The sequence below is a fragment of the Lolium rigidum genome, chromosome 3 (genome assembly GCF_022539505.1).
Source record: "Lolium rigidum isolate FL_2022 chromosome 3, APGP_CSIRO_Lrig_0.1, whole genome shotgun sequence".
Lineage (NCBI taxonomy): Eukaryota > Viridiplantae > Streptophyta > Magnoliopsida > Poales > Poaceae > Lolium > Lolium rigidum.
Window position 1 is genome coordinate 330,616,185 of NC_061510.1, and position 72,089 is coordinate 330,688,273.

The 72,089-nt window shown below is 43.8% G+C and overlaps 2 protein-coding genes, 3 long non-coding RNA genes and 1 other non-coding gene across 6 annotated transcripts; 3 read left to right on the forward strand and 3 right to left on the reverse strand.

The window, feature by feature from the left end:
* Window positions 1-12,569: 12,569 nt before the first annotated feature.
* On the reverse strand, window positions 12,570-13,415 carry LOC124701070. The gene is made up of 3 exons (XR_007001909.1): window positions 13,393-13,415; window positions 13,244-13,303; window positions 12,570-12,784 (listed from the first exon to the last, which is right to left on the reverse strand). It is a non-coding gene; the product is annotated as an uncharacterized LOC124701070 (long non-coding RNA).
* A 16,570-nt stretch (window positions 13,416-29,985) lies between these two features.
* On the reverse strand, window positions 29,986-31,504 carry LOC124703869. The gene is made up of 6 exons (XR_007003379.1): window positions 31,029-31,504; window positions 30,732-30,847; window positions 30,562-30,643; window positions 30,374-30,482; window positions 30,138-30,286; window positions 29,986-30,040 (listed from the first exon to the last, which is right to left on the reverse strand). It is a non-coding gene; the product is annotated as an uncharacterized LOC124703869 (long non-coding RNA).
* A 19,744-nt stretch (window positions 31,505-51,248) lies between these two features.
* On the forward strand, window positions 51,249-54,041 carry LOC124700043 (ADP-ribosylation factor-like protein 2). The gene is made up of 5 exons (XM_047232242.1): window positions 51,249-51,383; window positions 51,529-51,639; window positions 52,476-52,638; window positions 53,118-53,198; window positions 53,744-54,041. The coding sequence occupies exons 1-5, from the start codon at window positions 51,319-51,321 to the stop codon at window positions 53,879-53,881; spliced, it is 558 nt and encodes a 185-aa protein (XP_047088198.1). The 5' UTR covers window positions 51,249-51,318; the 3' UTR covers window positions 53,882-54,041.
* A 6,214-nt stretch (window positions 54,042-60,255) lies between these two features.
* On the reverse strand, window positions 60,256-60,964 carry LOC124703870 (glycine-rich RNA-binding protein-like). Its single transcript, XM_047236110.1, has 2 exons — window positions 60,783-60,964; window positions 60,256-60,666 (listed from the first exon to the last, which is right to left on the reverse strand). Exons 1-2 carry the CDS (start codon window positions 60,885-60,887, stop codon window positions 60,289-60,291), a joined length of 483 nt encoding a protein of 160 aa, XP_047092066.1. The 5' UTR covers window positions 60,888-60,964; the 3' UTR covers window positions 60,256-60,288.
* Window positions 60,965-65,342: 4,378 nt separating this feature from the next.
* TRNAR-CCU lies at window positions 65,343-65,415 on the forward strand. Its single transcript has one exon. It is a non-coding gene; the product is annotated as a tRNA-Arg (tRNA).
* Window positions 65,416-69,776: 4,361 nt separating this feature from the next.
* LOC124700045 lies at window positions 69,777-72,023 on the forward strand. Its single transcript, XR_007001608.1, has 3 exons — window positions 69,777-70,179; window positions 71,056-71,171; window positions 71,716-72,023. It is a non-coding gene; the product is annotated as an uncharacterized LOC124700045 (long non-coding RNA).
* The last annotated feature ends 66 nt before the right edge of the window (window positions 72,024-72,089 follow it).

Below are 72,089 nucleotides of genomic sequence, written 5' to 3' on the forward strand. Positions count from 1 at the left end.
GGAAGAAGAGTTCGAGGAGGACGAGTACGTCCTCCTCGGCTGCCATTGCTCTATGGGAGACGGTGGCGGTGAGGACGGCGCCTCCAACCTTGGAGCGCCATTGCGGATGCCGTGGATGACACTCTCCAGGGTGCGCCCCGTAACGCTCCAGAACAGGGCGCGCCCGTTCCTGTTCCACCTGTTCGGCCCGCCGATGAGGCCGGTGGTGCTGCGCATCTCCATGTCGTACTTGGCCTGGAAGTAGGTGCCCCACCAGGCGTCACCGCGTCGTTGTTTTTGGCCGCCCAGGTCGGATCGGCCCGCTCCTCGGCGTCGACTTTAGCCCGCCGGGCCCTGATGGCGTCCTTCCAGCGCTCTGTGCCCGGCGTCAGCGGCGACGGGACGCCAATGCCGTTCATGGCCATCTTCCAGCCGCCGTTGCTTGGCAGGGGCATGTCCGGCGGGACGGGATATCCCGCGTGGTACAGCGCCCACGCCTCCTTCACGTTGAGGCTGCCGCGGCCAAAGCCGTTCGCCGCGGCGATCTTGCGGGAGGACGAGGACGACATTGCTTGGAACGGCGAGGAGAAGATCTGGGGGCGGCGAGGAGAACATTTGGGAGCAGCGAGAGATTGGGAAGAACCGTAGGGCCTCTTAATGTACAGCGGCGGCAGCGGGTGGTTGCACGCAATAACGCCGGCACGGACGGCCACGTGGCCATGCACGACGAGATGCGTCCCTGCGTCGGAAACAGGGACGCCATTAACGCCGCTTGACCAGAGGTAGGCGACGGGGTTTTAGGCTTCCAAGCCACTGACGCGTCGGGCCCGCGTCGTTTCGCCTCGCTTTTCGTTGTGTCCGGCGTGTCCGGAGCGTCCCTGTGGGGCGGGGACAGGTTCGGAGCGCCGGACACCGTATCGGACCGCGCCGGACAAAAAAAACGAGTTTGGAGGACGCGGCTGAAAAAGTTTTTTTTGTTCGACGCCCGTCAAATAGCTTTGGACGATTTGGGGAGGCCGGTTAACGCTAACGCGCATGTCAGACACACCGGTTCGAGCCAAACTCCGGCATCTCAATATGTCATTGCTGACCGATTTATTAGTGCGTTAAAAACAATAAACTTTATACTAGTGGCACGGGTGCACGTGCATGTTCCACGGTCTGGTAGTAACTGTCCACAAATGGAGACAATACTAGCAATTACCTGCACCTACCAGTAGCTCCATTATTGAATCGGACCAGTGTAGACATCGGCACATAGATCAATCTTCTGAGGTAAAGCGACCCGCCATTTTGTCCGAAAATCAGCACCGTTCGCTAGCTTCAGCTTGTGGTGGCAGCGCTCCCTATCAATTCTTCGAGCTGCATGGATAACCTACTACGTACTACCTCGTTTCAAGGAATAAGGCCCACACGTATTCCAAGACGAACTTTGACCATAAAAATTAAACAACAAAATCTTGATTATATTATATGTAATTAGTATCGTTGGATTCGTATTGAAAAACACTTTTTAATGATACTAATTTCATAGAAATAATCCTTATCTATTTGAAGTAATTCTTGGTCAAATAAAAAGCTCGTAAAACGAGGGCGCCTTATTCCTTGAAACGGAGGTAGTATATTGTTGGTTAAATCAACGCGGAGCGGCCGGGCTCGGGTCAGCTGTGGAGCAACGTGCGCGCTGTTTACCCTTGCTTTGCACGAAGGGCGCTGTACAAATTGCGGCTGTCCAGTAATAACAACTCGACAACAGAGATTTGGGAATAATTAAGCGTCAGTTGAGTATCTGAAACATTATTTTTTGCGGGTAGCATCAACTAAAACATGTTGACCCAGCGATATGCCAGAGAGGAAATCTAATTAGTAAAGAAAAAGAGGGATGTCATAAGATTGAGACGATAAACCTATGATACTCATGGGTCCTGCTAGCTAGAGAGGAAGTCTTTTTTGTCTATCTAGATATTAAACGTGTTATAGAGCATCCACCGATGTGCTCATATCACTTCCTTCGTTTCAAAATAAGTGTCACGATTTTTTCATATATGTATGTATCTATACATCAAAACGTGTCTAGATACATGCAAATGTAAATAAATATGTGACGCTTATTGTAGAATAGAGAAAGTAGCAATTAGATAGGGTTTTTTAGTGTATCGGGTATTCGGATTAGTTGCAGCCGAGTAGGCCTCTTTTTTTCAATAGCTTGGCTCCGTGACCATAGTTAATTCTCTTTCAAAAGTCGGATCATAAACACTCCTATGATGCCAATATAGTGGTAACGTCATAATATTGAGTGATATCTGTGTAGCAAAAAAAAAGTCGTTGAAACGTATTCATGCGGAATCTAGTTTGAGTGGGGACTCACACCAGGGTAAAAGGTATATGTTTTGTATTACCTTTCAGAATCATGTTCTTGCAAATATTGGAGCGACTCAATTTTTTGGATGTTGAATGGCATTCTGCTAAAGTAAAATCAAGAGAGAACTGTAGTCTAGGTAATTTGTTGAGTTTGTGTTGGCTCCCTTTTTCCTCTGAGATGAGATGTTTTCTGGGATCTATTTTAATTCCTACAGGTCCTTTTTGCAATCTGCTTAAAAAATGAGGGCATTATAATTACTCAACAAAAACTAGATTGTGTTTTCTTGCTTCATTAGATCATTATTTGACTAGGTTGTATCCACCATGTTGAAGATTCCTTAATGATGCTTAAATGATTTCCTGGAGTATAAGATTTGGATGAGCTCGGAACTCACCTTGTACTAAAGGAAAGGATCCTCTCTGGAACGCATACATATTATATAACACTTCAACAATAATATAGTACTAATGTGGTTACCTCTTTGCTGAATTAAACTGAGTTATTTGCTTGGCCTATCAACTATGGATTCATTCATAGTGCCTACTCGACAGTGGATATTATATATTTGCTAGGACTAGACTCTAGATCCAAGATGCGCCATAGTGATGAAGAATGCTAGAACATATATTGGTTTAGAGTTGATATTAATAATAAGCTCTAGCTGGACCCATACTTAGCATCGGTTCAATCATCCATGCTAAATTTGTAAAATCAACAAGCTTGTGATTTCTCAAATAGTTCTTACTTTTTATCTGTTATAACATATCCCTCCAGAACATGTTTACCACAATGAGAGTTCCATTTCTTGGTTCATTCAGTTAATTTTAATCTTAATGGTTGTCTTTCTTGTTTTCTGTAGGTGATCATGATGCTGGTAACTCTACTTACCTATCTTCGGTTGTATCATCTAGCTCTATTTATCCTCCTCTTCTTTAGGCGTTATGTTAGGTAAATTGCTTTTACATGTCCTTTCTTTTGTGATTTTAGTGATGTGTAAAGGAGTAAAAGTTTGTTAGGCACCGAGTCGTCGATTTCAATGATGTGCCAACTATTTCCTGTTTCTACTGGTTAGTCATGCTTGATGGTACAAGATAGTTTTATGCTTCCTGATGTTAGACGTGAATTTCATGATAATCTCATACAACTTTGTTATTAACCCATTGTCAATTTCTTTATTCCATTTGGAATTGACAAAGTGGGGTTTGTCACTTTTTTCTGCTGATCCATTTGTATATTTGCCTACAAGGTGCCTGATGAAAATCCTTGCTACGATAATTGTATGGACTATTTAAGGAGTAGCAAATGGAGAAGGTGATGGCTTTCAGAGATTTGAAGGAGCAAGAAGCATTGTGGCTGGGGTTCAATTGATGAAGATGAGGTGGCTCTAACAATGCGGATCTTGAGTTATTTATTGAATCATATCATGAGGTAATCTGATTTCAGTTTTTGGGTTTCTATATAAATTCGCTGTAATGATGCCAAATATTTGGTGGCATTGGGTGATTTAATTTTTTTAGTAGTACAAGATTCAATGTCCTCTATTCGATGCAATGATGGTCTTGTATCTATTCAGTTATTTTTATCTATTCAGTGTGAGAGGTGCATCACGCGAACAAGCTAGAGCAGCAACGGAAGGAGGAGATGAACTGGAAGATCGCCTCCCGGAAGGGCCTCTCCATTGTCCTCTGGCGCAAGGACACCAAGGCCGTCCTCAACAAGCGCGAGCACAACAAGGACAAGGCAAGGACACCCGCTGCTACCTCCGTCCCACCGTCCTTGAGACCCTCCACGAGATGGGAATCCGCCCTAAAGGTACGTCCCCCCTCCACATCTTTGATTTGTAGCTTTCTTCCTGTGTATATATTACCACTGGATCTAATTGATTGTAGCCACATTTTTTCTGCAGTTTCCCTTCATAATGTGAAGCAGCCCCCCCCCCCCTCCCCCAATCATGAATCCATGGTTAGATGATGGTTGCCATTTCTTTTGTCCTAATTTCCCTCCCCCTCTCTCTTTCACTCCTTATAATTTCTCACCTTTTATTTGTACAGATGGTTTTATATCTATGCCTATAAGGTTTTCGATAAATATCCAAGCAGACTGCAGGAAAGATGAATGCAAATTTATGCTCTACTATCTACTCAAAAATTTCTTTCTAATGAAATTTCGGTGCAGTCATCTATCAATTACATGTACAATATTTACCCCTCTCGGGTATTTGATTTTCATGTACGATATATGCTTCTCTTTATTATGTGAGTTGCATTGCAAAGCTATCATTGATGAAATGTCTGAGTAAATTACTAGAAAAATATATTTGTGAGTGATTGTTTTAGACACATCGGATAATATTTCTCAGATTCGAAGCCCTTGTACAGGTCTCTCGATGCCTTGAGAAGTACCATATAAGTGCAGTGTCTATTGTGTTGATCAAGAACAGGGCAGAGGCGTTTAGAACTTGTGTGAGCAAATTACTCTCAATTTGGTTGATCTTTGTGCTTTAGTTTCCCCCTCTTTCTTTCTCTTGGTTTATATTTATATATATATATATATATATATATATATATATATATATATATATATATATGGGAAATAGCCAGCTATCATGGGTGATAGCTACCCACCCCCATCCGGCCATTCATCCACCCTATAGGACATTTTAGGCCGTAGATGGATCTAACGCCGTTAGCCTCCCATTTTCTATCCCTTCCTCCACCTACTCCCACGGTCCCACCCGCACGCCTCTCCTCCACCGATTTCGTCAACCACCCGCACCACGAACCTGCCTCTCTCGCCCATCTCAGTCCCTCACCGAACGTCCCACCACAAAGCACCGGGAGCGCTTGCCGCCGGCGTCGGCAGTCGTTCCCCCGCGAACCTCCGCCGCGCGCCTCCACCGAATCCACCGCTGATTCCCCTAATCCCCACCGCTCGAAGCGGAGAAAGGAGCGGAGACCACTTAGCCCAACGCCTCCACGGTACAGTAGACCATGGCGTCGCCCGGCCACCGTGGACCAGGCTATGCTCTCTCGCTGTTGTCAAATCATCAATGAGTCGCTGCCACCGCAACTCCATCTTGTCGGTTCCTAGAGCCGGATCTGTAGCGTCTCGTGGCGTCCTCGTCCATCCACGCGCGTGCTGGACGACCACCACCAGCTCCCATCACGTGCAGTGCCGTTTACGCGCAGGCCGGCCGGTTCGTAACCGCGGCGGAAGTTCCATCTGGGCGCCCTGTCGACCCTCCTCGGCAAGGCCACCTTGCTCGGACAGTGGCAATGCCCCCGGCAGTGGGCACGGGTAGCCAGTAGCCTAATGAACATTTGAGTTTGGCCTTTTATTCTCGATCTGATTTGTTCACCTCTCTTTTCTTTAGCTGAAATTAACTTCGCCGATTGAGGGAAAGGAACCAGGCCGACGGTGTCTTCCCTATCCAGATCCATTTTTTTATTAATAATCTGTTGGATTTCTGGTGCAAATGTGTTTCCGATTCAGAGGAAGGTGCTGCCTTTCCGTTTGAATTTCAGCTTTGACATATTTGTTTGAGGCTACGGCCGGCCGCCAGGATGGTCGGATTGCAGCCGAGCATGACGCGCACATCACGGCTGGGGTTCATGGCGGCGGTGGAGCCAGGCAACGGTGGTGGACATGGAGAGGGGCGTGGTGAGGAACGCAGCAGTGAAAATCGCGAGGGCCAGCTTCCGCATCGAGTTCGGTTATTTTTTTGTTGATCTGGATTTGTTTCTCCTCTTCAATTTCCTGTAGATTTGCTTCACCGTTTGAGGGAATCAGGACCATGTTGATTTTTCCTGTACATGGTGTTCTCTCGATCCAGATTCAGTTTGCTAATTTCTTGGAATTTCTGGTGGAAGTGTGTTCCCGATTCAGTGGTACAAGTGATCTGCCTTATTCTCTCTCTTCGTAATTTTTTTATCGCTCTCTAATGGAGAAGCATAATTCGTCTGTGTGATTAGGGAGATGAATTTGATCTACTCTGGTCTGCTCGAAGCACATCACCCATGTTTATGCTCTGCTCTGTGTGATTTGGTAGATGGATTTGTTTGCTTCTTCCGTCAGATTGACTAGTGGATTGACTTTTCATATGTAAATTTTGAAGCTAGCATGATGAATTTTCTTCAACCTTTTTTCGATCTGGACTATGCTGTGTTGCAGCTCCCATGCTATTTTTACAATCTTCATATTACTGTAAAGAAATGTTCATTGCAATAAAGCTGTCCGCATGGGATTTGCTTGAACTTCGTCGAGCAGCCGGGAGTTAAGGGGCGACACGGTGTGCCGTCGGCCGGGAAGAAGCTGTTCGTGCGGAGGAGGATCAGGAGGAAGACGGTGGTGTCCGGCCCCAATCCAGTGGCAATGGTAGCAGGTCCGCCGTCCGGGTGCGTTGGCTGCCGCCGGTGGTTGGCTGCCGCCGGTGGTTGCCATGGCCCCGGTTCTTATGTTGCCCTTTTCTCTGTTTCTCTCTCTAGAAAAGTTAAGAAGAATTAACTTGGATGTGCTTGGATGTTGAGAAAATTAGCATCAGAATTCAGAGATCATCGGTATCGTGCTACAACATGGGGAGTTGATTCTTATTACAAGATAACTAACAGACTTCATTTTTCTTGCATTTTTCCTGGGTAAAACACCATGTGAATCTACACTTTTTTCCTTTTTTTCTTGCATTTATCTTCCCAGATGAGTTTGTACCGGTGTGGAACATGAATGTCCACAATTTGGTTGTCCATGGTTTTAATGGTGATTAGGTTACAGGTTCCATGAATTATGCATTTCTATTTTTGTTCAGATCGGTAAAACGATGAAATGAAGCTATAATTCTTCAGATTTCTTTTTTTTTCAGGGTTCACAATTTTCATATTCGAAACAGTCGATTTCCATCTAAAGTTTCAATGGTCTGGGCATGCATTTAGCCTGAGGCGGAGGCGAGAAAAGGACGCAGCCGTTCCCATTTCAAAGAAAAAAGGACGCAGCCGTTCCAGTGAATTGGGTCAATGTCGATTATTTTCGATCCGAATTTAGCTTCAGCTCATTTCTTCCAATCTGGATTTTGCATGACCGTTCCAGATCCTTTTTTTGTACATGGTGTGTTTCTGATCTATACTCGGATCCCATGTTCATATTCAAATAAAGGGTAAACTTTATAAGGGCAAAAGTGGTATTAATTGTAATGATTATTTTTTCCAGATCCCACGTACTTCCATGTTCTTTACAGAAATGTTTTCTCTGAGACTCTGATGCTAAGCTAGCTAATGATGTATCACTTGGTTTAATCATACGTTATACGCACATGTTGCATCTTTACTACTACTACTCTACTACTTGGACCTGCCCAGCAGGAACAAAATATTCAAACCGCGTGGGGACACCTATCCATCAAATGTTGATGTAGGCTTACTGCTGCAAGGACAGGCCCACCTCATGTGTGTTTTCTCGTACATGGCACCGGAGGACCGTGAAGTTTTCCGTTAATCAACCTGTTAAGATGGACTGCATCCAACGGTTCTAAGTCTATGCGTAGCTACCACCCTAGGTAGAAAATCCGCGTCGTGTGTGTGTGTGTGTGTGTGTGTATGTGTGTATATATTATATATATATATATATATATATATATATATATATATATATATATATATACACACACACACACACTAATACTTGAACATGGGAGCTACAGTTAGTAGGTTTAATCCATCATCAGTTACTTTAAGCAGCGTTGCATATGTATTATTGTTTGATATTCTGGTCTGAGAATAGCTATAACAACAAGGGATACATAGAACTAGGCGTTGGAGGTTTTTGGTTTCGTTCGTGATGCAGTGTTCTCTGATGAATATTTTCCCATGATTTTTTGTATAGTTTAAAACTTTAAGCAACATCTCAAGGCTTGTTCTTTGTTCCAATATGTAGGAGATGCTTTTGAGCGCAAGCTTCTGTCAGTTTATATACACTAGATTTAGATGTACGCCTTGGCGCACGACCCCGTGGAATTTGCACTGATTTACAGTTTACATAAGAATGATAAAAATCAGGTGAAAATGAAAGTACAATTTTTAGATTTGACAAAACAAAATCGATAGGATGAAATTAGGACAAAGCACACGAAATCATGAATGGAGTAGCAAAACGCTTATATACAATCAAGGAAAAAAGGAAATAGAGCAATATTTTGGGGCTTCCATGGCTCACGGGCCACGGTGAACAGTTTGTAAAGTGCTATATTAAGCATCTATAGATACCGATGCTAATAAAATATTAAACGGGAAAAAATCGATAGGTGAAACACTATGTGAACTGTCATTAGTTTGACATGTCAAAGGTTGTTGGTTGTATAGTCGGACTTGTCTATCGGAATAATGTTTATGACATGTTGTCGGAGAGAATGTCCCTTTGCCCTTGGTGGGTATGGTGTTGTTAATAGCTTTGGAAACTGCGATCGGTGAGGAGCGCCTTGATCATCACCCTGGAATCCTGGATGGAATCTCACCAACATCCATAGCTTAAACCTGGTAAGAATGGACGGCCAATCATATTAGCTAAGGGTCAAAGGTATCAACATTGACATATACATAGAGAACTTTTGTGAACCAGGAGCCCGACTTGGCATGCGTTCCCGTCTTTGGTAAAAGATTTGGCAATCACTATATTAATCGTGCATAAAAATATATAACTGACGAAGCTATAAATGAAGAACAAACATGACTTATCCTTGGATTCAGTTCTTCAATGGTAATTAGACAACAAAATGTAAATGAGAATGGTACACTCTCTTATGTTACAGATAGACATGTAACAGTTTGTTTGCGGCTGTGTTTCTAAAACTAATGTATTTCTCCTATGCGTCTCTAAGCCCCCCCCCCCCCCACACACACACACACACACACACACAAATATATAGAGCATGTAGCAATTCATACTAAAATAAACTCGTTTTCTTTAGTCCATCCAAATATATTGTTTGCTACAGATCTGCAAACTCTACCAACAAACTAATCTACATAGACAGAGAACACGTTCACATAGACAGAGAACACGTTCACACCCTTGTTATGTGAATGAAGAACTCGTAATGGTATAACTGGTTATATTGAGCTGGACAACCTTTTTCATTTTATATTTCTTTTACTCAAGTTCATTTTTAATCCATAGCCAGCCTATTTACCACAAGCTTATGGTCGACATACCACTTTCCTATGCCCATAATATATATTGATGTCGGTAAATAAAGGATATGGAGCAGAGAACAAACCTGCTGAAATTAAGAAACCTAAGTAAATCCAAATGACTAATTAGTTGGGCTGCCTACCTCTACATAGTTTCCTTGTCATCCACCTGAAATTTTCCAGTGGATCGGCAAACAACTAACTTTTTTTAGTTCAAAAAGAGTGTAACCAATAGAATGCCAGCTAACATTTGACCTTGCTTTCCATCTTATGCAGCAATACATACATAGCTCATAAATAAAATAATATGCAACTAAATCTGAAATTAATGAGCTACCATGGTAATAGAATAAAGATAATGGATTGCTTCATATTCAAGGCTGGTATTGATTTGAGCTGCATTTTTATTATGGTCTCAATGTATATCACATATACTAATTAGGCCTCCTTTAGGTGCTCTGCAAATAAAGAATGATGGAAGTTTAATGGAATTTGGCAACTTCTGTTCCGAGCAATGTACAAAATGAGCTCCATGGTGAAAATCCAAATGATTAGATTCTTGTAAAATTAGTGAATTATGGAGCAAATTAGGGGCAGAAATAACTAAGAATAATTAGAAAATCTTGTAAAACATAAAAATTTAAAACTTTAATATTTAGAAAATCTTGTAAAACATAAAAATCTAAAACTTTACTCTGCTGGTTTGATCTTAATAGCAGCTCATCAGGTTACGATACCGTCGAAACTTTACTTCATGTGTTTTGGAAAGTTTTTTGAATACCTCTTCATTGTATTAGGTACATAATGCCTTGACGGAAATATAATTTCACACCAGTCTGCACGAAACATCATTGAACTCTAATTAGCCAAACTTTATATCACCAAGAAGAAGGGAAGGCTTATTAAAGAACACATGGCTAGTGTAGGCGTTGGTATTAACCAGATTAGATTCAGCCCAGCTTACGCATTAGTTCGAGAGAATGTAAAGTGATAGTTCAGGAGTGTAGGGGAGGTTGTTGGTGAATATCCTAATTTCATGCCAGCTTCAGGATTGCAAAGGACATCCTAGAAAAAATGCAGACTCAAATCACAGTGGAAGAGATTATTTAGGTAAGCGCTTCGTTAGTAAAGAAATGAAGATAATTAGATAAGCAGATGAAAGGAAAATTCGTAGCTGAAACCACAATGTCCCAGAGAGCAAAATAAAATCGTTCTTACTTCCTTTAAGTATGGACCTACTACACGGCCGCAAGTCCAAAGCAGGTCCTCCTAGAACTCCTACACTCCAAGCAACAGCATGCTCACGCCCACCACAGAAATAACAGATGCAATGATGCATGTGCTATGATTACAGATATGCAGAGCATGCCCAGAAAAAGGAACACATGCTCATCAAATTGATCCAGAGTTGCAGACAAGACACACACATATGTATACAAGTTCCTATCTAACTGATTTCGACATTCACACACCCGTATAACTTATCTGCAGACACATGCCTCGGAATCTAAGGCATACATCCCAGATGTTAATGGTACTACTGTAATATCAAGCAATATCCAAATGTTAGAAAGCAAGATCAAGAGCTTTGCAAAGCTGGGAGCCCACAACAGACTATAGAGGGTCGTACAACTCATATAGCCATGGAAGACTTTTAAGCAGCATATTCCTCATGAAAATAATATGCTGGTGGATAAGAATCAGACCCCTAAATCATTTATCATGGATAGGAATAAAATTCTCAGACGCATAATGCCTAGCTTGGCTGCTCTGCCGAGCTGCAGCAACCTCTGTACCCTTACATGGTGCAATATCTGTTGAACAAAAACATCCCAAACATGCTAAATCAGTAAACTCCAGTTGTGGAGATAATTTAAAGAGCTTGATTTACACCAGCTATTACAGGCTAAAGTGAAAAAAGCAGCTCAGAATACTTGACACGGATAAAAAAATAGTAGTGTGTTGTAAGGTTCAACTTAGAAAAAGGTACGCATAAGATCTATGTTCGATAGACAAATACAAATTCCTATCTATTAAGCAATGTTAAAGTCACAAAGAAGAAAATGTTAACGAACCAGCTATCAATCTTAAGGGGCAAATAAGAAACACCCTATTTGTCTGTTTGTCTATCTGCCTAATTACATCCAAAGCATAAGGAGTGGAACCAACTAATGTGAATATTGGATGCAAACACAAGACAATCGCAGATCTAAATAAGTTGATATACGCCAGAACAGAGCCAAGGTAAAAAAAAAATGAACCTACACTCTTTGCACACATCTGGTCCATGTCAAAAGACCTATATCGTGACTTGCTCAGAACAAATCAGAAATTGTTTGTACTGAAACAATAGGGCTTATATATATTGAACCCAAACTGTTTAAGTAAGAGAACAAGTCAAAGCCCGTCACCATAACCCAGAAAACACTCAAGTTCTTAATAGCACTTTCGATCCTAAAACGTTCTTCGATGTGCAACAACATGGCACACACACCATGACCAAGACATGCCCGATTGCTTCAAGTAGGCCGCAAGAAAAACTTATCGGGCATGTTATGTCTTAAACCATTCATTAATTTGTCTGCTCGGAAATATTCACTTCCTCACTATTTTAATTTTTCTTTGACAAACATTCATTTATAGTGTTCTTATTTTCTTCAGAAAAATTCACTTAATCAAAATATTGTATACTCATTAGACGGGTGAAAAAGCTAACCCACACAAGAGTGGATCAATACCTTTAAACATCAATTATTCATTGTCTACGAGGCAAATACAATCACACCCAAAATTATAGGCAGCGATACATCCAAGCCTCAAAGGACAGGTGAAATACAAAAAGATAACTAAAGCGTATTATAGATTTGAAGTTCCAATAACCAGAATCTATCACAAACATCTGCCAAAACAACTCGATACGAGATAAATAAACTTGTCTCACTCGATATGCACACAAATGTTTTGATCTTTTTCTCAAAAATCGGAAACACATACTCAGCTCATTTTCTTCGAACCACTGAACCTGAAACATGAAACATCATGAGGTAAAACTGTATAGCTCAAATATAGATAATTGATGTTGCAAGCTGATGAAGAGAGAGATGATTCTACAAGCTCCTCTTTAGCAAATATTCATAGGTATATACATGAAGAAAATTGGGAAAAGCCAGCTCAGTCTGTAGAGAATACAACATTCTTTACATTGGTACCTGATGGTGATGAGACCGCCATGCCAACAGCGATAGCCCGAGATGCCAGGGAGCAGGACCTGGACAAGTAACTCATCAACACGTGACTGAAAATTACAACCCAAATTGAATCTCACAAATCAAAATTAAAAACGAGTACATGACGGGAGTAATAGAAACCGAACAACCATATGCATTGGAACATAGGTGTTGATAATTATATACGGTATCAATCGGTCACCGGCATCGATTAGAGCCTTAGCACCATCTACAATGCCCATTAATAAATCTGATACTTCCTTGTCAATTGATAAAGAAATACATAATACTTTAATCAATAGCTTCATCCTAAGCATGGTATTCCTCATTCAAAATTATTGTTTGCGAGCTTATACTTAATTCCAGTCAACTAATTATATTTTACTAAAAAGACAGACAAACATTAACAGAGATATTAGGCTGCTCATTCCATATGAATTAACTGAAAAAATTATGGAAAAGGGGAACTGGCGATACACCCATGAGTTGGGAAAACTCACCTGCACAAATATCTAGCCAACTTCAATGCAGCTTCAAGTTCAAAGCTTAGAGGTGAAACTCTAGATAACACATACAGGTGTAGTGTTAGTGCATTAAGTAAATCCACCAAGTTAAGAGCTCAATCTAAGTCTTTGCTCGAGTCTGTTACCGGGCAAGCCACCGTTGTGATATTCTTTCCACAGATTATACAACAAGATGGGATCTTGAGAGAATCAGAGAACCTGGGAAGGAGGAACCTGAATGATTTAAGCCTTCTAGTGATCATTTTCCTTCTTCTCTGCAATAAAAAAAAATGCTACTGATAAGCTTAATCATGCAACCAGATGCATCAAGCAACATCGCGAAATATTAAGGACTTCATGAACATAAATGAACACACAGTTCAATCACTTGAGAAATTAACCAAACAAAATATGGCTCATTAAAATAACCTTTGTCTTGTGTGTATATCATGGAGACACTACAAATCCTAGCACAAACAGGATATAACCGGTTAGGAAGAGATGCACACCTAAAAGGCAGTGGCAGAGCGTGGCCCAAACTGAAGACCGGGCCAGCAAGCTTATTGGACAGCAATTGTACACATCTGGGCCAAATGTTGTGCAACATATAGGTTGGAATTTCGTGGGAAGACCGGGCCAGGGCCCAGTATGGCCCCTGAGACGCGCCGCCACTGCTAAAAGGGAACACAAGATGTATAAAACATCCATGCCCACCTTAATTGCAAAACTACGAACAGCTAGCTAGATGGAATATAGATCTTACATACATTACTTTTATGTAGGATTTTAGTCAAACACGTTGTACGCAAAGGAAAAAACTGGATCTTGCACACGCTATATGAAATGTTTTGGGACCAAAATCAAACAGGAAGAGTCTGCCTCCACTCGTACCTCTGCCCCGATGGAAACTCATATGCAAGTCATCGTTGTACCATTCTTTTTTTTAAGTCCTCGCACAACCACAGAGAGAGAGAGAGAAACTATGCTATGGTAGCTGCCGTTTCTTATTCTCTGCCTCCTCCGTCGCCTCGCAGCTCGCCGGCCGACCCTGTCCTTGCCGCTACACGCCCACCACAGCCCCACTGCCTTCTTCCCCGGTCCATCTCCCTCGTGGATCCACCGCGCGCTCGAGGGCCTGTGGAGGTCGCCCGCGCTTCCCTCCCATGCCGTCCCTGCGGGGGACGGTCGCGCCGCCCTTGCCCGCGGCAGCGGCCCCTGCCGGAGATCGGCCGCGCCGGCGGTTCCAGAGAGGGACGTGTGGAGGGAGAGAAGCTGGTTGCGGGGATGGAGCCGGCAGCCGCCGCACGCGCAAGGAGAAGGAGGGGTGGAGACGGGGACAGCCAGAGGAGTGGTTATTGGGGAGAGAGGACTAACGCGGGGATTGGAGGAGAGGCGTTGCCGTCGTCGCCAGGCGCGCCTTCGCCGCCGCCATCTCCAGGCGCGTGCTCGCCACCGCAGTCGCCCAGGCGCGGCACTCGCCGCCGCTGTCTTCAGGCGCGCGCTCGGCTCCGTCGCCCAGGCGCATGGGCATCTAAAGAGCAAATTTCCAATCAACACGAGTTGATCAGCAGAATCCCCAATCAGGCAATCCCGACCTTTTAGCTCCTGGGTAAGCCATATCAGCGCAACTATGTTTGCTCCTCTGTCAGAGCAAGAAAATCTCGTACAGAACATAGCCTAATCTCTCAATACACGAAGGGGCACACAAAGGAAGAGCTCCACTGACTCCGAGCGCCGGTGCAATCACACCACGAGAGCAGGTAAAGTACGCAAGCATCAAATTTCCAATGCACGGATCAATTAACCAATCGGAATTTCCGACAGAGCAGGTCAATCAAGCATCTATGTACAGCATCAGCGTTCCCGCAAAATTCGTGTAATATTCCCTTCCTGGTATGATTGCCAGGGAAAGAAGATTGCACACGAAATGGATATTCCGTGCGGAAGAAGAAGAAAGAGCGAGAGCTGGGGACGAGGAGAATTTGCTTCCGTTTCTATTCTTCTTACTTGTCTTGTTCTGGTTACAACCCTCTGCTTATAAACTGCAGACTCACGCTCCTGACCTCCATGGGCCCACGCTTAACTTACACACACACCCCTCACGCCATCACCAGGACACCCACAGGTCCCTGATGGCGCACGCACGCCTAAGGCTCTGCCGTGGTCGTGACATCTTCCTCCCCTAGAAACTGTGCTTGTCCCCAAGCACCAACTGCTGGAAATCGACTCTTCAGCGTGTTCCAATCTTCCCAAGTAGCCGCCTCTGCTGGGATGCCTGTCCACTTCACTTGCACTTGCACGATTGCAGTATTCCCTTTCTTGATGAGGCGTCTATCCAGTACTCTCTCTGGTTCTGTTTCCTTGGAGTCAAGCAGTGGCAATGGAGGAAGTTCGGAAAATACTGGTGTAAAATCCGGCCTGTACTCCTTCAGCTGGGAGACGTGAAAAACATTGTGCACCCTACATTCACTCGGCAGCTCCAGTTTGTACGCCACCTGCCCGATACGCTCCAGTATGGTATAAGGACCAAAGAACTTGTGCGCCAGCTTGGGATAAGGCCTGTTCACCACAGTTGTTTGTGCATATGGCTGAAGTTTGAGGAGTACCTTGTCACCCACTTGGAACGTTTTCTCTGTGCGTTGCCTATCTCGCATACATCTTCATTCGATTCCGTGCTTGCGACCAAATGTTTCTTGAGCAGCTCATCTTGTAAGGCTCGTTCAGCTACCATGTCCGCTACTCCTGGTTCGGTGATCTCCTGCCAACGCCGGAATAGTGCCCAGATTCGGTTCATGCCCATATAGTGCCTTGAAAGGTGAGCACCCAATCGCTGAATGTGTTGTGGTGTTGTACCAGAACTCAGCAGTTGTCAACCATTTCTTCCATTCCTTCGGAGCATCTTGCACCATGCATCGCAGGTACATCTCCAGGCATTGATTCACTCGTTCACTCTGTCCATCTGTTTGAGGGTGATAGGCGGTAGTGAACTGCGGTTTGGCTCCGGTTGTTGGAACAGCATCTTCCAGAATTTGCTGGTAAAAATGGCATCACGATCAGAAGTAATGGAGCGAGGCATACCATGTAGTCTGACCACATTGTCCACAAACACTCGTGCAATCTGAGGTGCTGTGTAGGGGTGCTTCAGAGGGATGAAATGGGAATATTTGGTAAACCGATCCACCACTACTAGAATCGAATTTGCTCTGTCCGACAGCGGCAACCCTTCTATGAAATCCATTGTGATGTCCTGCCAAGCGCCCTCTGGTATCGGCAGGGGCTGGAGCAACCCATGTGGATGATTTGTGGAGTGTTTTGCACGCTGGCAGGTGTCGCACTGACTGACAAATTCCGCGACAGCCACTTTCAGCCCAGGCCAGGCAAACAACTTCTTGACACGCTGGTGGGTGGCTTGAACTCCAGAGTGGCCTCCAACAGCACTTGCATGCAGGGCTGCTATGATTTTGGTCTGAAGGGCAGAGTTTGCTCCTACCCACACTCGGCCATTTCGCTTGATAATGCCTTGGGTCAGCTCATAGCCGTGTTCGTCCGGGCTGGCGATGGCCAGCTCAGCTAGTCGCCGTTGGGCGTCTTGATCCGTGGCATAGGAATTGGCAATTTCCTGTAGCCATGCTGGTTGCGCGGATGAGCAGGTTTGGATGGCTAGCAAGTGCCCCACGCGCGACAGTGCGTCCGCTGCATGATTTTCTGCCCCCTTACGATAGACAATCTTGAATTGTAGTCCCATCAGTCGCGCCATTGCCTTGCGCTGCAGAGGTGAATGCAGATTCTGGTCTTCCAGGAAACACAGGCTAGCGTGATCAGTTTTAATAATGAACTCATTCCTCTGCAAATAAGGGCGCCACCGGTCGACTGCCATGAGTAGGGCGAGGAACTCCTTTTCATAGATTGAAAAATGCTTGTGCACCGCGCTTAAAGGTTTGCTCAGGAAAGCCAGTGGATGTCCATTTTGCATGAGCACAGCACCAATGCCTGAGTCACATGCGTCCGTCTCCACTACAAAAGGTGTGTTGAAATCCGGAAGTTGAAGGACTGGAGTGGTTACCATTGCTGTTTTTAGTGCTTGAAAAGCTTCAGTAGCTGCATCATTCCAGAGAAACCCTTTCTTCTTCAGCAAGGTGGTCAAAGGGCGTGCAATGATTGCATAATTCTTCACAAACTTCCGGTAGTACCCTGTCAGCCCCAGAAATCCCCGCAGTTCTGTGATGTTAGTTGGTAGAGGCCAATCCTGCATCGCTCTTGTCTTGGTGGGATCTGTGGCCACACCTGCCGCTGACACTATATGACCCAAATACTCCAAGGAGTCACAGGCAAAGGAACACTTACTAGCCTTGACATACAGTTTGTTATCCTTGAGTAGCTGGAGCACCTCTTTCAAGTGTTGTACATGTTCATCGAGGGACTTGCTATAGACGAGGATGTCATCCATGAACACTAGCACTGATCGCCTAAGGCATGGCTGGAGCACTGAATTCATAACGCATTGGAATGTGGCAGGTGCATTGCACAAACCGAATGGCATGACACGGAATTGGTAGTGCCCTTGGTGGGTTTTGAATGCCGTTTTCATCTCGTCTTCTGGCAGCATTCTGATCTGATGGTACCCAGCCCGCAGATCCAGCTTGGAAAATATCTTGGCACCACCTAGTTCATCCAATAGCTCGTCAATGATAGGCATTGGAAAAATGTTCTTGATGGTGAGCTCGTTTAGCCGGCGATAATCCACACAAAACCTCCAGCTCCCATCTTTTTTCTTGACTAGAAGAACTGGTGAAGCGAAGGGAGACATGCTGCGCACAATTACTCCTGCCTTGAGCATCTCAGCGACTTGCCGTTCGATTTCATCTTTGTGTGCCGGGGAATACCGATATGGCCTTGCATTTACTGGTGGTTCATCTGCCTTGAGAGGAATAGCATGATCATAATCCCGGGCTGGTGGTAGCTCCACGGGTTCAGAGAAAACCACCTGAAACTGCTCCACCAGTTGTTGTATCTCTGCTGGCATGGCATCAGTTGCAATTGTATGAACAGAGCCGTCGACTTGCACTACTGCCAGAGCCCAAATGTCGTTTCCTTTGGACCATTTTGCTACTTGTTCGACTGTGACTTCCCTAACCGACGTGGCTGTGGATTCCTGCAATCCTTGCAATGTCACTTGTTTCCCATTGTAAGGAAAAGAGAGGAATTTTCTGTTCCAATCCGTTGTCATAGGACTATGCTTCTTCAACCAGTCTATTCCCAAAATTGCATCATATGCGCCCAGATCAAGCACTCTCATGGGTGTCACGAAAGTAGCGCCATTAGACCACCAAGTAAAGTCAGGCACTATCTGTGTGGAGTGCATATATTCGCCGTTGGCAACCTTGACCGCCACTGTAGGAGCTTCCTGTACTGTGCAATTTGCTTTCTCCAGGAGTTGAGAGTGGATAAACGACCCACTGCTGCCGGAGTCCACCAGAATAATGAAGACTTGGTTACCCACCAACGCACGCAGCCTCAAAGTTTCTGCCCCCTCTGATCCTGCCATGGCATGGATCGACAGACTCAGGCGTTGTGCCTCCGCCATGTCCTGCATCTCAAGCATGTTCAGCACTTCTTCGGCTAACATCACCGGGCCATCTTCAGTGTCCATAGCATTAAGGGTTGCTGCTTTTTTCTGTCCGCAGACATGTGTTGGATCATACTTAAGCCCGCACTTGAAACATTCCCCGTTGGCTCGCCGATACTCCCTTAGTTGTCGGTCCTTCCACAGGTCGCCCGTGCCCATCTTCAACGGTGCCTTGGGAGCAGCATCAATGCGAACTGCAGGAATGTCCCCTCGATTGTATTGTCTCTGAGCTTTCCTAGGTGCAGCGTCAAGGACCTCTTGCTGAACCTTTGCTATGAGGTAAGCTCGCTCCAGAGTATCCGGGATATGGGCCTCCACAGCACCCCTCAGCTCAAATTTCAACCCCTTGATGAACTGTGAGATGAAGAAATTTGTGTCGTAGTGTGGATTGAACATGGACACCTGGTACACCAGTTTCTGAAATTCCTGTATGTACTCCTCTACCGTACCACCTTGTTTGAGTTGCAGCAGGGCCTTCATGAATTTGCGCTGGTCATCACCTCCAAATTCTGCCTCAATTGCAGTAATGAATTGGGGCCAGCCTCTTATGTCATGTGTCTGCTTGTATGCTTGTAACCAGACTGCTGCGTTTCCATCCAGGTGAAGTGTTGCTGTGGTCATCCAGAGAGCAGGGCTGATGTTGAACACTCGGAAGTAATCGAGACATTGATCTCTCCATATGCGCGGATGTTCGCCTGAGAATCGAGGAAAATTCATCTTGGGCATCTGTTGTCGTCCCCCACCTTCCGTGTTTCCATGATAATTTCGAGCGACACCCACGCCCACAAACTCACCGCCTCCTGCACCTCCCAGTCGACTGCCACCTGCGCCCCCAAACTCACCGCCACCTGCGCCGCCCGATCTACCTCCTCCCGCGCCTCCAGTACCACCTCCGCCCCCGCCAGCCAGAAAGCCCTCAGAACCACGCTCCGCCTCTGTTGCGCCCGTGCTTGAGGATGCTCCAGCAGTGTTCGCCGTCCACTTGGCCTTCGTGTGGAAGAGATGAGAGGTACCGGAGTTCAGCATCTCACCAGGATCTGGTTCCTCGTCCGCTGGTGGAGGCTTGTCCGCGACCCCCGTTTCGCCGATCTTCAGTTGCGCCATCAACGCCTGCAGGATGCGCGTGGTGTCGTCGTGCTTGGTGGCGCTGCTCTCGATCGCGGCTGCTTGGTGGTCGAGCTGCGCCCGCATCTGCTGCTGCGCCGTGTCCACTCCCGCGACAACCCCGTGCAGGAGATCGAGGCTCGATTGAAGCTGCTTCAGCGTTTCCGCTGTCGCCGCCGCCGCCTCCCCCATCGCCGCCACAATCGCCCGCGTCTGTGCGGATGCCTTGGACGGCGCCGTGGTGTCCCCGTGCACGATTGAGTCAACCAAGGTGAGGATTTACCGCAATCGAGATCAGATCGAAGATCTTCACCCAATCGCAACCCGGCCCAGGAATTACAACTCGAGATCGGAGGGGAAAGTACGCACACACAGCGATCGCGCCCTCGAATCGATTGAATCTGATACCACTGTAATATTCCCTTCCTGGTATGATTGCCAGGGAAAGAAGATTGCACACGAAATGGATATTCCGTGCGGAAGAAGAAGAAAGAGCGAGAGCTGGGGACGAGGAGAATTTGCTTCCGTTTCTATTCTTCTTACTTGTCTTGTTCTGGTTACAACCCTCTGCTTATAAACTGCAGACTCACGCTCCTGACCTCCATGGGCCCACGCTTAACTTACACACACACCCCTCACGCCATCACCAGGACACCCACAGGTCCCTGATGGCGCACGCACGCCTAAGGCTCTGCCGTGGTCGTGACAATTCGGTCAACGGAAAGGAAAAGGGCAGGAGCGAACCTGTGTTCGTCCTCGGTCCAGGCGATCCCCTTCCGGCGCTCCTGCTCGGCGGACTTGGACGAGCCCTTGTCGACGCCCGAGCCCTTCTTCCCGCCCCCGCCCCCGGAGCCCCCGCCGTCGTCGGGCCCGGCGTCGCCGGCGTAGACGAGCAGCGGCACGCGGCCGGCCTCGATGCCGTCGACGTCCTCGACGAGCAGCTCGTAGTGGCGTCGGACCTCCTCGGGCATCTTGCCCGGGACGGCGGTAAAGATGGCGTCCCACATGGCGGCCTCGTCGTCCGGAACCGGCAGCGTGGCCAGCGCGTTCTCGAACGCCTTCTCCTGCTCCCGCGTCCACGTCCCGGAGGCGGGCATGGGCATGGAGCCGGACATCTCCGCGCCCATGGAGTGGTGGCCGCGCGGGGGCGAGCAGGCACAAGATTGGGGGAGAGTCGCGCGCGGGGATTGGGAGAAACGGCTAAGGTTTCCCAACCGTGGTCGGGCTAGGCGGGCTTTTTAGTGACCCATGGATAAAATGTGGGTCTGCGGGAGGGCCTCGCGCCCTGGACGAATGGCCGGTCGAGATCGTGCCACGTCACCTCGATCGAATGGCCCAAAATCCAAACGCCTGTGAGGCCCCCTTTAGATGTTATATCCGCATCATGTTCCAGTTTATTAGCTGGCTCTTATCATGAATGCTCCTTTGCTCGGATTGAAGATTCTAGGCATACAGTAAGCTAGGTACAGCCTGACCTGCCAGGAACCGCCTTCGCCTAGCGCCCTGGTCATTTACACAGTGTTTTCTGATGTGGCCTGACAGTAATGGAGATAGGAGCAGCGGTTGAAGGCGAAGTTTTGTGGGAATGAAAACGAAGCAGAAGACCAGGTTTGAACGCCATGCCTTAGAACAAGGATATTAGAGCATCTCCAGTTGCGTCCCCCAAACCGTCCCCCAAAGCGCGCCGGATTGAGCATTCGGGGGACGTGTTTCGTTCGTGCCGCGTTTGGGGGACGTCGCTCCCCAGCCGCGTCCCCAAACGCCGCCCCCAAACATTAAAATACTCTTTTTCGTTTTTTTACATTTTTATTTCAATAAAGAGAAGTAATATTTCATAAACTAATACATAATTGGGAACGTGGTTTACACCAAGACATAATTGGAATATGGTTTTCCACAAACTAATACATAGTTTGAACCATGGTTGACACAAATATAAAATATTGCAAAAAAACTAAACCTAACTAAGCCGTGCATCGAAGGTTTCGTGTGTTCGCTGCCAAGAAAGAACACTCGAGGGCACACCCAGTCACCCAAACTGCAAAAAAAACTAAACCTAACGAGACGCGTCGCTGCGCCTCTGCGGGAACTACACCGTCGCTGCGCGCCAATAACTTCCGTCACGAGGTCGGCGACGGTTAGGTTAAAATTTATTATGCCGCTGACGCGGCCCCACCACTCCCCGCCTCGCTTTTCGGTGTGTCCGGCGTCCCCGGTGCGTCCCCTGTGGGACGGGGACGGGCTCAGGGCGCCGGACACCGTATCGGGCCGCGCCGAACAAAAAACGGTTTTGGGGACGCGGCTGGGAACGTTTGTTTGTCCGGCGCGTCCCAAATCGCTTTGGGGGACGGTTTAGGGGACGCGACTGGAGATGCTCTTAGTATGTCTAGCACCCTATGACGCTGGACGAGACCGATGGAAGCACCACGTGGTGTTGAGACGACAGTCAGATTTGGTAATCATTCATGTATTTCTTGATGTTTAGCCTCAACGCGCCTCACATGTTTGGTAATACTTCACTAATATTGTTGCAGGGAACTTTCAGTTTCATAGGGTATTCCCTTTTTTATCATCTTGCAGTTTATACATCTTTAGGATTGATATAGCAGGATGAGAAATTAGGTAAAAAGCTCTAAGATCAGCTGAAAGGTGCAAAACCATGAGCAACGAAAACCAAAGGAGCGGGCGAAAAGCCAAATCTGTAAGCTTTGGGCCAAGTTTACTAGATTTTTTTTTGGCATTACATGAATCCATTTTGTATTACCTCCCTTTCAGAACTTACCATTAGCTAATGAGTCATTTACTTGCTGGAACTTGTCAGATCTGTATGCAGTCTAGTCTGAATTTTGGAACTTAGTTATCCAGGAGGAAGTATTTGATGCTTGGTGTAATTTTGCAGGCATGATCTCACGTCGGTAGAGAATCTTTGGTCATGACTTCAGTTTACATAAGGTTGTGAAATTATTTGTAGTTCGTAGAGATTTTTATAGCACCCATGAAGATATGAACATAAGTGGTGGAGTTGTACATGTAGGTTATTATTTAAACTGAATAAACATGTTTGATATACTTCGACGCTTAATATGTAATACTGTGGCCTATATCTTACTGCTTTCCAGTCCTATGTGTACCTACTTTGCTTCTCTGTATTTGTGCTTCCCCACTAATAAAAATAAGTTAGTGGAACTTTAATCAACAATCTGAAGTGGCCCAACAGTAACATATCCGAAATATTATAAATATATAGTATTTCTTAAGGCCATAGAGGATCATTCGAAATATCATAAATCTATATAGTATTGTATTAATACTTGTGGCATCATGTGTTCTGTTTTTCTGTTTGTTGCAATTGCAAAGTTTGAAAATGCTCTGTGTCATTTTTTCGGTAAAGGGCGCTTTATTATTTCAAGTTTAAGCAATACACCTGGCCTCTGCATAACGGGGATGCACACAGCCGTTTTTGTTCTCAAAACCATCGAAAAAACAAAATTACATGAGTATTAAATCTGCCAAGACCAAAACACTAGACAGGCAAGATTCTTCGACTATGCAGCCACCCATGTTGGGTAATAAACTCCCTCTCCGTTTCCTCCAATCGTGAATACACCTCCGTAAAAAGGTCGCGGTTCTCCGATCGTTGCAGCGACGACCATAAACGGAGTAACGCCGTACATCGGTAGATAACATGCATAAGAGAAGAATTTTTATTATCAAAAACCTTGTCATTTCTACATAGCCAAAGCGACCATATGACGGCAATCGCTCTCACCCTGATAAGGACTTTAAACCTAACCTCCACTCCGTTTAACCAATTGCCAAAAATGTTTGCAATGCTTTCCGGAGGGTATAAGGTAGAACCTATCTGAATGATTGACCATATAGATCTCGCGAACTGGCATTGGAAGAACAAATGTTTTATTGTCTCATCTCCGTGACAGAAAACACACTTCTTACAACCATGCCAATTCCGCTTTGCAAGGTTATCTTTAATAAGAATAACTCCCCGACGAAGGTACCAAGCAAAAAACCTTACTTTCAGTTGTATCCTCATCTTCCAGATGGATTTATAATTTATTACTGGATGACTGGGTTCAATTAAGACTGTGTACATGGACCCAACAGAAAATACCCCATTTTTTGTGAGATTCCAGCGGAACTCGTCTGAACCTTGTAGCAGCTGGACAGAGTCTAATCTTTGTATTAGCTCATTCCAAGAAGCCAAACAAGGTCCAACAAGATCACGCCTGAACATCATAGACGGGGGTGATGTTTTCATCACCTTCTATAGAGTATCATGTTTCTGTATCTTCTGCATCATGTAGATTCTTTATTTAAAAAACACCTACAGTGCAATGTTGTCAATGTGACATTGTGGCTACCTCATCCTGAAGTGGCACTTGGAGATCTATCATACCTTGAGATCGGTATAGCTTAGGGAAGGTCAGCTTGTCTGTTTTATGTGATTGCCCATTTCTTTATTTCTCTGTCGCTTGTCACTGTTGCAATAATATTGTGCCTACTGGTAATCTTATTATAATTTGCGGTCATTTTTTGTTTTCCGGTGTAAAACAGCGATTAGAGGATTGGCTTGTGGAAGTTGTCAAATAACACCAGGGGATGGAGGTGAGATAAGCAGACCTGCCTCACATGATGCTTGGTAAGATTATACTATGCGAGGATTTCTGTAATGTTAAAAAGTGTGTGGATGGTTATTTGTTGCGGTTTCCGTACTATTCTTAAATATACTGAGTTCGGCACAATCAAATATTTTATGAACTTGCTCAGAAATTAATGTGCTGACTGTTCTCTTGCCTACAAATGGTATTTCACATGAACATTTATGCATAAAGACAACAAATAATGTGCAAGGGAATACGTTAAAATCTGCATGATTAGGAAATCACAATTACACTCTCTGTCTGTTAACAACAATACCATATTTTTATTTCCTTCATATTAAACCGCAGCATCTCCTTACAGTTCTGTATTAGATGAATAAACTGCAACCTAGATTGAAGAGCTAAGCACGTGAAACTAAACTCTGATCCCTCTTAAATAATCCATGAACTCTCTGATCACATTTTCTGTCCGGTATTGACACTAAAACTATGGTTTCTAATATAGTTTGCCGATACTGCTTTGATTTCTCCAAAATAAAAGAGCAGAGCCAGCATATGGGCATTTAGAACGTCTGGCAGATTATTATCTCCAGGTAACTTGATAGGATTTATCTTGACGAGAGGATAGATGATTTAGTTTAGCGACGCCTCATGGATGGGAATGCAGTGGGATGCCCTCTCATTTTGTGTGCTCGCCAGTACGTCAACGTCGGCAAGATGGTACTACCGAGCTAAGTGAGGAGATGGGGGCTATAGTTCTGCTCTGCTCTGTTTAGATGGTGACTAGGTGAGCACGTCATATTACAATACCCTCCATGCTACATTGACTGGATCTGCTTCATCTATTACTCGTATTATTTTTCTTTGTAGGAAACAATTAGACGATCTTGATTTCTTTTTGTCTCATTTCTGCTCGAGCAATTAATATATAGGACGCTATAGAATGTGTACATAAGTAACCAGCAGACAGTACCGCTCAAACCTGTTGTTCCACTTATCCATGATTTGAAGATACAGACCATGTACTATACGGTCGAATTTTCGGTGTGTGATGATAGCCTAGATGATTTGGGCTCTCAGATTATCAGAACATGATCATTATTGCTAAGCCTAAAATTGATGGAGAGAAAGTTGTGATTCGGATATATATTACTGTTTCTTAATTCCAATAGCTATTAATTAATATTAATATAAGTCTCAACTTTAATTAATTATTTGCCTGATGACCCCATTGTACAAACGACACTGCTCTGCACTCTCATCTACAGTCCATCAAACAGGTGCACACTCCCGGAAGAATTGACCACCTGCTGCTACTTCTACATCAGGTCGTAATACTATGCGGCGAAGCGAGGAAGGAGGTGGGGAAGACGTGGAAGACTAGTTAATTTGTATGTGGAAATTCCCATATATATGTCACAAGGAGATCCACACGCACGAGAAATTGATGATGTGATATGTAGTTATCCACTGTCCTTCAAAGTAAACTAGGAGGCGTCAGCGCGGCGCACGCCGCGCCGGTGACCTTTTGCACGATGAGTGCCCTAGCAATTTTGGTCCATGTATGATGTATTCTTACTTTGTAAGCCGGCCGAATGGCTATGAACCGCTGGATCAATTTGGTAGCAATATTGGTGGGCTGGGTAGATGGGCTGCGCTAGCGAATATAGTCCATATGTGATCCATCAATGCCAGCAACTTCATTTCTTGAGTTTATATTTTCTTACAGTCTTTCAACCATTTTTTTAATTCTCACGAAACTGCTAGAGGCTGAGCTCAAAAAAATAAACTGCTAGAGGCTAAGGGCGTGTTTGTTAGCCCGGGTCACTAGAGAAAGACATTCTCAACCCATACAAGCTAACCTTATACAAGCTCAGGTGAGATTTTACCACACATTTGGTAGATCGGGTGTGCTCACACATTCTGAACAGAGATGGTGTTTGGTGAGGCAATCTGGGCTCAACCGAGCTGGTCCGATTTTTTTACACAAAGAACCTTGAATAGAAAAATTAAAAGCAATCAGGTCCCTAAAAGCCAAAACGAAAAGCAATCGGGCCCCTGAGAAACCGCCGCCGGCGAGAGGAGCGGCCGCCGATGAGAGGAGCCGCCGGTGCGAGGCCGTGGCGGGTGCTCGACGAGAGGCGGCGCGTGGCCGAGGCCGTGGCAGCACGAGGCCGAGGCCGTCGAGGCCATGGCGGCGCGAGGCCGAGGCAGTGGCGGCCAGCCGAGGCCATGGCGGCGCGAGGCCAAGGCAGTGGCGGCCGGCCGAGGCCATGGTGGCGCGAGGCCGAGGCAGTGGCGGGCGGTCGACGTCTCGACGACGAGGTGATCGGCGGGAGGAGGCAGAGCTGGCTCTGCCACGACACTGGGTCGTCGTGAGGTGCGATGCAGGGATAAGAGAGAGAGGATTTGGGGAGAATGACCTGTGGGGTGGGGGTCTTGGGGGTGCCGCGGGCCACGCTACAGTTCTTTACGGGATGAGCTCAACCGGGATGAGGAGAGAAGCTCGATTTGGACTTCTCTACCGGGCAGGACTGAGAGCTCATTTTTTGTGGTGAGGCGGCCGATCCGACCTAACAAACACTAGATGGTCCAAAAATCTCGGTTGGGAGGAGATTTTCTGGGTAGACCCGACCTACCAAACACACCCTAAGACGATAGGGAAAGAACAGAGTGGACAGAGCAAGCGGTCAGCAATCACCACCAGCGACCAAAGCAACCGGAGACTGAAAGAAATTAAGCAGCGAACATTACGCGAGGCGCCGCCGGCATTAATCGATGCATGGCCGCCGCCTTGTTGCGTCCTTCGCCGTGCTAGCCGGCGCGCAGGTCGAGCCGTTGTTGTGCGCTGCCCGCCGTGTTATCGGCTAGCCAGTCTCACACCTTCCTGCTGACGGCCGACCAACGCGGCCGTGGCAATTAACTGGGCGTTTACGGCGACGGAGCTCTGTTGCAAGGCAAGATCCCGTCAGTCGGCATCGCCAACGTCGTCGGCGAGTTCCTGAGGGAAGAGGAATTCCTCGTTGGTAGCAGGCATCGGTGGTCGGAGAGCCGTAGGGGACAAATCAAGGGCAAGCAGTCACTTGACGGCGGCCCCGACTGGCTGCTCTGCCGTGCGCGTGCAGCTGCCTATGCTACGTGGATATGTCAAGCACCATTCTCTCCCGGCAACGCTGCAGTAAGCTGCTTCTCCCCATGCATTTCACTCCCCTTAATTCAGATCAGAAATAAGAAAAAGCTGCACCATCGGGCCATGCACAGGGAGCAGCGGCAGCTGTGGTGAATCCCCATATTCATTTTTGGTTCTTGGCCTGCATCTCTTCATAATTGTCACTTCGTGGATAGTGATATGTGGGGTTCAGTTTTTCCTCTATCCATACACAACACAGCAGAAATGATATGTGAACATTCACCTGTAGCTTTGAATGAATATTATTTCTCCGTACTCATGCACAATAGTATGCTCAGTTCAGACAATCTGCTTATTTTTTATTTTGCCACCTTGACCTTACCAATGTAAATCTCAGGCAAGTAAATCAGAAGTATGGAACTGTGTGTGTGCTGCCAAATTAAGCTACAGCACTCTGAAGTTGACGCTCTTACTCTCGGCTAGATGAAGAAACAGAATCTGGCGTTTTAAGGAAGGTCAATTCAGTTCTGTGATTCAGAGATTCATGTACACCTCAAGAAAGAATATGAAGCTATAACTCTTATGCAGGCTCAGGCATGGTCCAAGTGCTTAGGTAATTCGCTATATTCTTTTACCATGTGACAGTATTTCAACATCAAGTGTCAACGGTCTCAAATGTCAATGTAGGACAGAGAATACTGGTAAGGGAAAAAAAATAAGCTTTTTCAATCAGGTTGATGATAAAAAGGTGTGTCTCAACTCTCAAATGTCAATGTAGGACAGAGAATACTTGTAAGTTGTTCTTTCTTGTGTGATGTATGTTCAGACGTGCAGGCGAAGCTACATACCATTGTCATTTTGACAGTAGCCTAATGATTCCATGTTGCTATTGGTTTTTATAATAGCTAAACCATTTTGTGCACATGTTAACAGAAATTGTTGCATTGAAGAAAATCAATAGTAAAACTTGAAAGAAAGTAGTCGTTGCTTTCTGAATTGTATTTCTAGTTTGCCTGATCTGCTAAAGCTTTATCTTCAGTAGTCAGACGAATATATTTTTAGAAAAGTAGAAGGAACTAATTTCACAGATATCCCAATCATTACCAAGAAAACTAATTGAAACGATAAGAAGCATTATAAAGAATTGAAGACAGAAGATTTCAGCACATAGACTGACTATAAATATATACTATATAACATGAAGTACAGAAATCATAAGGCTGACCGTAGCATAGAATGGGAAGCTCTGTAGTATCATGTGTAGAAATGCTAAATTTTATTAACATTTCGCTTAATTAACCGAAGTTTGTCTTCAATGGACTGGCTGCTGGAGAAGAACTGGGAATATAGAAGAAAACCTAATTATACAAACATCATAGGTTATTGCTAAGTATATTGATTAGAAGGATAAGAGGAAATGTAAGAACAGAAGATGCAGAGGATAGCAACAGGAAAAAAAAAAACATAGCACTCACTATTAATAAGCAGTACTTTGCCACTGGCAAACAAAGCGATACATGAAGAGAGTAGCACATATAAGAACTGAGTTTTAATAAAACACAGGAGCACATTTGGAGATTAGCACATAGTTATTCAGTAGATAGATCAATTGTGCCATAAAGGGTGTCCTCGATGTTCAAAGCAGCCGAAGTAGCGTTCTTTCGCTGGTTTCTTCTTCTCATAAGCCATGGTACGTGAAAATAGATAACTTATGAGTCTTTAATGTAAGGATAGCTAGTCCTGGTTTGTTGCAGAAATGCACCTTTTCTTGGTTGATGTTGCAGGTGCGGTTTCATTCTTCCTTCCCTTTCCTCCTGTTGTAGAGTTTGTATCCTTGAACAAAAAAAAATGTACAATGATGGCTAAGTTCTATCTGGAAGTAATATATAAGTTAAGCTTTCAATAGATAAATCAAGGAAGATATTACCTGGTTTATTTTATTTACCTTCTCTGGGTCTGAAAGTGTTGGCTGCATGACATCTGTGGTAGGTGCAGTGTCTGATTTTCTGCTACTCTCCTGTGGATCAACTATACCTTCAGAGGAATTGAGTACTATGGATTTGTCTGTATTTTCTGAACTTTTGGAGTTAGTTGTGGATGTTGTCGCTCGACTGGCATTGTTAATCAATTCGGACCTTCAAACATGAAAGGTTATATTGTTGGCATCTGGTAGCATATAATCGGTCCTTCCTCTGATAGTTGCAACACCTAGGACAGCTTTCTGGCCTCTGAGTGTAGTGCCATTGGCGCCCAAAATTATTTCTTTAGTCACCTCGTTGGGCTTGACATCCTTTCAGTTAGCGGATAGTTTGTACCTGTCGATGTTGTAAGGATTAATTATTAGATTCACATGAGAGAAAATCATTAGTTTTATGTGAGTAATCTGTCTTAGAAGACTGTACAGTAGTTTACCTGTGCTTTCCTTCTATGTAATATGTATGGCCACTTCGGGAATTTGTAGACATTTCCGTTAGGATGTCTTCTTTCAGCAATCTTTACAGGACATGAGCACGCAGTCTTGAACATTCTTTACTTCTGTCACGACAATTTCCAGCTTGTAACTTTTTCCTCGTGTGTCATTAATGCATTAGCTTTGTTCAGATATAAGCATATTATATTGATAGTCATATTAATGGAAAGATGTTCACCAAAATAGTTTCTATTGGTTCTTTAGCTAGAGCATATAGTGTTGTCTCTATTGGCTCAGGTCTTTATTTTCTCCCCTGCCTATCTAGCTCATGTGGGTGATCTTGGAGGCTGCAACAAATTTGCACACACATGGTTAGTAAATAACATGTATGTTAGTATATTGGATCTAGTGGTTTATGCATTGTACCTGTCTTTCATATCAGATATTTCTGAAACAGGTATATTGACATACCAACATGTGAAGGATGTACTCTTGAAAGATAGCACTCCTGCAGCGGCAATAGTACTGTAAGTATAATCATACACTCCATTTAGCTGCTATATACATTTTATTGATGTATGCATGATGAAATATACCTGAATAATAAGAACTTTCAGCTGCTCCCTAAATTGATCCATGGGAAAACCTTTTCCATGCATCAGCAACAATGAAACTTTCTGAAGTTTAGACCGAACCATCTTTTAGCTGCTCCCTAAATTGATCCATGGGAAAAGTTCAAGGTTCATATATATATCATAAATTGCATTTAGTGCAAATTAACTTGCCATACTTTTTTAGAAGAAAAGACGTGCTTCAGTAACCTGGAGTTGTCAATCAAATAGTATATTGAGGTAGGTAATTTTATACAGTAGCAGAAAAGAAGTCCTAGTTACCAAGGATTTATACTTGTGGGTCACTTTTCCTCTTCTCTGGTGTATATCACCATGCAAGGGAAATACAGCTGGTCTTTTAAAAGCTGGAAGAACAAATACCAAATGGATAATCGATGAGATACGTGTGACAACATTACATCTTATGGCAATACTGCTGTATTAAGAAATCAATCTGATAAAAAAGGGTAAACAATATACTACAGTTTTAGTAAACATATATGGAATATCACATTAACTAACTTGCCTCGGCTATAACAAAAATATGTATTAACTTGGTTGGATAAAAGCACAATCATGCATGGAAATTATATGGACTAATAAAATAATGGTACACCAAATAGCAATTTCACGCCATATTGTATTTGGACGCCTCATATATGGGAAAATAGTTGGAGCTCTTGGAAAAGAATTCTGAAACATCGTTTGCCAAAATTGTTTAAATACATGGACATGTTATTACAAAAAAAAATTATGAAAGTGAACAGGCCAGTGATATCATCATGAGCATACTATGCATATCCATAACTCATGCAGTACCTACCATGGCTTTGTCACCGGCGAGGAGCTGGCTTCAATGTGTTGACAGATCCTGAAAGCAAGCTCCTCTTTGTCCATGGGATGATCAACACCACAAGGCACTGCTTATTTTCGCTTATTTTCCTACAGGGGAGGGGAAGACTCGTGAAACAGGAAGCTTATTGGATCGTTGCTGACTGAGAAGATGATCAACACAGTATGGAGGCTATGTAGTGGCGCACAAAGGTGTTGCCTGTGGGGTGTGTGGGATACCTCCGGACGGCGCCCTCCATGGGAGTGAGTTCCCTGACGGCACCACCAAGCACGAGTTCGAGGCACGATGGAGAAGGCAGGAACCAATGTAGCTACTCCTCAGGCGACCACACACACATCATCATCTCCTCCACCTACTGATCACGGGGGATGAGTGGCCGCGGCGGCTCCTCCCATAAGCGCACTGCCTAGGGAAGGAGAGGAGGGGGCCAAGGCCCTGTACCACCTCTGGAAGGGGAGGAGAACACCAAGATCTTCCCAGGAAAGAGAGGATGGTGTGCTACAGAAACAGCTGCCTCTATAGGCGGAATTGCGGACGGAGAGGGATAGGGGGCATAATCCCAAGAAGGCAGGCGGCAATGAAAGGAAGACAGAAGATGAGAGAAGAGAGATTGGGGATGGGCGCCGCTTTGACCACCAACGCTTTGACTGAAGAAACCAGAAGGAAGTGATCCACAATAATAGGAAGGAGTGGAGGAAGGCCAGCAACCGGTTGCCGGTTGCCATCTGCCAAAAAAAAGTGACGCGTAAATAGGAAGGAGTGGAGGAAGGCCAGCAAAGTAGCAAACGATGGGGTGGAAAAAAAAATAACGGTTACGTGTCAGACAATCGCTGGAGGATGGAGTGGATAAATAGGCTATGAAGAATCTTTTTTTTTTTTGAAACGGGCAAAAAAGCTTTTGCCTTATATTGATAAAGGAGAAGCAAACAGGTACATGGCAAGAGCCAAAAACAGAAAAAAGGTGGACCAAACTCCGCCAAGAAAACAACTCAGCTAATCAAATCCGCAAGGCTCTTGGCACCTGCCAGGATCCAATCTTTTCCTTCTTCCCTGATCTTGTGCATGACGACCGAAGGCAGCGATGATTTATTGTTGAAAACGCGGTCGTTCCTCTCCTTCCATATCTCCCAAGTGATGAGAATAACCGCGAGATCGCAGCCCTTTGGGAGAAGAGGTAGTGGTCGATGTGATGGCCCGCCAATAATCAATGACCTTGGCTCTACCTTCTCCAAGGCTGCTCATAAGATCCGGACAAGAGAGCCAGGAGGCCGCCGCGGTCCGGGACGCGCTTGGAGAAACGACATTCAAAGAAGATGTGCCGAGCCGTCTCGGGGAGCATCTGCGGAGCCGGAGTGGAGGGATGAGGCCATCCCCGTTTTGCCGGGCGGTCGGCGATCCAAAGGCGATTTTGGACGGCGAGCCACGCAAAAAAATGGCACTTCGGAGGGGCCCGGGTCTTCCGGACAATTTTCCCAAGCCGGCAAGGAAGAGCCGAAAGGAACTGGACTTTGTAAGCGGAGTGGCCGAGTAGCAACCATGAGGGTCAAAGACCGGGTGATGGAATCCTCCGAATCTGGATCAAGTTGGACTTCGGCGAGAAGATTCCATAGGCGAACGTATTGTTCCAGGTGCTCAAGCGAGAAGCTCGTCGACCACGATATCCGAAACCCGAGTTGTGATCAGCCAACGCCTCCTGGACCGTTCGATTCTTCCTCCTGGAAGCCTTAAAAATCAGCGGAGCAAGGTCCTTTGGAGGGGTGCCATGGAGCTATGAAGAATACCAGAAGGAGGCCTTGACTCCGTTGCCAATGGTGACGCGAGTGGCTGCGTTGAAGAGATCTAAATCAGAAGGAGGCTATGAAGAATCAATTAGAGCGTCCTAAACCAGCCAGCCTTTATATAGGGTACTAGTAGGCTTTGGCGCGGCGGCACGCCGCGCCCGTGGGGCATTTTTTTTGTGTGTATTTTGAAAGTGCACCAAACATCCGCTTTTGTCCGTTAGCTCTAAATGGCGCAAATATGCGGTAAATATATATTAAATTTTCGAATTTTTCTTGTGTGGGAAGTTGTGTCGAAAAATTACCGCGAGAGGGGAAAAAACCGTCGCGTCCGTGGTGGTATATTTTTAGTTTTGTTTTACATGCACTAAATATCCGTATTTGGCTATTTTCTCCAAATAGCGCGAATGTTTCGAAAATATATTAAATTGTTCGAACTTCTATTTTTGTCGCGAGAGAGGGGAAAAAACCGACGCGCTCGTGGCGGCATTTTTTTTTAGTTTTTTTAATGCACTAAATATCCACATTTGAACATTTGCTCTAAACGGCGCAAATGTTTGAAAAAATATATTAAATTGTCGATTTTTTTTGGTGGGAAGTTGTGTCGAAAAATTACCGCGAGAGGGAAAAAAACCATCGCGCCCATGGTGGTATATTTTTTAGTTTTGTTTTACATGCACTAAATATCCGTATTTGGCTGTTTGCTCCAAATAGCGCGAATGTTTTGAAAATATATTAAATTGTCGAACTTCTATTTTTGTCGCGAGAGAGGGGAAAAAACCGTCGCGCTCGTGGCGGCATTTTTTTTGAGTTTTTTTTACTGCACTAAATATCCACATTTGAACATTTGGTCTAAACGGTGCAAATGTTTGAAAAATATATTAAATTTTTTATTTTTTTGTCAAATATTGTGTTGGAAAATTACCGCAAAAGGAGAAAAATCGGCACTCTTTCATACGTGTGGGTTGCTGATAGCACTGTTCATGGCAACCGGCAGTGTTCATCGAGTACTGTTTATCCACCGGCACTGTTCACGACACTGTTCAGCACTGTTCACCTCTGTTTCTGTAGCATCCTACCAACTGTGTCGTGTTTTGATTGGCAAAAAATAGCTTGTGAACAGTGCCGTATGAGGTTCAGCTGTCCAGAGCGCTTGAAATCAGCCAGCCTTTATATATAGTATATATAATAGCGGATGCATTGAAAAGCTTCTGGCTGATAAAACAAAGATTTTGTGTAAAGACCATTTTAAACAAGTAATACACTCACGATTCAATAAGCACGATAGAGCCTCACCGGCATTTAGGGTGATGTTGCCATAGTCACTAACATTGTTCCTTTGTCTCAAAAAAATCTAACATTGTTCCTATTTTTGGACAAACCGGGGCTTGGGGGGGTGCGGGTGGTTAATAGGAGGAAACGGGTACGGATACAACAAATATGTGAATTGTTTGTACTTTTTAGGGTATAAGCACTAACCTACTGTTGATAGTTTCTTACTTGGGCTTGATACAGCACTAACTTTTTAAGGGCTTTTTGGGGCTCTATTTTTGGCCATTTCAAATTTAGGCCGCGAGAAAAATGGGTCGAAAATAGAGCCCCAAAAAATCCTTTCCAACCGAAAAAAAGCTACTAGAACTCAGTGAATATCTCTAGGAAGTATATAGTAGTAGAAGTACGAGAGCTTGCACTTGCACTAAGGATTTACAAAGACACGAAGCTGCTCTGGGTTCACCTACGAGACATTGCAACTCTGGCATATCGCATTAGATAGATTTGCCCGATTAACCTTCTTGATTCGAACGGACCAAAGTGAACCATAGGCCAAATAAAAATGGATGAGAAAGGTTCTACTGTTACAACCACTGTCGGTGCAAGAGTGCTCAAGAGTGCTACCAATGCATGGTAAAGATTTGATACAAGAAGACAACCAACCTTTAGTTGGATGGTTAGGAGAGCAGTGGCACCCCCAGCCCACCAGAGTTCAAATTCCTTGACACTTTGATATTTCATAAAGGTGGAATATTTTTCAGTGGAAGGCGACGTTCCCGTCGACAGTGAGGCGCCGGATCAGTTCTTCAACGCAGACTCTTGGAGGTGCTCATAGGGGTAGGTTATGTGTATGTGCGTTCATAGAGGTGAGTTTGTGCGTGTATGTATGAGCGTCTTTGATTGTAGCGTGTTTCGCAAAAAAAAAAAATGATACATGAAAACAAATAATAAGTTGTAAATTTGGAATTTTGTGTAATATAGGCCGAAGCCCATACAATATAATCCACAATTCTTGAAAATCCCAAAGACCCATGTGGCCCATTCATGCAAGGCAAAGTGTGGGACAAAAGTTTAGTTCCACCTTGCTAGTTTAGAGAGTTTTGAATCTCCTTATAAGGGGCTGCTTCACTTGTGGTATGAGTATGAGAAGAGAGCTCGTACACACGCTCCTCCGATGCTCCACTTGTGGTTTGCGGGAATGTCTCATGTGTGCCTATAAAAGAGAGGTTGGGTACGCGCGCACCCGTTTACAAAAAGTTCAAAAAAAATGCTATTTAAAAGTTTCAAAAAAATATGAAGTAAAATTTTGCATGTACATATTATGTTGATACTTACTCGTGTGAGTTTTCACGAAAAAAATACTATTGTGTGTGTCCTACATAAAAATGACAAAATGTCCAAATGAGAATAGTGAACAGGAATTTGTACTATTCACAGGAATAGGAATTTGCATTTTGTCATTTTTGTGTAGGTCATACACAATGGTATTTTTCCGTGAAAACACACACGAGTAAGTATCAACATAATATCTACATGTAAAAATTTACTTGAAATTTTTTGGAAACTTTTGAATAGCATTTTTTTGAACTTTTCGTAAATGGGTGCGCGCGCACCCAGGTTCCATTCACCATTTTCGGGTTGCCCCTCTCCAAAAACACACACAAAATCGCATAGCCACCTGGTTCGGCCTCCGAAACCCCGTCTCTTGTGATCTTATACGGGAGAGCGGCGATAAGGTTTTTCGGGAACGCTCTGTGCGACTACTGGCTTCATCTTCATCACGGACTTGGACGAGCTCTTCCCCGACGAGGGCTTATTTTCGTACATCACCAGCCTCTACGACAACATAGGTGACAACAACGGCAACGTGAACGGCTCTACTTCCATTGTCGTGTATGTTCTTCTCATTCTCCTAGTAAACATTATAGTACTACTCTCTTATGTAGTTTTGTTTTTCTCCTACTCTCTATTAGATGTCATGTCTAGTTTCAATCCTTTATTTCTAGCCATGTTTTATCTACTGTTTTTCTTGGTTACTTTATTCGTAAAATTGCTTATATTTCTAACAATCCAAGAACCTTATCGTAGGTACTTTTTCCCTGTTGGCTTTGCTATGTCTCTAAGGCCACCTCCGTTTGAGGGCATGAATTTTAAGAGATGGCGCGCTAGAACAATTCTCTGGCTCACAACCATGAGATGCTTTGATGCAAATAAAGCCAAGCATGAAGGAGAGCTTACTCCTCTCTGCGAGAAAGCTTTCGAGGAAGCCACCACTCTTTTAAGCGATGCTATTATCGGTGTTCTTGGTGAGAATATTGTTGATTCATATTTGTCCTTCACTACGGGCAAGGACATGTGGGATGCGCTTGAGATTAAGTTTGGGGTCTCCGACGCGGGCAGTGAACTATATGTCATGGAGCAATACTATGACTATAAGATGATTGATGAGCGCTCCATTGTTGAGCAGGCTCATGAGATATAGTCCATTTCCAAGGAACTTGAGCAGTTCACATGTGTGTTACATGACAAGTTTATTGTCGGAGGCATAATTGCCAAACTTCCTCCTTCATGGAGAAATTTTGGTACTTCTCTGAAACACAAGAGACATAAGTTTTCCATCACGGACCTCATTGGTACTCTTGATGTTGAAGAAAAGGCGAGAGCAGTATACACACGTGCTCGAGCTGCCGAGGGAGGTTCTAGTGCCAATTTGGTACAGAAGAAAAACTTTCAGCCCCACAAATTCAAGAACAAGAACAAGTATGATGGCAAGAAAAAATATGATGGGAAGATCAAGGCATCAGAACCTACCAACTTCAAGAAGAAGACTGATAAGAAGAAAGGAGTATACCACGTATGTGGTGATCCTGATCATTGGGCTCCCAATTGTCCAACCCGCTTTGAAAAGGGGCCGCATGGGAAAGGCAGCAAGACCGCCGGAGATACTGAGATGAAGGATGATGGGTATGCTATATTTCCTACTGTCCTTTCAGTATGTCATTCTCTTGAATGGTGGATTGACAAAGGTGACAATGTACATGTTTATGTTTATATCTCCATGTTTTATTCTTATCAGGTCGCATGGACTTCCTCCATGTTGATGGGCAACGGCTCGCATGCTACTGTTCGTGGTGTTGATACGGTCGATCTGAAGTTCACTTCGGGAAAGACCGTGTGCCTAAAGAACATGTATCATGTCCCTTCTATCGATAAAAATCGTGTTAGTTGATCCCTCCTATATCGAGATGGCTACAAGATTATGTTTGAGTCCAATAAATTTGTTGCGTCAAAATTTGAAACCTTTGTTGGTAAAGGTTATGAGTGCGGAGGCTTGTTCCGCTTATCCATGTCAGACATTTCTAATAAAGTTGTTAATCATATTTGCACCAATATCGAGACAAATGTTTGGCATTCACGACTTTGACATGTAAATTTTGGTTGTATGACGCGGCTAGATAAACTTAACTTAATTCCTAGTTTCACTAGTGTCAAGGTTCTAAGTGTGAAGTGTGTGTTCAAGCTAAGCAACCCCGCAAGTCGCATAAGCTAAGAAATTTAGCCCCTCTAGAGCTCATACATTCAGATCTTTGTGAGATGAATGGCGTGCTGACAAAAGGTGGAAAGAAATATTTCATGACGTTTTGATTGACGATTTTATTAGATATTGACAGAAAACCAACTTGATCGAAAGATCAAGAGACTTCGGTATGATCGTGGTGTAGAGTATTTTTTCAATGAGTTTGATTTGTTTTTGAGTAACATGGTATAATCCATGAGAGGACCCCTCCCAACTCACCTCGATCAAATGGGGTGGCCGAAAGAAAGAGCCGTCATCTAAATAATTTGGTTAACGCCATGTTAGACACATCGGGTCTCTCCAAGCATGGTGGAGGGAGGCGATACTGACTGCATATCATGTTTTAAACCGAGTTCCCACAAAGAACAAAGAAATAACTGCATCCGAGTAATGGGAGAAGAAAATATTAAAACTCTCTTACCTACGTATTTGGGGTTGTTTGGAAAAAGTCAATGTTCCAATTCCCAAGAAGCGCAAGCTTGGACCAAAAATCGTGGATTGTGTTTTTCTAGCTATGCTTTTCATAGCATTGGCTATAGGTTTTTGATAGTAAAATCCGAGGTATCCGACATGCATGTTGGTACAATCATGAAGTCGAATGATGCACCTTTCTTTGAGGATATATTTCCCATGAGAGATATACCTAGCTCATCGAATCAGGGGATGACCAGTACATCTATTCAGGAGTTAGCTACAATTCATGAACCTACCATTTCGATTGAACACCCTAAAAAACCCGAGGAGGGTAACAATGAAACTCCTAAACGGAGCGAGATAGAGGACTGCAAGTCATATGGTGATGATTTCATTGTGTACCTCGTGGATGATACTCTCACTTCTATTTCAGAAGCCTATGCATCTCTGGGTGTTGATTATTGTAAGGAATCCGTCTGTAGTGAGATGGATTCTATTTTGTCTAATGGAACCTGGGAGATCACTGACCGTCCATATGGATGCAAACATGTAGGGTGTAAGTAGGTGTTTAAGAAAAATCTTAGATCTGATGCTACTTTTGAAAAGTACAAGGCACGGCTTGTGGCCAAGGGTTATACCCAAAAGGAAGGTGAAGACTTCTTTGATACTTACTCACCTGCAGCCAGATTGACTACCATTTGAGTACTACTATCATTGGCTCCCTCATACGGTCTTCTTGTTCATCAAATGGACGTGAAGATGGCTTTCATAAATGGAGAGTTAGACAAGGAAATTTACATGGAGCGACCAGATGTTTTGTAGTAAATGGTCAAGAAGGAAAGGTTTACAAGTTATTGAAGTATTTATATGTAGGATAACGTTGCATAGAAAACAAAAATTTTCCTACCGCGAACACGCAATCCAAGCCAAGATGCAATCTAGAAGACGGTAGCAACGAGGGGGTATCGAGTCTCACCCTTGAAGAGATTCCAAAGCCTACAAGATGAGGCTCTTGTTGCTTGCGGTAGACGATCACTTGCCGCTTGCAAAAGCGCGTAGAAGATCTTGATCACGATCGGTTCCGGCGCCACGAACGGGCAGCACCTCCGTACTCGGTCACACGTTCGGTTGTTGATGAAGACGACGTCCACCTCCCCGTTCCAGCGGGCAGCGGAAGTAGTAGCTCCTCTTGAATCCGACAGGCACGACGGCGTGGTGTCGGTGGCGGTGTAGAAGTCCGGCGGAGCTTCGCTAAGCTACGCGGGAAATATGAAGTGGAGGAGCAAAGCTAGGGTTTGGGAGGGGGTGGCCGGCCACTCAAGGGGGCGGCCAAGCTATGGTCTTTGGGGTGGCCGGCCCCTCCCTTGGCCCCTCATTATATAGGTGGATCCCAAGTGTTGGTGTCCAAGTCTTCGAATAAGACCCGAAACCAAAACCTTCCATAGGAGGGGGCAAACCTAGCCCAACTAGGACTCCCACCCAAAGGTGGGATTCCCACCTCCCATGTGGGGGTTGGCCGGCCCCCTATGGTGGAGTCCACTTGGGACTCCACCCCCACTAGGGCTGGCCGGCCATGGAGGTGGAGTCCCTTGTGGACTCCACCTTCCTTGGTGGTTTCTTCCGGACTTTTCTAGAACCTTCTAGAACCTTCCATAGAACCTTCCGCGACATTTTAATTCACATAAAATGACATCCTATATATGAATCTTATTCTCCGGACCATTCCGAACTCCTCGTGATGTCCGGGATCTCATCCGGGACTCCGAACAAATATTCGAACTCCATTCCATAATTCAAGTGCTACCATTTCAACATCCAACTTTAAGTGTGTCACCCTACGGTTCGAGAACTATGCGGACATGGTTGAGTACTCACTCCGACCAATAACCAATAGCGGGATCCGGAGATCCATAATGGCTCCCACATATTCAACGATGACTTTAGTGATCGAATGAACCATTCACATACATTACCAATTCCCTTTGTCTCGCGATATTTTACTTGTCCGAGGTTTGATCTTCGGTATCACTCTATACCTTGTTCAACCTCGTCTCCGACAAGTACTCTTTACTCGTACCGTGGTATGTGGTCTCTTATGAACTCATTCATATGCTTGCAAGACATTAGACGACATTCCACCGAGAGGGCCCGGAGTATATCTATCCGTCATCGGGATGGACAAATCCCACTCGTTGATCCATATGCCTCAACTCATACTTTCCGGATACTTAATCCCACCTTTATAGCCACCCATTTACGCGAGTGGTGTTTGGTGTAATCAAAGTACCTTTCCGGTATAAGTGATTTACATGATCTCATGGTCATAAGGACTAGGTAACTATGTATCGAAAGCTTATAGCAAATAACTTAATGACGAGATCTTATGCTACGCTTAATTGGGTGTGTCCATTACATCATTCATACAATGACATAACCTTGTTATTAATAACATCCAATGTTCATGATTATGAAACTAATCATCCATTAATCAACAAGCTAGTTAAGAGGCATACTAGGGACTTCTTTGTTTGTCTACATATCACACATGTACTAATGTTTCGGTTAATACAATTATAGCATGATATATAAACATTTATCATAAACATAAAGATATAAATAATAACCACTTTATTATTGCCTCTAGGGCATATCTCCTTCGATCTCCCACTTGCACTAGAGTCAATAATCTAGTTTACATTTGTAAAGATATAACACCTTGGCCTTCCGGTGCTTTATCATGTATTGCTCACGGGAGAGGTTTTTAGTCATCGGATCCGACACGCTCGTAAACGTATGTATTTTGTAATTCATTTGCGTCTCAACGCATCACTCATTTCCAAATGAGTTGGCATTATATATGTTTGATCTTCTCGGTGGAACCTTAATTCCGCTGTCTCGAAATATGTCACTTATATTGTCACACACAATATAGCTTCAAAGTTCCGACTACGTCGGAACTACACCAAGTTCTCAAAGAACCTCTTGACTTAACATCCTTTGTCATTGTCAAAACAATGACATACTCTGCCTTCTTTTGTAGAATCCGTCACAATATTTAGAACTCTTCTAAATCTAGCATAGACAACTTCTAGCTCATTGTGCTACCTTTTAAACAACACTTTGTCTAATTTGAGATTATATTTTATATGTGACAAAACCAATATCGGTGTAACACCTTACAGCGATTTGTTTGTCATTTCTTCATACAAAAAAATATATATATATATCCTTAGTTCTTCTAAAGTACTCAAGGATATTCTTACTGTCGTCCAATGATCATCATATGAATCATTCTGGTATATGCTCATAACACTTTATAGCACATGATATCTGATTGTGTACATATTATTCGTGATCTATAATCACTCATGTGTTTTTACTCATTGAGTGTCAGATACACTCAAGTCTTGTTAAACCTTCACATGACAAGAACATTTTCTTAATATTTCTATATTGAACTTCTTCAATATCCATCATATGTACTTTGACTTAAACTTATTTATGTGTTTCAATCTATCTTCATAGATCTTGACACTAAATTTGTTTCGATCCATATCCTTCCATTGAAGTTAATTCTCAATGAAACCTTTTTAATCAAGTATATAATTACATCATTTATAACCAACTATATGTCACCTACATAAAGTATTATAAATGTGTCTTAGCGCTCCCACTTAATTTCTTGCAAATGCAAGCCTCTTCATTGTTTCTGATGAAATCAAAAACTCTTTGACTATTTCATCTAGTGAAGATTCAAACTCCGCTATACTTACTTCATCAAATTGAAGTTTGTATACCTATCTAGTATTCCACGGATCAGCAAAACTCTTGGTTGTATCTTGTATACACCTTTTAATACACACTTCGATAAGTAATGTATTTTGCCATCCTACTAACATATCTCATAAAGGAAATATGTAGTGATTACTAGAATAATCCATATAGACTTTAAGCATTGCTACGGAAGATCTAATCTTGTCGTAGTCAACTCTTTGAACTTTGTCGTAAACAACTTTTCGACAAGTTAAGCTTCTTCAAGGATATTTCATCCAAGTCCATCAATTTTATAGATCTATTTTCTTTCAAAAAGTATTCATCTATTTTGGATTTCATGGCGTATGGCCATTTTAACGGAGTCAGGGCCCATCATAACTTCTTTGTTTTGTAGTTGGTTTATCATTGATCAAAATCAATCCTTTGTCCACAAATCATTTATTTGATCACAAAGTAAACCATACCTACAAGGTTCAATATGTACTTCGATCTCCATGGCTAAAACATTTTGTAGTCATGAGAGCCATGATCGTCGTGGCCGCTTCAGAAACCAATTCCGATGCTTTGCGCTACTTGATCATTATGCTCAGGTTCATAAACCTTATCAAATTATATTGTCCTCCCACTCAAATACTTCACTCGAAACAATTTTTCGGAAATAAGAAACATTGACAAACACTTTTGTCTTTGTCTCGTGGGAAGAATTCCCAATTAAATCTCTGGGATAACCAACAAAGACATTCATCCGATTTTGGTTGACTATTAGGGTTTATACCCATGCCATAACTTGTATGGTGTCATTTCAACGGATCATGATGATGCTCTATTCGAGTGTAAAAGCGGTAGTCACTAAAGCATAATCCACAAAAATATAATGGCATCAATATTTTATCTCATCATTGATCCAACAAAGTTTGGATATATCTCTTGGATACTTCATCATCACTATGATACTCCAAGAAACGTAAGTTGTAGAACAATTTCATAACTCTCTTAGATGTTCGCTAAAACTCGTAATTCAAATATTTCCACCATGATCCAATCATAGATATTTGATTTCTATTACGATGATTTCCACTTCATGCTGAAATTTATTTGAATCCTATTCAAATGTTTCAAACTTTTCCTTATTGAATATATCCACATATATACTCAATTCATTGTTTGAAAGTTTTCATGAAGTAGAAGAATCTTCCGCACACAACTATGCCCGATGAACCACATATATCATTATGTATGTTTTCACTAAGTTAGTTGCCCGTTCAACTCTTCGGCCTATGAACGGTATTTCAGTCATTACCTTTTAGAAAAGATTTTGCAAGTGCCAAACGATTCAACAAATCGAATGACTCCAAAAATCCATTTGCATGGAGTTCCTTCATGCGATCCTTTCTAACATGACCTAAATTGCGGTTCCACAAATAAGTGGAATTCAAATCATTTGCCTTATGGCATTTTTAGCGTCGAGTGTTATGTATGTATGTTTCACCATTAAGATTTATAATAACTTATCCATCGTACATGGAGTAATGTCATAATTTGAACAACTCATTGTTTTCATTTGACCGAGCAAAATAACAATTATTAAGTTCTTTATTATAAATTCTAAGGGCTAGATAGAATGCCAACGACGAACATAATAACACTTTATTTTGTTCCAGACGTGCATTCCTATCATATTCCTTGTCAGTCACTTAAGCCATTGTATTTTTGTATTGCGTTGTTTTGTATGACACTTCATACCAACCAATATGGTACTAATACCCAAGAATTTCATTGTGTGACTTAACTAGGAATACAACCATAACATGTATATCATTTATATACACACGAGCTAGACTTTCTAGTCTTTTCTTTTCTTTTGCCAAAATATCTTTTGCGAGTTTCTCTTTTAGCTTTCCTCATTATTCGGAAAAACATTTCAACATCAATAACTTCTAGGTTTGTTGGTCAAATACCAATAACCTTGAGGTTCTTACTTTGAAGTTGATCATCATATGACAAGTGTTTCAGATTTCACTATTAGTAACTTTGTAATACGATGAACAATTTCACTCATAATTTTATCCATCAATTCATGATAACTTTACGAGACCATGTACGTACATGCTAGGCTCATAAAGTTTAAACCTTAGTATTCGCATATGCAAATCTGGCTTGCACTCGTTGGAAGCACACGTAGAATCTATAACACCCGATCATCACGTGATGCTTCGAAACGACGAGTCTTAGCAACGGTGCATACTAAGGACAATCACTTCATGGATATGCGAATATCGTTAGTGCCCCAATAGTTGGAGGATTGGGACGCCTTGCGTCTTCAACCTTCGTACATTCCCATAAAATTTATGAGTTTATGTAGTCTCACCAAATTTATATTCTATCATCTTGCAATAAGGTCTTAGATATCACATATATCTCATACCTTGATTATTTACGAAAACTAAATTTTCAGCTCCTTATTTTTCAAACATATTTGAACTTTCAAGTTTCATGGAGACAAGATAACTTTAGGTACTAATTGAAACCATAGCTCTTTGAATCAACAATGTGAGGTTTACTAAAAGTTTGCAATAGGACTTAATCAACTCTTGATTCTTTAACAATACGGTACCAATCCGTAAAGTTTCTTGTCAGATTTTAACAAGTATTTCTATCTCAATAACAAGACTAGCGCATAGTAGTAAACGGATGCCAATACTACAAAATTAATTCAAAATACTACTCAGACTATGTTTATGATAATTAGTTCATGTTTTAATCTAATTACTAATGAACTTCCACTTAATACAACATCCCTCATAGTTGTTAAGTGGTACACGATCCACATCTACTACACCAAAACCGATCATCACGTGAGATGATGTAGCTTCAATGGTGAACATCAACATGTTGATCATATCATCCATATGACTCGTGTTCAACCTTTCGGTTTCCGTTGTCCCGAGGCCATGTCTGTACATGCTAGGCTCGTCAAGCAAACCCAAGTATTCCGCGTGTGCAACATGGCTTACACCGTTGTATGTCGAGTTTATCACACCCGATCATCACGAGATGCTTCAAAACGTCGAACAATGCAACGGTGCATACGAGGGAAGAACACTTTATTATCTTGATATTAATGTGAGGGATCATCTTATAATGCTACCGTCGCGATCTAAGCAAAATAAGATGCATAAAAGGATTAACATCACATGCGGTTCATATGTGATATGATATGGCCCTTTTGTCTTTGCGCCTTCGATCTTCATCTCTAAAGCACGGACATGATCTCCATCATCAACGGGCATGATCTCCATCATCGTCGGCGTAGCGTCAAGGTTCATGGCGCCGTCTTCATGGTTGTTCACCTCATGTAGCAACTATTACAACTACTTTGAAATACTACTCAACATGAAAATTAAAGACAACCATAAGGCTCCTGCCGGTTGCCACAATACAATAATGATCATCTCATACATATTCATCATCACATTATGGCCATATCACATCACCAAACCCCGCAAAAACAAGTTAGACGCTCTCTAATTTGGTTTGCATATTTTACGTGGTTTAGGGTTTTCGTTATAGATCTAATCTACCTACGAACATGAACCACAACGTTGATACTAATGTTGTCAATAGAAGAGTAAATTGAATCTTTACTATAGTAGGAGAGACGAGACACCCGCAAAGCCTCTTATGCAATACAAGTTGCATGTCGAACGAGGAACAAGTCTCATGAACGCGGTCATGTAAAGTTAGTCCGAGCCGCTTCATCCCACTATGCCATAAAGATGCAAAGTACTCAAACTAAAGATAACAAGAGCATCAACGCCCACAAACCATTGTGTTCTACTCGTGCAACCATCTATGCATAGACACGGCTCCGATACCACTTCGTAGGATAACGTTGCATAGAAAACAAAAATTTTCCTACCGCGAACACGCAATCCAAGCCAAGATGCAATCTAGAAGACGGTAGCAACGAGGGGTATCGAGTCTCACCCTTGAAGAGATTCCAAAGCCTACAAGATGAGGCTCTTGTTGCTGCGGTAGACGATCACTTGCCGCTTGCAAAGCGCGTAGAAGATCTTGATCACGATCGGTTCCGGCGCCACGAACGGGCAGCACCTCCGTACTCGGTCACACGTTCGGTTGTTGATGAAGACGACGTCCACCTCCCCGTTCCAGCGGGCAGCGGAAGTAGTAGCTCCTCTTGAATCCGAGAGCACGACGGCGTGGTGTCGGTGGCGGTGTAGAAGTCCGGCGGAGCTTCGCTAAGCTACGCGGGAAATATGAAGTGGAGGAGCAAAGCTAGGGTTTGGGAGGGGGTGGCCGGCCACTCAAGGGGGGCGGCCAAGCTATGGTCTTTGGGGTGGCCGGCCCCCTCCCTTGGCCCCTCATTATATAGGTGGATCCCAAGTGTTGGTGTCCAAGTCTTCGAATAAGACCCGAAACCAAAACCTTCCATAGGAGGGGGCAAACCTAGCCCAACTAGGACTCCCACCCAAAGGTGGGATTCCCACCTCCCATGTGGGGGTTGGCCGGCCCCTATGGTGGAGTCCACTTGGGACTCCACCCCCACTAGGGCTGGCCGGCCATGGAGGTGGAGTCCCTTGTGGACTCCACCTTCCTTGGTGGTTTCTTCCGGACTTTTCTAGAACCTTCTAGAACCTTCCATAGAACCTTCCGCGACATTTTAATTCACATAAAATGACATCCTATATATGAATCTTATTCTCCGGACCATTCCGAACTCCTCGTGATGTCCGGGATCTCATCCGGGACTCCGAACAAATATTCGAACTCCATTCCATAATTCAAGTGCTACCATTTCAACATCCAACTTTAAGTGTGTCACCCTACGGTTCGAGAACTATGCGGACATGGTTGAGTACTCACTCAGACCAATAACCAATAGCGGGATCTGGAGATCCATAATGGCTCCCACATATTCAACGATGACTTTAGTGATCGAATGAACCATTCACATACATTACCAATTCCCTTTGTCTCGCGATATTTTACTTGTCCGAGGTTTGATCTTCGGTATCACTCTATACCTTGTTCAACCTCGTCTCCCGACAAGTACTCTTTACTCGTACCGTGGTATGTGGTCTCTTATGAACTCATTCATATGCTTGCAAGACATTAGACGACATTCCACCGAGAGGGCCCGGAGTATATCTATCCGTCATCGGGATGGACAAATCCCATTGTTGATCCATATGCCTCAACTCATACTTTCCGGATACTTAATCCCACCTTTATAGCCACCCATTTATGCGGTGGTGTTTGGTGTAATCAAAGTACCTTTCCGGTATAAGTGATTTACATGATCTCATGGTCATAAGGACTAGGTAACTATGTATCGAAAGCTTATAGCAAATAACTTAATGACGAGATCTTATGCTACGCTTAATTGGGTGTGTCCATTACATCATTCATACAATGACATAACCTTGTTATTAATAACATCCAATGTTCATGATTATGAAACTAATCATCCATTAATCAACAAGCTAGTTAAGAGGCATACTAGGGACTTCTTTGTTTGTCTACATATCACACATGTACTAATGTTTCGGTTAATACAATTATAGCATGATATATAAACATTTATCATAAACATAAAGATATAAATAATAACCACTTTATTATTGCCTCTAGGGCATATCTCCTTCATTATATGGTCTTAAGCAAGCTCCTATGCACTGGCATGAGAAGTTCGAAAGAACTTTAACTACTGAAGGCTTTGTCGTAAACAAAGCTGACAAGTGTACTATCGCCATGGTGGGGGCGAGAGAGTCATTCTTTGCTTATACGTCAATGACATATTACTTTTTTGAACCAACCTGAATGTGATTAAGAATACCAAGTATTTCCTATCTCGTTGTTTTGAGATGAAGGATCTTGGAGTAGTTGATGTAATCTTGAACATCAAATTGCTGAGAGATGACAATGGTGGGATTACTCTGCTTCAATCTCACTATGTGGAAAAGATCTTGATTCGTTTTAGATATAGCGACTTCAAATCTTCCCCAACACCCTATGATCCTAGCGTGCTGCTTCAAAAGAATAAAATGGCTGCTAGAGATCAACTGAGATATTCTTTGATTATTGGCTCGCTTATGTATTTGGCTAGTACTATGAGGCCTGACTGCTTTTGCTGTAAGCAAACTTTGCCGATTTGTTTCAAATCCTGGCGATGATCATTGGCATGCTATTGAAAGTGTTATGCACTATCTAAAAGGCATTGCGAGCTATGTCATTCACTATACCAGGTATCCGAGGGTACTAGAGGGTTATAGTGACTCAAACTGGATATCTGATGCTAATGAGATTAAGGCCACTAATGGACATATTTTTACACTATGTGGTGGTGTTGTTTCTTGGAAGTCTTTCAAGCAGACCATCTTAACAAAGTCAACAATGGAAGCAGAGCTTACAACATTAGACACAGCCACTATTGAAGCGGAGTGGTTTCGTGAGCTCTTGATGAACTTACATGTGGTTGAGAAACCAATACCTGTGATTCTAATGAACTGTGATAATCAAATTATGATCATCAAGGTTAACATTTCTAAGGATAATATGAATTCATCAATACATGTAAAGAGGATGTTAAAATCTATCACAAAAATGAGAAACTTCGGAATTATTGTGTTGGATTATATCCACACGCCTAGAAACTTGTCAGACCCCTTCAAAAATGGTCTATCACGTAATGTGATAGATAATGCACCAAAGGAGATGGGTATGAGACCCACCATATAAGTTAACCAATGTGGTAAACCACTCTATGTGATCGGAGATCCCGTGAATTAGAATTGGGAGACAAGATGTGTGTTAACTGGGAGGAAAGTATCCGTGTATGATACCACTCCGTGAAGATGCAATACTTTCCTAATTTGCATGATAAGCTGATTTTATCTTAATGTGTTCTAAGTGGCTTATTGGAGCATAGATGTTGTCAAACGTCGTAGCCTATGAGAGTTGGGTGCTCTCAAATAAACTCATGAAAGTCCATGAAGTATGACGCATAAGCTCCATCTGCGGGGAAGCCTGCGACATCCCAGTATCGGTCAAGGCTTTATGTGAAGCTCGATTCGCGAAAAACTTGCAGTTCAAGCTATTCAAGTAGCAATCTAGTGTGGCATAGAGTTTTCAGGTGAAAACTCAACTTAACAGTCTTCACTATAGTACCGGTATATAAAACAATGTTTTGAAACCAAAGGCAAACGTTATGTGCCTCTAGGATCTGGTGGGGGATTGTTGGAATTTTGTCTAATATAGGACCCAGCTCATACAATATAATCCACAATTTCTGAAAATCCCAAAGGCCAATGTGGCTCATTCATGCAAGGCAAAGGGTGGGACAAAAGTTTAGTCCCACCTTGCTAGTTTAGAGAGTTTTGGACCTCCTTATAAGGGGGTTGCTCCACTTATGGTATGCGCATGAGAAGAGAGCTCCTACACGCGCGGTCCTCTTCCTCCGCCCGCCTCGCCTCATCATGACTCGCGCGCCGCGGTTTGAGGGAATGCCTCGAGCCGAGACATTCTCTTTTTTTTGCCAAGCATGAACTGAAACATTATGTTGTAGTGGACATGAATATTGTTGCATGTTCAGCTCGCCTTCTGCCCGTTCGTTTCCTCTACCATTGCAACCTGTTCGCCTCCTCCTATGTGCCTATAAAAGAGAGGTCGCCCCTCTCCAGAAACACACACAAAAGCGAACAGCCACCTGGTTCTGAAGCTTTGCGTTGATCAAGATCTTCCCATCCCATCTTGCGGTGTGCACCGCGATTGGGACAGTAGGCCTCTGAAACCCCGTCTCTTGTGATCTTGTACGGGAGAGAGGCGATAAGGTTTCTGGGGAGCGCTTTGCGCGACTATTGGTTTCATCTTCATCACGGACTCGGACGAGCTCATCCCCGACGAGGACTTCTTCTCGAACATCAGAAGCCTCTACGATGACATAGGCGACAACGGTACCGTGAACGGGTCTACTTCCGTTGTCCAGTATGTTCTTCTCATTCTCCTAGTAAACATCATAGTACTAATTTCTTCTATAGTTTTGTTTTTCTCCTACTCCCTGTTAGATGACATGTCTAGTTTGATTCCTTTATTTCTAGCCATGTTTTATCTACTATTTTTCTTGGTTACTTTATACGAAAAATTGCTTATATTTTCAACATTATCAAGTTAGTTAACTTATTATACAAGCTGACAAATTTTCAAGTCTATAGCCAGCCCTGCACAAAGAGAGACTTCCCGCTATAAATAACGTCTGAATTGTCGTTTGTGTTATTCTTGTAGTTAAAATAACTGATATAGCTTTTTATCTTTTCTGATTAGAGAAAATATATGGAAAAGAAGGATGCCAACTTTTTTTTAGATTTATGGTTAAAGAAGAAAAGGAGAAGACATGGGTTCTTTTGAATTTCAAGTAGTATTCGGTTTCACCAATAAAATATGGAGACTAACTTCACATTTGAAATTACACAAAGAGGAGTTTTCATGTCAAATAGGTCTAAAAATACATTTGGGAAACCTTCGAGGTTTGCGGGCTTATTTGGCAAATAAAAATAGAATATGTTGTAAAAAATTATAAGTTAGTTGAATATTTCGAGTGAAGTTTTGTCTTTTTGTAACACTACTTTTTGTGTATTTATATTTTTTTTTTTGTCTCCATTTGTAAGACGTATCTGGGCTTGAAATTTCATGGTGCCATCTTTTATGAATCCACTCTTCTTTTCCCCTCTAGCACTGAACGTCTGAACTTTCGGATGATCAGTTTTCGACTGTTTTGGATCGACTCTTCCAGTCTTCCTGTTCCTCCTCTCTGAAAAAGGAAAAAAGCCCCGCCCTGTTCCTCTCTCGTCCTAGGGAGGAAATCCCAGAGCTTCGCGCGCCTCCAAGATGGGGCTACTCAGCATCATCCGGAAGATCAAGCGCAAGGAGAAGGAGATGCGCATTCTCATGGTGTATGTTCCCTCCACCCTCCGCTAGCATTGGATTCAGTCCGCGCCATGTCTCCCGATTCTTAGTTCTGGATCTAGTAGGACTTGCGCAGTTGGTTTATTTATCCCTAGTTGCTGATTCCGTCTGAGGTTTACGAGTTCTTCTCAGGGGGCTGGACAACTCAGGGAAGACAACGATCGTGCTCAAGATCAATGGGGAGGACACGAGCGTCATCAGCCCCACCCTCGGCTTCAACATCAAGACCATCAAGTACCACAAGTCTGTCCCAGTTCCTTTCTGTCTCTTTCTAACCCGTTTGTTCAGTACCCCCTCATCCACTGTGAAGTAGTGTCATGTAATAGGTTGTGAGTTACATCACTTGATGTAGTTTACTGACATCACATGTTTTCTGTTCATTCGTTTTCCATTTTCCACCATAGTTTAGATAAATTTCATGCTTTTCTCAGTTTGCTGCGGGGTTCATCAGATATATATAACATAGGTTATCTCTCAACGCCAGTGTAGTGATTGCAAATTTCATAAGACAGCCTTACAGGCTAAAGCAGGTCACATGTTGGAAACTTAATCGTGTGACTTTGAACTCTTCCACAACATCAGAGGGTAATTAATTTATAAGGAAAAAATATTACCACAAAAGAGAAATTCGGCAAATGCTGCAACACAGTCCTCAGGTGTGATGACATCAAATAAACATTTCACTGGCTAGTTAGTTGATACTTCAGTTTTGCCTGTTGCCCCATCAGAAAATGGAAATCTTGTGCGTCCTTTTCATTTTCTCTGCACCAGCATGCCTATTAGCAGTAGTATAGAGGAGTGCACGGGATTTACATGTCAAGAGATAGGCTCAACATAAAACAAAAATAGATGCCAAGTGGCTGATTCCAGTTGGCAACTTGTCATGAGTTCAGCCTATCTGGTTAAGTAATTTGCAAGTTCTGCTGAGCTTGCAATTTTTTTTTGTTTAAAGCACTCGTGATTTAGCATGTTGTGTTGAACTGGTGACAACATCCCTTGTCATTTGCCAATACCTAGCCACTCTGTGGGTATTACCACACGTGAAACTTCTTGCTGATTTATATTTGGTGATTTGGCAGGTACTCCTTGAACATTTGGGATGTTGGGGGACAGAAGACTATCAGGTCTTATTGGAGGAATTACTTTGAGCAGACTGATGGACTAGTTTGGGTAGTTGATAGTTCAGATATCCGAAGGCTTGATGATTGCCGTGCTGAACTCCACAATCTCTTAAAGGAAGAGGTACTACTTCTGGGGCACTAAGAGACAGTGATGATTTCTGTCCTTCAAAGTTCGCAATTTCTATTATTTTGCATATTTTCCGGGTACTAGCATTGAAAGATTACTGCTAAACAGTACGGAAAAGAATGAGTAGGATATCCCTTTGCTTTAGTTTTAGGGACATCTGTTGATTAATTGGTGACTTGGAAAACATATCCTATTGGATTATCATGGCTTTTATGGACAATGTGATAATGGGTATCACTGTGAGTCAATTTTGATTCTCGGCTCACATGTTCTACTGAACTAGATCGCACTGCTGCTACCGAACAGAACTACTCTATGAATTTTTCACTCTGTTGATAGTTCAAATGCAGCAGTAGCTATGGAAAATACCCATCTCTCTGTGATTCATTGGACTATTCATTGGAAAATACTCTATCCTAGAAATTTCAGTTTTTTGGACTGTTCTTATTGATTCTTGAATTTTGATTGAACAGAGACTAGTCGGAGCTTCATTGCTGGTGTTTGCAAACAAGCAAGACATTCAAGGTGCTCGTCAACCCGCAGAAATTGCTAAGGTTAGCAAACTTGTGCCATACAAGTAGGATCTTTGTGATGCTCTGTAACATGTTTTTCCTGTAGTTGGGTTACAAACATCTGTTGCATGTCATCTGTCCCGTTGTTTTCTGCTACAATAACTTTGAAGTACTCGTTTATACTCGTATTGTATCATTTTTTAATTTTTTTTCCATGTTTGCAAAGTCCTGCTGACTCAATTATTTAAACATTAGCCTTCATTGACCCAAATAATATGTAAGATGAGTGCAGTTATCCTTGGTTATGCCCTAAAAAATAGATGATCGGAATTGGCTACTTACTCGATGGTTGTTGACGTCCAGTTCTGATCAGTTCTGAGTCTCTTAGTTACCTCAGTTTCAGATTCAGCATGTATAGGCTATATAACCCAATTCAGAAGTATTTTGGACACTTTACAGCAATTCGTGGACAGAATAGGACTGCTAACCTGTATTCCGGGGTTTGATCACTGGGTGACTCGGGTCAGGAATTCTTTCCTTTGCTCGTGATTGTGTGTTACTAATCGATCTTAAACACTTTCTTTCAGATCCTGAATTTGGACGCCATGGGCAGAAGCAGACACTGGCGGATCGTAGGCTGCAGTGCCTACACCGGAGAGGGGCTCCTTGACGGTTTCGACTGGCTGGTTCAGGACGTTGCTTCTCGGATCTACGTTCTGGACTGATTCATCATTGCTTCCTGCAACATAGGAAGCGGTCGGAAAGCGACTGTATCTTTACCCATTCGCTGTATATCAAATATCAATGGACTTAACTAAAAATATATCTATATCACTCTGGGCAATAAAGTGGGGTGATGGCTTTCCATTTGCATCAAAATATAAACATCTTGGCCTCAACTTGGAACATAAATATCAATGGAACTGGCACAAAACGAGTAGTGTTCAAGGCAGAAAAATTGTGTTCCTCTTTTCCATTTCTTCTGTAACAGCATGCCTATTCGCACTAGTAGAGGAATACAAGGGATTTACATGCCAAGAGATAGGTTCCTAACAGGACAGAAAGAAAAATTGATGCCAAGTGGCTGAATCAAGTTGGCAACTTGTCATGAGTTCAGGATTTCTTGTTAAGTAACTTACAACTTTCTGGTGATAACATCCTTGTCATTTGCCAAAATACTAGGTTTAGCCACTCTGTGGGTATTGCCGCAGGTGAAACTTCTTAATGATTTATATTTGTTGATTTGGCAGATATTCCTTGAACATTTGGGATGTTAGGGGACATAAGGCTATCTGGTATTATTGGAGGAATTACTTTGAGCGGACCGATGGTCTAGTTTGGGTAGTTGATAGTTCAGATATCGGAGGCTTTGTGATTGTCGGAGGAAGAGGTACTACTTCTGGGGCAGTAGGAGAAAAGTGATGATATCACTCCTTCAAAGTTTGCAATTTGTATTACTTTGCAGATTTTCTGAATACTAGCACTGGAAAGTGTTGCAATGTCATGCTATGACAATGATGATTGCCAGTAAGTACAGAAATTTGATAAGTCGAGTGTCGTTTTGCTTTTGACTTAGGGCCCTCTATTGATTATTTGATAACTTAAGGGTTAAGTGCACTTTTAGTCCCTCAAGTCTTGCAAAAGTCTATTTTTGGTCCCTCAACTCTGTTTTGGTCTAAATCTGCCCTCAAACTCTTAATTAAGTTCAATTTTGGTCCTTGCAACGGTTTAATGATGGTTGAATGTTTTTTTACTCTTTTTTTTGCCATTGTGGACAAACTTGGCCGGTTTTAATCTACGTGGGATCATTTATTTTCAGTCAACAAATAGAAGAAATCCTCTTGCCCTAACACATATGTGTGCTGCCTCCGTCTTTCACGCTTGGTGCAGCCGTCCTCGCTAGTTCAGCAGCCTCCGTCTTTCCTCCTAACGCAGAAGTCCTCGCATGTCTGCCGATTTTGCCTTTCTCGCCCGGCTTATCCGCCCTCGTAGTGCGAGGCCCCATCGCTAGGTGTCGGGGAAGAGTTAGGGTTACTGCGCCAAACGGATCATGGTCATGATCATGATCTCGTCGGCGAACGTTCGTAATGCTAATGCATAATTGATCTCGAGGTGAGATGGTCCTATATGGACTAAACCTGTCCACGGTGGCAAAAAAAAAAGAGTCAAAAACCGGTCAATCATCATTAAGCCGCTACCAGGGACCAAAATTGGACTAAATTAAGAGTTTGAGGGCGGGTTTAGACCAAAATAGAGTTGAGGGACCAAAGTTAGACTTTTGCAAGATATGACTATATGAGGGAACAAAAATGCACTTAACCCATAACATAATCGAAAAATCTTCTACAATGCGAGAATGGGTACTATTAGGAGTCGAATTTTATTTTCATCTTGAATGTTGTACTGAACTTAATCATACTAGTACTTTAACTGAACAACTATATTCCAGTATGTTGATAGTTCAAATGCAGCTCTATCCCAGGAATTTCAGTTATTTGGACTGTTCTTAGTGATTCTTGAATTTTGATTGAACAGAGACTAGTTGGAGCTTCATTGCTGACGTTTACACATAAGCAAGCCATTCCAGGTGCTCTTAAACCAGTAGAGATTGCTAAGGATATCAAACTTGTGCCATACATGTATAGTGGAATCTAACATGTTTTTTCCTGGACTTGGGCTACAAAATATCTGATGGGTGTCATCAATCCCATTGTTTTTTCCAGGATAATTTTGCACCACTAGTGTATAGTCATATCATTCTTACCCTATATTTCAAAATTGTTATTGTGGTTTTTGGAAAAGTCATATACAGTAGACATTAACCTTCATGGAGCAAAAATTATGTTATAGACATTACCCTCAGTCATGCCCAGAAATAGATGATCAGAGTTTTCTACACACTAGATGGTTTTCCGTGTCCATTGTGATCAGTTGTGAGTTCCTTGTTTACCTCAGATTAAGATTCAGAGCCTCTAAATTCAGACGTATGCAATTCCTATCCCCACTTCTCTGTAATTCAAACACTTGTACGAAAGCATGCTTCATGTCCAAATATTTGGTCTGAGGTGAATGACTTGGCAACTAAACAGATCACTGAGTCGTTCAGGAAACTGATGTTTAGATCGCTTTTCCATTGGTCATGGATACATGTGAGGCTGATAGAGATCTTTACACGCTTGCTTTCAGATATTTAGATACACTTGCTTTCAAATCCTGAATTTGGACTCATGGACACTAGGCTGTAGCGCCTTCACGGTTTCAAACTTTCAAGTGGCTGGTTCAGGATGTCGCATCTCGGATCTGCTTTCTGGAGTAACACGCTGTTGGCATATATGCATCCGGCGATATACAAAGCAGATAGAAAGCGATTGTATCTTATAAAGAATTCGCTCTGCATCAAAGAAACAATGCACTTTCTGAATTAAAATACAATGGGCGTCCATTTGCATTAGAACATCAACAACTTGCCAAAAGTAGCCAAAAATATAACCAGACAAGGCAAAACGAGCAGCGAAGGCCGAAGGCACAAAGACAGGCCGTCATGGAGCGATGCAAACAGAACTAGGCCCACTCATTTTCTCATTTCTTTCTCTGGACGGTAGCGAACAAAACAGTGACACGGAAAACGGTGGTAACAGGAACAATAGCATAAGCACCTCATGGTAACCATAACCATAATCATCTCAAAGACTCAAACCCAAAGCAATGGAGTGAGACCTAGGATTCTCTGGGAGCCATAACATGAAACACACAACAGATAACTAGGATAACTAGCCATGAAGGGCCCCACCGTTCAGTTCCTCCAGTTGCCGCCAGAGTCACTGCTGCCATGGGAGTAGCCCTGTAGCCACCACCCCAGCCATAGCCGCCTTCTGTTGATTAATTGGTAACTTGAAAACAAATCTCCTACAATACAGTGGGAATTATTAGGAGTTAAATTGTGACTTTCAACTTGAATGATGTACTGGACTAAGCCATACTACTAATGAACGGAACAACTCTATAAATTTTCCACTCTGCTGATAGTTCAGATGTTGCTATAGAGAAGTACCCACCTCTTTGCTACTCTATCCTGGGAATTGCAGTTTGTTGGACATTTTTCCTTTATTCTTGAATTTTGATTGAACAGAGACTAGTAGGAGTTTAATTACTGGTGTTTGCAAGTAAGCAAGACATTCAAGGCGCTCTTAAACCCGCGGAAATTGCTAAGGTTAGCAAATTTGTGCCCTAACATGCATAGTAGAATCTGTACGATGATCTCTAGCATGCTTTTCATGAACTTGGGCTGCAAACTTCTGATGGATGTCATCAATCCTGTTGCTCTGTGCTAAAAGAGTTTTTCATTACTAGTTTATAATCGTATTACATCATTCCTGCCCTATATTTCAAATTTGTCAGATTTCGCAGGTCTTAATTATTTAAACATTATCCTTCATGCACACAAAATAACATATAAGATGAGTGCAGTTACCCTCAGTTATGCCCCCAGAAATAGATGATCGGAATTTTCTAATACTAAATGGTTGTCAATGTCTATTTGTTATCATTTTTGAGTTTCTCATTTACCTCAGATTCAGATTCAGCACCTATAGGCTATATAACAAAATTCAGAAGTGGTCAATTCCTAGTTCTCTTGGTGTATTTCAAACGCTTGTACTGAAACATGCTTCACGTACAAATGGTTGAACTACAAATGCCTGCAGAAGTAACTACTTTGATGAACTACAGGGTTGCTGTCGTTCGACGAACTAACAGTAATTTGTGAGCATAATAGGAGTATAGGACAGCTAACCTATACTTGGTGTTTGATCACTTTGGATAAGGAAACCGATGGTAGATCTTTTTCCATCGTTGGCGTGTGTGACTGTCCATCTTACACACTTGCTTTCAGGTTCTGAATTTGGACGCCATGGACGGAAGTAGACACTGGCAAGTTGTAGGTTGCAGCGCCTACAAAGGAGAGGGTCTCCTCGAAGGTTTCGACTGGCTTGTTCAGGACATCCCTTCTCGGATTTATGGTCTGGACTGATACGTTACATTTGCAAATGCTTCCGGTAATATACAAAGCGGTCGGAAAGCAATTGCATCTTTACCTTTTTGCTGTATATCAAAATATTATCACACTTTATTGATAACTTTGGGGAATAAAAGTGGTGTGATGACTTTCCATTTGCATCAGAAATTCAGGATATCAACAACTTGGCACCACCAACCTGCACCAAAATATCAGCGGACCGTGCACAAAAAGAGTAGCGTTCAAGGCACAAAGACAGATGTAGACACAGCAAGAATATAGTAAATGAACTTGAACTATCCATCGCTTTGCCACTCTATGCTAGGAATTTCAGCATTTTTGAGTGTTCTTATTGATTTTTGATTTTTTTTATTGAACAGAGACTAGTCGGAGCTTCATTGCTAGTGTTTACAAGTAAGCAAGACATTCAAGGTGCACGTAAACCCTGCCAATACATGTATACTACCTCCGCCCAGTTCATAGGACTTGTATGTATCCCTAGGTTATTAATTTGGCCAACATAATATTAATTTTATAACAAAAAAGTTATATTATTTAAAAGTAGAACATATAAGGTTTCTAATGATATGTGTTTTGTCATATATATCTTATATTATCATGATTAAATTTACAACCTAGATACACGCGCAAGCCCTATAAACGGAGACGGAGGGAGTAGTAGAATCTATGTAATGAACTAACATGTCTCTACTGAACTTGGCTAAAAAAATCTAATGGATGTCATCAATCTCGTTGGTTTGTGCTACACTAATTTCCAATAGTAGTTTACATTGATATCTCATAACTCTTGCCCCATATTTCGAATTTTTGTTGTCAGATTTGGCAATTATTTAGACATTATCCTTCATGGAAACACAAAATGCTACTCCCGCTGCTGAGAAATTTGCAACAGTATAATTTTTGTGTACTCTACTTCATATTTTGTTGAGAAATATGGTGTTCAAAGTTTAAGATACGGAGTAGGAACATTGGAGGCCTTGTAAAACGGGAGCAGAGAGTACCTAAAGCCATGCCCCCACAAATAGATTTATCAGAATTTTCTACATACGAGATAGCTGTTTGTGACCAGTTGTGAGTTTCCTTCGTCACCCAAGATTCAGATTCAGATCACCTGTAGGCTATATAACTATGTAATTCTCAGTTCTCTCGGTGTATTTGAAACACTTGTACAGTAGTAGTAGTAGTAGTACTTGAGATTCAGATTGATAACCTGTTGTCCAAATGACTGCAGGACCTATACTCCTGTGATCAGCTGTGAGTTTCTTAGTCACCCCAGACTCAGATTCATCACCTGTAGTATATATAACAAGATTCAGAAGTATGTAATTCTCAGTTCTCTCGGTGTATATGAATTACTTGTACAGTTTCAGATTGATCACTCGTTGTCCAAATCACTGCAGGATCTGTACTCCTGTGATGAGCTGTGAGTTTCTTAGTACCCCCCAGATTCAGATTGATCACCTGTAGTAATATATATGACTAAATTCAGAAGTAGTATGTAATTGTAAGTTGTCTGGGTGTATTTCAAGCACTTGGCACGCCGTGCTTTCTGATGTGAAATCTCTTTCAGTTGAGTCGACGGATCCGATGTGAAATCTCTTTCAGTTGGGTCCATGGTTGCAATCCCATATCATGTAAGCTCATTTCTTATACTAGGACGTTAATATTGCATACCATGTAAAACCAGGTGAATGTAGGCTTCTCCGATCAACGAACGTTCTGAACTAATTCGCCACAGTACAAAAAAAAAACATGGATACAGCAATTACATATCAGAAAAACACTTACCGAAACAGAATTACCCATCTGAGCAGTGCAAGACCATCTGCATCAGACAGCCAGAGGAGGACGAACGGAGGTGCGAACAGAACCAGGCCCACTCATTTTCTCATTTCAGTTTCTCGGCGATGATAGCGAACAGAACAGTGACAAGGGAACACGATGGTAACACAAACACCTAATGGTAACCATAATCGTCTCAAACCCTAAGCGATGGAGTGAGACCTAGGATACTCTCTGGAGACAGGGCAATAACACAGTAACACAAAGGGTACGATAAGGATAGCTAGGATAACTGGCCACTCTGGGCCCCACCATTCAGTTCCTCCAGTTGCCGGCAGAGTCACCGCCGCCGCCGCCGCGGGAGTAGCCGCCGCCGCCGCCGCCATAGCCGCCCTCACGGCCCTGGCCGTAGCCGCCGCCGCCGCCACCTCCGTAGCCGCCGCCGCCGCCGTAGCCGCCTCCGCCGCCTTCGCGACGCTGGCCGTAGCCGCCGCCTCCGGAGCCGCCGCCCCTGTAGCCGCCGCCTCCGCCGCCGCCGCCGCCGGAGCGGGACTGGGCCTCGTTGACGGTGATGTTGCGGCCGTCCAGGTCCTGGCCGTTCATCCCCTCGATGGCGTTCTTCATCGACTCGGAGCTCGAGAAGGTGACGAAGCCGAAGCCGCGGGAACGTCCGGTCTCCCTGTCGTTGATGATCTGCGCGAGAAAAACGGACAACATAGTCAGATCCTAGAACTCAGATCTACGCTTTTTTGAGGTCGAAGAAGCGAACAGATCTATCTCAGATCTGTCTCACAAAACAGGGGTGTTACCTTGCAGTCGGTGATCTCGCCGAACTGGGAGAAGGCCTGCTCGAGGGACTGGTCGTTGGTGGCCCAGGCGAGGCCGCCGACGAAGCAACGGTACTCTTCCGCCATGCCTTCCTGCCGCTAAACCCTAAAGTAACCGGAACCGGGAACGAGGACTAGTGAGGGGGAGGAGAAGCCAGCCCACCTCTATGAAAGCACGAGGAGTCAAGGTCGGCCTGCCCCCCGATTTTATAGGCCGCGCGGGACGTCGTGATCGGATCCGACGGTTGCCTTGCCTTGAGATAAGGGTTCTGGGAGGGAGGAGATATTTTCTGCCGTCCTTGATGGGCTCGAGGAGTTTTCTAAGTTTCTGGGCCAGCCCACGATTGGCGGGAAAGAAAAGAGATCTGGACCCTCACTCACTCTCCGCCACAAGATATTTTCGGCCGGGGAGCGTATAGGCAGTCTAGGGTTTGCGTTCTCGTTTCTCGCGCTGCCACCAACCCCCACTTGCAGATCGGGTCTGCACGCCTCTCTCTCCTCCATCACGAGCCGACATCGAACGGCCGAATGACTCAGCAGCTCGGAGATATTTTCAGGTTTCCGTTTTTCTAGTTTTCTCAATTTTAGGTCTAAAACTTGAAATTGTGTAAATTTTTTGCGAAAATGAATTATTGTGTACTTTCTCTCCTCTATTTTAACCTACGTTCTAGACCAAATATTTATTCTATACTTATTTTTATTTTAGCTTTTTAATCAACAAGAACATAGAAACGAACCAGTCTTGCTTTTCCGGATTTTTTTCTATTTGATATCATTACTCTGATTGTAGCTTCCATTGGTTCGATCAGTACTAATAAATATATTATTATGTATGATTTTTTTTTACGATGCAGACTAAATCAGAACCGAAGAAGTATTCGACGCTGGCTCATTTATGATTAATCCAATATATTTTCTAGAGAAAATCCCAAAGGACCATTTGACCATTCATGCATATCAAGACCCTTGTGGCGGTGATCGTGCCCGCACGACAGTGGGGACTCCAGGTCAGAAGTTTCAGTCTCTTGTCCTCGAATTCTTGAACTCCGTTGCGTCGTTCTCCCCCTCCTTCCTCCTCTCGCCCGCCTCCACGTGCAGTATCTAGAATACTCCCCCATTCTGTTTTACTTGTTCTTTCGACATGCTGCGCCGACAACCTCATCAACCACTTCCTTTATGCTCCGCCTGGGTGCCACGTGGTCACACTAGAGGAAGAAAATGACCTTGTTACTAGGTTTGCAAGCTCAAATGTTGGCAGATTCAATCGCTGGTGGATGCGGATCAAACTGGGTTCCTGGGCGTCGCATTTCGGAGAATATTGTCTATGCGGCTGACCTCCACCGTTGTTGTCATTCGCGCAGAGCGCCAACCATTTTTTAAAAAAATTGACTTCTGGAAAGCGTTCGACTCGTTTAACTGGGAAATCATCCTTTCCATCCTTAGGGCCCGCGGCTTCGACGACCGTTGGTGCGGCTGGATGGATGATATTCTTCGCTCGGGTCTCACGGCTGTCCTTCTTAACGGGGTACCCGGGGACTGGATCCGCTGCAGGAACGGCCTGCGCCAGGGGGGTCCTTTCTCCCCTTATCTGTTCATCCTCGTGGCTGATGTGCTCCAGCGCCTGATCCGCCAGGCCTGGGCTAGAGGCTCCATGTCCCACCCCCTTTCCTCAGACATCCCCTGTCCCGTCTTGCAGTACGCCGACGACACTTTGATTCTTTGCAAAGCCTCCACCAGCGCTGCTGCCTATATCCTCCAGGTGGTGGAGGACTTTGCCGCCGCAACTGGTCTGGCCATCAACTTCCATAAATCCTGCTTCGTTCCAATGAATGTCCCTCCAACTGAGGCTGCTGACATGGCTGCTATCCTTGGGTGTCCCATCTCCTCCTTTCCCCAGTCTTATCTTGGGCTCCCCTCTCCCCCACCAAACTCCCCAGCTCGGCTTTCGCTCCTCTTCTACTCTCTTTTGACCATCGTCTCTCTGGTTGGCGCGCTCACATGTTGTCTTCGGGGGGAAGGCTCGTTTTGTCTTCGGGGGGAAGGCTCGTTTTGGTTCTGAATAATCTTGCTACTTACTTTATGTGCTCGTACTTGCTACCGCATGGTGTTACTGACAGTATAGATAAGAGACGCCGTGCGTTTTTCTGGACCGGGAAGGATTCTTGGTCTGGGGCTCATTGTCTAACCGCTTGGGATAAGGTTGTTTTTGTCTAAGAAGGAGGGCGGTTTCGGCGTCAAGGATCCCCACCGGCAGAACATGTGCTTGCTACTCAACTTTATCCATCAACTTCACCAACCTATTTTGCTGCCTTGGAAATCTTGGTTCTTTGCTCACACAGGTCGCGATCTGGTGGAGCTCTCGACGGCCCCCACATTCCTGGAGAAGATTGTCCGGGAATGCCTTCCCCTGTACCGCACCATTACTCGGGTCGCGATCGGGGATGGCCGCTCCACGTCCTTCTGGTTGGACAAGTGGCTGTCGGGCAGTCCGCTTGTAGAGCGCTTCCCCGCTCTCTTCTCCCACTACACCTGCCAGCACGCCTCGGTGGCCACCGTGTCCCCTCATTCGATGGAGGAGGGCCCGATCTACCTATCTACACAAGAAATTTCGGATTCCCCCAAGTTTTCCTTTGTGGATTTTGGAACCCTAGATCTCATTTTGTGGAGGTCCTTGTTGAGAGTGCATCTAGAGGCTAGCTTGGTGTTGTACTAGCTCTAGATGAAGTTGTGAGCCTCCAAGTTGTATGTGGAGTCTTTCCCCAACCTTGTGTGAAGGTTAGCCGTCCTGGCCGACCTTGCTTAGTGGAGAAGTGCGTACACCTTGGTGGTATGCTCACCGGAGAAGAAGGTGACGCCTTTGTGGCGGTTGCTAGCCTTCGTGGCACCACACTTCCAACGTAGATGTACTTTCCTTGGGAAGAAACTACAGGAAACATCTTGCGCGTCCGTCTCCATTTGGTCTGGTTGTATCGTTTCCTTTACCTTGTACTCTTTACTTGTTGTTACCTTGCTCCTACCCGTTCACATGGGAATTTAGGTTTTCCCATGTTATACATATATTGGTCGCTTCATATATCATTGGACATGTGGAATATGTATGTTTATAGTAGCTGCATAACAAATGCAAACTTATAGAAGATATATGCAATGTGCAATATGAGAATAGCCCGACCTTATAGGATATTAATAACACTTGGACAAGCAAGCTTACTTTGGTTCCTCATGCAAATGCTCTCAATATTTTCGTTGGAGAACCTTGGATAGTTAATATATATGGCTATAACTAGTCATGTACAATATTACCATATTTCGCAAAGATAGAACTGAAAAAAGTTCTTATTGGATATCAATTTCCATAACTCATTTCGGACGCATGCGCCTTTAGTATATCAAATGGGCACACACTCGTGCAATCAAACTCTTGGTCGTCATGGATAGTGCATGAAGAGATAGATCCAACATACTAGATAGGAGGGTACATAGAAGCATGAACAACATACTAGATATCGTGATCCGACATCCATATGTGTTTGATTACAAAAATTATTTCGATGAGAAAAGCAAAATAAGTTTGGGACACATTCACCTATTTGGACAAATATATATGAAACAATGATGACATACAACATCTAGAAAATACGCAATATGTTGGCAATGAAGTTTTGAAGAAAGGAATATGTTCATCAAATAACATAGTATATGTTTCAGATAAATTTGTCTAAAAATAAGAAATATAAATAAAGAAATATAAATCACCAAATAATAAAACTTCCGAGGTACAAAAAAAAGTTGCCATCGATACTTGTTGAACTCAGGTTACTAGATTGAAAATCCAATGTCCTAACCTACTAGAATATTGGACCTCTGATTGTATAATTTTATTGAATTTCTCTACTTATAATCATGGAAAACCATAGGCGATGTTTATGCTACCTTACCTGTGTTATTCTCTTTCTTTTGCAAAATTATTCCTGCATCACGGACTGCATTAGTGGTGGGGTAAAATTTAGCGAAGCATCCATCAGGTTATAGACGGTTCAGCTGATGGCCGTAGAGTCAATTTCAAAAAAATCAAGCAAAGGATGTGAGAACGGTGATGCATACAAAGTTTGCTTAGCAAGCAAGGAGGGCGATGAATCGGAGCTACTGGATGCATGGGAGGATCACCAAATCGCTGAAGGGAAGATGCCACTTGTTTGAACTGACAAATGGTTAACCCTTAGATATGGGGATTTGGGCACACCTGAGAGCCACAGATATCATCGGAGGAAGCCAGCGAATACCGTACCAAGGCGACTGCTGTATGGTCAAGGCAACTGCATTAGTAACTAGTACCAACATATCTTTTGCGAGACGACAATTCAAAGTTCCTCAGATTTCCGAGAAATTCCGGGGCCAGCGAGAAATCGGAAAATGGGACCTCGGTATAAGAAAAATAAATGTACTGTGTTCAGTTAAAAAAAAATGTATTGTGTTGTGCAGCACATCCAATTTCACCACGCGGCTTAACAAATAACTAATGTCTTAATCATGGAACGGAAAGCGCCTGTAGCTCAGTGGATAGAGCGTCCGTTTCCTAAGCGGAAGGCCGTAGGTTCGACCCCTACCTGGCGCGACATCATTTTTGAGTTTTTTGCCCATGATGAACATCCCACTCACTCCCACTGGTAACAGAGCATCATATGTTTTGATGTAACATGTTTGATTGTGGACAACATCCCTGGGACCAAGAAGGTTAATTAAATTTGTCAACACTGAAAAAATTCTTTCTTAATTTCTTGAATTCAACACTAATTTTTTTTTAGAAATGATGGTGGAAAGATGAAGAATAACGCTTCTGCTGATAAACGAAATAATTGATATTAAATTAGTGTGGTTATTTGAATCTTTCATTCCTTGAGCTGCAATTACTGTCATGTGATCCAACCTCGCTTACCTCATGTTGTTCGACACACACATCCCGCCGGCCGGTGCAGTCTTTGTGCTGGATCTCAAAATTTAGGACGTAGATTACCCATATTATTTTCCACAAGTCCAGAGTTATCAACCTCTAAACTGGGAGATAAGGGGAGACCCAGACGGACGCGTTTGAACATCCATTTTTTGTTATTTGGGTCGTCTCCCGGACATGCGGATACGTGCGGACGGTCGTGACTCATTTTGCTCCCCAACGGTGCGACCCAAAATCAGCACCTCTTTTTTCCTTCTCTTTTTTTTTCTTGCTAAAAATCAAATCTCCAGCTACAGTGAAGCATGAGAAGATCCTCCACGGAGCTCAATCCAGGCACGCCGGGCACGCTCGCCACGCTGCTGCCGATGCTGCTTTGCGCCGCGTCCGTGCCTGCACCCGTGCTCGCGTGTCGAGGCGCGCACGGCTGTGCTCGCGGCGAGCTCCGCCGCGTCCCGGCAGGCCACGCCCGTGGCTCGCGCGGCCGGCTCCGCCCCGCCCGTGGCCGACATGGCCGGCGCCATCCCCGCCCGTGCCCGCCGCGGCCGGCCCCGCCCGTGCCCGCGAGCTCCGTCCACACCCGTTCGTCGCCGTCCGTCGCCCAAGCTCGACGCGGGCACGGCCCCGTCCGTCGCCGCGGGCGCTGCCCAAGCTCAACACGAGAGCGGCCCCGTCCGCCGCCGTGGGCGCGACCCTGTTCCTCGTCGTGGTCTAGCGACCGTGCTCGCGCCGGCGTGGCGAGCGGCCGGCGCCCATGCACGCGCCCTTGGCCGTTGCCCTGCGCGTCGCCGTCGACGAGCTTTGCCGCCGGAGCTCGTTTTGGCAGCGGCAACTTCCGGTAGGGATGAAAAAAAGGAGGAGTAGGCGCCGGGTAGTCCATGAGTGGGGCGGCGGCGACAGTTGGCCAGGCCAGCCAAACTCCGGTGGCTATTCCGGCCATATTATGGGGAAAAAAAGACAGAGGAGAGAGAAGATGTGGGGTTTGGCGGATAGAAACGCGGAGCCACGCGAAATTGTTCAGGCAGACACAAAGTCAGTGTCTGTCCAGATTTGGGTCAGCTTTGGGTCAACTTGAACAATAATTGATAGCTTTTTGGGTATGGGTACCCCGTTGGGTACCAAAACGGACGCGTGCGGACCAGATGGGTTAGGTTGGAGATGCCCTAAGAACCACATGAGCAAATGATCAGAATCAAAACTGGGAGAGTTACATTTTTTTTTCTTTGAACTAAAGTTGCATTTTTCTTACGTGACTAAGGCCCGAGGAAATTTCAATCGATTCGATTCAGATGTAGGCAAACCCTAAAAATATAATTACAACCAATATGCTGAAGCTAGGTTTCCATCAGGAGTTCGGAACCGCCTCTGCCTCTCCATGTCCACGCCTCCAGCCGCCTCTTGTGCAAGACCTTCCCAATGCGATCTTCAACAACAAAACGTTTACGAAGTCCGAGCGGGGAGAGCAAGATCTCCAAGGAGGAGAGAAATCCAAGAACCAAAGTAGGTCATCGCCGCCTGCCGCCGCCAACCAGGCCAGCCATGGACTGCCAGTACCAGCCGAAGCGAATCACAACAAGGAGTGACGGTGAGACGGACCAGCGGGCGAACGACGACCTGGCGCGGTTGCTGCCCGACGACGTCCTCGCGGACATCCTCCGCCGTCTCGCCCCACGCTGGCTCGCAGCCTCCCGCTGTGTCTGCAAGGCCTGGCGCGATGCCGTCGACGCGCGCCATCTCCTGCGCGCCGACCTGCTCCCGCTTTGGCTGGACGGCATCATCGTCGACTTCGGCAGCCACGAGTACTCCCCAGAATTCTTCACGCGCCCCCGGCTCCCGGCCAGTGGCAAGCTCGAAAACCTGACCACCATGGCTGTTAGAGATCACTGCAACGGGCTCCTTCTGTCCTTCGACACGTACGGCGACCGCCACGGCTACGTCTCTAATCCCGCCACAGGTTGGAAGGTGCGCCTGCCCCCATGCCCGTATGCGCGCTTGTGGACGGAGGCAGCCTATTTCCACGACTACATCGTGTTTGATCCTACTGTATCAACCCACTATGAAGTGTTCAAAATTCCCCATATCGAATGGGGATCGGAGCATGAGCGTGACCCCCTACCGGATAAATCAGAATGGCCACCGTCTCAGTTCGTCATGCATGTCTTCTCATCAGTAACGGGAACATGGGAGGAGAGGACTTTTAGTCGCGAAGGGGAAGCTGCAGGAACCGTCGCCGATTTTCGATCTATGATGGAGCAACAAGATGTCTATGTAAATTTCACAGGGACCGTCTACTGGCGAGGAGCACTTTATGTACATTACGCATCAGATTTCGTATTGAGGTATGCTCTGTTTCAGATTGGTTTCACCCACATGCATTCGCACCGATCTAGTACTAAATATTAATAACCAATGATTTGAGTTTGCAGAATATGCTCGTCTAGTAGCAAATACAGAGTAATTGAAACGCCATTGCATATTGGCGTGAACGAATATCCAGAGCTTTATCTAGCAAGATCGGAGAAGGGTGTATACTTCGCGTCAATCTGTGATCTACAGATTCGGGTTTGGATACTTAACGAATCATCTCGTCATTTGCTGTGGGTGTTGAAGCATGATAACAACCTTGAGCATGTGCTCCCCCGTCATTACAACAATCTTAGGCAAATTGATGAACCGTGGGGCTTACAAGCTGTGAAAGGTCGTCATCCGAGTGGTCAAGATATTTTACATGACAACCGTGAGGCACCATCTGAGGAGAAATTTGGTCGGAATAATTGCCCACTGCGTAAAGATAATTTTGAATGGGATTCTAATGGTGACGATGTCCCTATCCCTGGCGACACATACGTGCTCAGAGCTGGCGACGTTGATATACTCGGATTTCATCCAAACAAAGAGATTGTTTTCTTGAGTCAATCGTCGGACTTAAAGCTTGGACTGGCCTATCACTTGAGTAGCTCGAGGGTTCAAGTCTTAGGCAGTTTATCCCCACCAAATGGTGTTTTTCTCGAGGTTGAATATGACAAGGAAATCGACATCTCTTTACCGTACACGCCCTGCTGGATTGAGGAGCTTCCTGGAAACATCTCGTCGGAGTAGTTTAGAAATTAAACTCAAACATTAGCATAGTGCTGGCAACAAAACTATTTCAGTTTCTAAGGGGGGGAAATTGCATGTACATAGTGTTAAAATTAATTTTCTACTAATCAAAATACTTTCAACTCATTGGGTTGTTGCGCGACTTGCGGGTGTTGCTAAACTTTACTACATGTGGTCTTGGACACATTTAGTTACTACTACTAATAATGGTCTCACCAACTTGTATTAATCCTCAACTGAGGTCCTATAAAAGTATACATTACATGTCTTTGTGTGAATCCCAAGCGTCTAGCTTCGATATCCAATCTGCATTCCTACCATTGTAGACGGTAACGTTTTCTACATATCCAAAAGCCTCCAGAACACATCAGAGGTGCTCGGTACTTTCCCATCACTTGATTGTGACAAACATATTTGGGTCTGGATCGTTAACAAACACTATGCCACGTCCCCAGATTCCCGGCACTTTTGGTGCAGGCACTATCCTAAACTGCCACGAATTGTAGATTTAGCGGCAGTTTTTTTAGCTATGCCGCTAATCATGTGTTAATCAAAGGCACTTTTCAAAGTGTGCCGCAAAAGTTTGCCTAATTAGCGGCAGATCAGCAAAGTGCCGCAAATACTTTGATCAATTCCGGCAGTATTGAAAAGTGCGGTTAAAGATTTGATGATTAGCGGCATTTTTTGGAAAGTGCCGGCATCTTTTGCAGGATTACAGGCATTTTGCCAAAGCATGTAGCAGCCTCATTCGCAAAAAAAATAAATGGTGCCGGTAATCTTTGTTACTTTTCTGGCTAACCCCTTGGAAAGAATCACTTATTAGTCAGCAAGTCAACACCTTCCCGACCCACTCTCATTATCTCTCACCTCACTCACGCGCAGGACCTCCCGTTCGATCCCCTCTCACGCTCGCGACGCCGCCGCCTGCCTCTCCGGTCGCTGCCGGGCGTCTCCGGCGCCTCCACTACGCCGGCGCCCCGGACTCCTCTTCTGGTTTACGGTTTACCGCCGCCGCGATTCGCTATCGCACCCCTCCCACAACCCCGCGAAACCCTAGCCCCATTGTTCGGCGCCGGCGCCGGCGCGGCGCCCGTTCACCCGCGCCTCCGGCTGCGCCTCCACGTCGATCTCGGTCGACCACGCTGCCTCAGCGACCTCTTGGACCCCGCGCCCAGGTCCTTCTCAGCACCATCAACCGCGAGCTGCTGATGCCGTCGACCTTGGTCGCTCTGCACCCCACTCCAACGCGCTCGTCGACGTGCTGCCTCCCGTGGCGCTCTTCAGCATCTCGCTGCTCGGGCCGTCGGTGAAACTAACGTTTTATTATACTCGGTGAGTTTCTGATGGATTTCTCTGATCTGTATGAACCGTAGCGTTGCAATTTGAAGTGACGTGCACTGAAGGTGTTCGACGAATTAGCTATCTGAGTAAGAGCTCACATAGTTGCAGGGACTTGCAGTTTGCTGAATCTCCAGGAATACTTTAATGAGTATTTGAATGGCATGGTTGCACTTCAACTGATTTTAGTTATCTCTGGCATTCTCTGTGAGATGCAAATGCACAGGAGCGTGTTATGTTACCTTTTCTTGTATATTTTCTTAAACCTTTTTCTCATTGCGTGGATATATGAAATCAGTACAGCTGTGTTACCTGAGGTGTTCAGTTACCTGAATACATACTAAGCTAAACCTGAGCAGTTTCCACTGTTTGCACGCTAATTGAAGCCTTTGAATTTAGAGTGTTTCTGTCCTATTAGAAACAACTAAGAAGTAAATTGAACACATATTGAACAACCAGTTTTGAATGCTAATATCTATTTGGTAATCTTCGCAGATTATTGCACACCTTTCTCAGGAGGAGTTGATGAATCAGTTCCCTACATTTTACATTTAGATTAGATGCTAGTTGTGCGAGAGAGCTTAGAACAATCACTCATATAATGCTACATCTAGTTAATTTAGATGAGTGAATCATGTGCCTATTCAGCTTAGGTTTCTACCTGTCCTCACATCATTTAATTTTGCACATTGATAATTGTCGTCATCCTAAAAAGGAACTCTGCTATAAGTGATGAATTCTATGATATGAGATATCCAGATACAGCTTGTGTTTGCCATTTGAGATTGCAATATGTTTTTACGTTCAGCTTGTTTAACATGTGGACAATCTCTGCATCGAAACTTTATTTAGTCATGCACTATTTTGCAGGGCTCATGATATCCAATTTGGAGACCTTGCTCTCCACTGCTGTTGCAATAATGCAAGTGAGAAAGAAGGAACAAAGACGTGCCTCAACTCTTAGCATGCCAGAAGTTGTCCACTTGGTATGGGAACTTCCGCTTTCTTAATATACCGATTTGCGGTAGAGCACTCGAAAGTTTCTGACCTTTCATTCTTGCGCGTCTACCTTTAGCACTTAATCCCTCTCAATCTTGTTATATTTGTTTTCATGATATGCTGAATTCTCAAGCCCTGGAACTAGGTTTTGTCAAACCATTCTTCGTGATTAGAACTGCATGATAATATGATATGCATGATTACTGCTCTTTCCTAAGTGAATCTATTTTTTTCCTTGCAAATTCTCAGCTGATTGACTTTGAAAGCTTTGTCGTGTATTATCCCTTTTTAGTACGGAGTATGAAACTATGGTTTGTAATATCTACAGTACCCCTGCTGCAATCAATTTCCTTCTAAAGTGACTTTTGAATAGTTTTGTTCTTTCTTACTCTTGCCAGTGTTCTGATTTCATGTCTAGCTTCAGTTTTCTTGTCATCTTTAGTCAACAAAATTCTATTTTAGCATGCGGAGTTAGAAAAATTATGGTAATTATTCCGTCATGTAATGAACTAATTTTTCCTGCTATTACAGGTTGATATGAGATCATGCTTACCAAAAGCAAAATTCCTGTTCCTGATATATTGTGAGTATCCTTTGTGGGTTAATTAATCTTACTCTGAAAAAAGGAGGCACGTTGATTTCCTTCTGTGGGATAGTGATTACTTATGTCATTTTGAGTATCTAAATCTTTGTATTCACATTTTTTTTTCATTTTCCATGTTCTGCTCTTTTAATGCTGACTATCTTCGTTTGCATGATCTCATATATACTCTTGCTCAACGTGATGTACATTGTATCTCTGGAGAAATACCTTACAACACTGGTTTCCTTCAAGTAGCCACACTTTAAGCCTTGGATTAATGTGAATTATCTATACTCTTGCTTATTTGTATTCTGGCAATATA

Bases quoted from the DNA above. Each gene is read 5' to 3' on its own strand.
- LOC124703870 (XM_047236110.1), bottom strand. From the start codon at position 60,887: ATGGCGGAAGAGTACCGTTGCTTCGTCGGCGGCCTCGCCTGGGCCACC. The intron at 60,667-60,782 runs GTAACACCCCTG...TTTCTCGCGCAG, and splicing joins GCGAGATCACCGACTGCAAG to ATCATCAACGACAGGGAGAC.
- LOC124700043 (XM_047232242.1), top strand. From the start codon at position 51,319: ATGGGGCTACTCAGCATCATCCGGAAGATCAAGCGCAAGGAGAAGGAG. The intron at 51,640-52,475 runs GTCTGTCCCAGT...GTGATTTGGCAG, and splicing joins AAGACCATCAAGTACCACAA to GTACTCCTTGAACATTTGGG. The intron at 53,199-53,743 runs GTTAGCAAACTT...ACTTTCTTTCAG, and splicing joins AACCCGCAGAAATTGCTAAG to ATCCTGAATTTGGACGCCAT.